Raw genomic sequence first — 72,089 nt, 5'->3', positions numbered from 1 at the left:
TCAGTAGGAGATAAACATTCAGTTCCACACATGGAAAGAACTAAAGGATGTCCAATCAATCAGGGAGAGATCTCTGGCTTTGGATGAAGGGGGTGCTGAAGGGCTTCCCTATTATCCCAGCAGAGGCTCCTGCAAAGTTCAACTTAACTTCCAGTGTTTTAGCAGGGAAGAAATGTCAGTTCCCATGACACCTGCAGCTCTTCTCTGGACATTCTATTGTATCCTGGAGAGCCCTGGAATCCTCTGTGATGTCACCTATGTTGTGGCAACACCAACTGCCCTTGGGAAGCTTATTTAATGTCTTCACAATTTACTGATGAACATGATGGCATACTGAAGAGTCTAATTCAGAAGGAGATGGAGAGGGTAGAGAGACCAGAGAGTGACAGAGAAAGTTGACCTTCAGCCTCAGTGTAAAACATCAAGAACAAAATGGCCAAGAGGATGGTGTAATGAGTTCTGTGCAGGAAAAGGGAAGCCTTCTGGAGGAAGTGGACTTGAGCTGAATCTTCCAGTAATGTGGAATAGAAAGCTGGAGTCTCTGGGAACCAACAGAACTTCCCTGCTTATCATGGCTCTTGAAATTCAAGGATTTCAGGATATTAATTGTTCTGGCTCAGAAGTCACGAATTGGTAAGGCCAATGCTTTATGTTGGGAACTCTTGGCCTTCATTCCTTTTGGTAGATAGGCATTCATTTGTTAACATGAGATCAACATTGAAGAAGGAGGGATTAATGAGGTGTGCCCATTTCAAGGCAAGACATCACTGTGGTGGTATTTTAATAAATAAAGTTGCCTGTCGGTCAGAGCTATTAGAGCCATAGCAAGTGCGTGGCAGTGGTGGCGTACGCCTTTAAGGACCTGGAGGGCAGTACATACAGGCAGTGACGAGGCAGTCACATGATTGTGTTTACAACCAATCAGAAGCCAGAACAAGGAGACTAATAGAGACAGACACACACAGGAAGTAGGGCTCTCTCTTTCGGAGAGGTCTCTTGGCTGAGGAGGATCCCTGAATCAGGAAGGGTGAGGCTCTTGGCTCTGTCCTCTTGGCTTTCTTCTCTGAATCGGCTTGTATTCTTGTCTGATAAAACCGTTGGCTATATCTACACTGAATTACATCTACACATCACTGTACTTCAACCACAGTGTCTAACTTTAGGTACTTCCCAGTTGCTCTGAGTTCCTGAGTTGTCAGTGAGGTGACTTGAGTCTGTTGACCATGTTCTGCCTTTGTATGTCTTCTCCATCAATAGTTATATGGTTAGAGTGCCCTGTCAAGATATTTAGGGAAACTCTAAATGACTGGGGTGATTGTGAACCATGACAATTTTTTCCTGATTTGTAAACCCTTAGGCTTGTGGACTCTGCAGCCAAGTTGAATTCTGAGTCTGCAGCTGTGAATGAGCCTGAAGAGGATATCTCCTTGGTTACTTGGAGCATGTTCTATGATGGCAGAGAGAACCTAATAGCTGAGATAACCACTTTCCTTCAAATAGAGGAGACAGCTGAGTTCCCTAGAGGGGGCATCTGAAGCACAGGCAAAATAATTTGGGTTGTCACCAAGTCAATGGTAAACAAGCTTTCTCAAACATTTGATCAGGACTTAGGGTGGTCTGTCCATTATCTTTGCCTTGTCATACTGCAAGTTAATTTGTGTTCATCTACCCACAAGGAGCAGCAGGGAGCCACCATCCCAACAAACCTTCCTCACCAAGATGCAGGTGCAATAGAAGGTCTAGAGACTGACCAGTCAGCTACAGCAAATGAATATTGAAAGAAATTAGCAGTGAGATGGCCTGATCTTTATTACAAAAGAGAGCATGAAGAGACCTGGCGGAAAACATACCACCACCATGTTGGGAAGCTGAAGTGGGCGGAGCCAGCAGCCACAGCGCCAGCGCCGTTTCAGGCTTAGAAGGCTGCAGTTTAAAGCAATAGGCTCAAGATAATATAAAAAAATAAGCCACGTAAATATGGCTACCACACAGAGAATCTGGATTATGTTCTCTTTGATATTCGTAACTGAAGAAAAACATTTGATTACAAAAGCTGTTGAGTTATGCCAATATGTATATTTTAAAGGTAACTTGACTTCAAAATTTGGATCTAAGGATATGTTGCTTTAGAAAGGAGACTCTGCTTTTTTTCCCACAGAAAGCCAGAGGCTATGGACTTGTTCAAGATTAAAATACATCAGTTTTGACCAGCCAAGACCCCCTGAAAGGTCTCCGATGACACCATGGTCCAAATGATCCAACATCCAGAACCGTTTCAAGGTGACTGACTCAGACGATACACCCTCACAGACTACTCCATAATCCTAAAATTTTCTTTGTGTCCCCATAAGATACAGTGCCCCCCTCCAGCAGGAAGTAGTAAGAGAAGCTACGCCCAAATTCCCAAATATACCAAGCTGACTTTGGAGATGTGTAAAGGTTAAAACCTTCCTTTTTAAGAAAATAAAAGAGGAAGTGCTGTGGGATGGTCTGTATGTCAAATGTGTTGCTGATTGGTCAATGAATAAACCACTGATTGGCCAGTAGCCAAGCAGGAAGTATAGGCGGGACTAACAGAGAGGAGAATTGAGAGAACAGGAAGCTGGGTGGAGGAGACACTGCCAGCCGCCACCATGACAAGCCGCATGTGAAGATGCTGGTAAGCCAGGAGCCATGTGGCAAGGTATAGATTTATGGATATGGATTAATTTATGCTGTAAGAACAGTTAGCAAGAAGCCTGCCACGGCCATACAGTTTGTAACCAATATAAGTCTCTGTGTTTACTTGGTTGGGTCTGAGCGGCTGTGGGACTGGTGGGTGACAAAGATTTGTCCTGACTGTGGGCAAGGCAGGAAAACTCTAGCTACAAATAGGTATTCATTCTTTCAAACCCTGTGGTTTCAATCTCAGGTCCACTCTGTCATCATTAATTCATTTTATATAAGGTCTGTGTTTCTGGTGGGCTGCATCTTCAGGATATGCCTTGGACTAAAATCATGTCTCTGAATTCTTCACAAAGACAGAACCTCAAATGTGGACAGGAATGTCATGAGGACATAGACTATTCTGCTTCCTCTAAAAAGAAACAAAAACAGAGCCTGTGGCATGAGTCAGAGTACTCATGGACTGAGGCAGTGGTATGTGAGTTCCCAGCATGCATTTGTTGAGATTCTATCAAGTGCTGGCTAGTGTGAGATGTTAGTTGTTGTGAGTTTGAGTTTGTTACTTGCTTTAAAACGCCTTGTGCGTTTGATTGCCCAAGCAGCACTTGGAGAGGCCTGGTCACAAATGTAAATGTGTGGATACAGGAACTGAGAGTGATCCCTGCTCCTTTTGTTCCCCTCTGAGAAGACATGCCTGCATGCATTTCTTCAGCATCCAATTGATGGAGTTCTCCCACTCTCACTCAGTCTCTCTTTCTCTGTCTCTCTAAGTATCTTTCTCTGTCTTTCTGTCTCTCACATACATGTGTATATGTTGTGTATTTTTCTATGTGTTTGTGCATGTATCTCCCTCTAGTCCCTTCAATCAGGGATCTGTGGTTGGGCATGAGCAGTTCCCTATCTCACAGTTCCCAGGTGTCCTGACTACCTGAGGAGTCAGGCAACACCTTGATCTGCTTAGAACAGCTCTAATGGCTGGAACTGCAAGGAGACAGTTTAGCCCTGCAGGATGTGTTATCCCCCACACCTTGAGCTGCTCAGAACAGCAGCTCTGACCTGAAGGTGTCCTGGACACCTGAAGTTGTTTAGCACAGCTCTGATGGCTGAAACTGCAAGGGACCATCCAGCCCTGAAGGGTGAGGTATCCTGGACACCTAAAGCTGCTCACAACAGCTCTGCCCTGAAGGTGTCCCAGAGACCTGGAGCTGTTGTGCAAAACTCTGACAGCTGGAACTGCAAATAAGCAACCCAACCCTGGATGGCATAATTTTCTGACTTCTTGGGAAATTCAGGCCTGGAACTGATGGGGGATGATCTCCCTGCAGGATACAAAAATCCTGCTCTTCTCCTGGAGAGCTGCTACAACTGAGCTTTGCTCAGTCCCCTCTTAAGGGGGCTTCCTCCTTGAGCTCTGCTTCTCTTGCCAATGCACAACTGAGAAATTTCTGCAGCCTTCCTTGCTGACCTTGACCTTGATGTCCTCCCTATGCTAATTCCCTGCCAGTTTCCACCCTCCTTTATGCTTAAGGGAAGTTCCTTGCTTGTGTATCCTGCATATTGGGTGTTAAGAGCTTAGATGCAAGATTATAAGCATCAGTAGTGAACTTATGCCTTCTGGGGTTCTCCCATTGTGCTGTAAGACTGTATTTAAGGTTTCCTTCCTCCTTCAATAAATGACATTTGGCATTCTGTTGAGACGAATGACCTGCTGTCTCTTGTCTCTGTTTTTTGATCCACAGCCCCTGGCTAGAACATGGTGAAGGGGTGGTGGTAGTATGGGCATTATCACTACACACCACTCACTAAAAACTGGGTCATGGGTGCACACTGGACAGTGATATTACAAGCATCCTATCTTCCCATGCAGGGCTGCAGTGTCTCTACGTACTTACATACTCAGGAAATCCATACACAGGAAGGCTCAGAGGACAAGCACTAGTGCCAAGGTTAACACATGGACCAACAAAACCACAGTCTGGATCATGGTTCATCCTAGTCCCAGCAGAAAAGACAGCTCAACAGACCTGCTCTGAACATGCTACACTCACCATAGCATGGGCTTGTGGACTTACTTACAGCTCCCTAAAGCAGAGCAAGAGGAGAATCCTGGAAAGAAAGTGGAAGCTACCTCCTACTGGTGTTCCTAATTGCTAACACTCCCCAGAGTCCCTCATCAGCTAAGACAACCCGGCTGGGCTTCAGGATATTAGCAGTTTCCCTACACGGTGAGCAGATTTCAAATGCCTCAGAGAGAAAAAAAACCCTCCCAGGTGGGTCCTTCCACACTTGATTGGATAGGACACTAACCAGAAGATTTGGTATTTTAGTAAAATTCTCTAATCTCTAGAGCACTTCCTGTTTTTCTTCCAAGGTTCATGCTTCTATTGGTGCACTGTTCAACATACTCAAAGTCCAGTGCAACCAAACTGTTGCTTCACAACTGGGAAATCCTGCAACCAAATACAGGTCACATTCAAACAGTAACTGTTCTTAAACAAAAAGAAGCCATGGATTAGAACACAATGAAGGGTCTATGAAAGGGTATGAAATCAGGGAATGTGAGACCAAAATGATCCATCTTAGAAATAAGATTAAAATGCTTTCACCCAAAAACTAAGGCCTAAGATTTCTCCTTCTAGGAATAGGCCAATAGTTACTGAGACAAGTCAGTCCAGATTCCAGAAACCAGGAAGTGTAAAAGTACAGAGTCACTACGTAGTCACAAGGTAATGACTGCTGGCCTTTGGAATGTCCTCTCCCTGGTTTCCAGGGTTACTGACCACAGAAATGTCCCCACCTGAGGGCAGCCATTGAGGAATGGTGGTGGGTAACCACTCCCTTAGAAGTAAGCTTAAGCCATGATTTCTAGAAAGGTCCTAGAAGTGAGCCAATCAGAATTGTACCTGTACTAGCACCTCTAAATGATGTAACCTTGTGGCTTTTGCCTTTAAATTGTACCTACTAGCACCCCTAAATGATGTAACCTTGTGATTTTTTTCCTTTAAAAACTGAGATTGCCAACAAGCGGGCACTTCCTTCAGTCTCCACTGTGTTGGAAGTATTGGACGAAGTCCCAGCTTAGGCTTGTATATCCAGAATTAAACCTTGCTTTTGCATTCCGGCATGCTCGTCTTTGGTGGTCTCTCTGGGGGTCATGATCTGGGCACAACAAGAAGACATCATGATAATAATGTAAATATAATCCCAAATAATTTTGTTAAAAAGTTGAAACAGGCTTTATGGCCATGTGCTCCAGAGACCAGGGATTTGCATTAGAGGACACCAAGTACTACTCACACCATTTCTCCTGGGGTTTACATCTTAAACCTGGAAAACACAGTCATGTTAGGCAGGGCCACATCATTCTATCCAGTTCTACTTCTTAGGTTCAAATGGTGTAACAACTCTAATTTGGTTTTACAAAATTTCAGTTCTTTTGTATCCAGGTTCTTGATTGCCTGGTCTGTGGACCCAAGAAATGGCCAGTCAGAACATTTATTGATCTTGTAACATTGATTACCTCACGACTCATTGCTAATGTCAACTACTATCACAGCAGGAAAGTTTTCACCCTCTTTCTTCCTCATCCCTCTCTCTGCTGTGATTACACCTGCTTTATAGTTGGCCAGTGAACTCAGTTCTTACACAAGTTCCACCTCATTTGTATATGCACAGTAAAATCTAGTGAAGTTGAAAGATACTTATTCACTGGTCTATTTTTCTTTGCCACAGACCAGTCAAGGCTCAGCCTGGAAGGAATTGCAGGACTCGCTTTCCAGCACTGGGAGACAGAGGCAGGATTAGGTGTTCAAAGCAATTCTCAATTACATAATGTGAGGCAAGCCTGAGCTACAAGAGATATTGACCTGGACCAATGGTTCACAACCCTCCTAATGCAGTGACTCTTTAATACAGTTTTTCATGATGTGGTGACACCAAAACTATAAAATTATTTTCACTGCTACTTCATAACCTTTTTTTTCCTGTTAGAATTATAATATAAATATGTATACTTTCTGACAGTCTTAGGCCTGTCCTGTGATAGGGTTATTTGATCCCTCAAAGGGAGCCAAGACCTCTAACAATGAGAAGCAATGCTATAAACTGACATAAATAAATACATAAACAAACCAGTTAAGAAAAAAATGGAATAAATTCTTAAATTGGGAATCATAGAAAAAAATATCAGTAATGCATTAAAAGAAATGAATATTAAAAATGATACCAATAATAGATGTTTTAAAGTGACAAAAATGATTGAAAGCATATTTAGCTATACTGACTTTGAATCAGAGTAGGCACCTCCATGGTATATTGAATACCATTTTTTTGTTTGTTTGTTTGTTTTTCGAGACAGGGTTTCTCTGTGTAGCTTTGCACCTTTCCTGGGACTCACTTGGTAGCCCAGGCTGGCCTCAAACTCACAGAGATCCGCCTGGCTCTGCCTCCTGAGTGCTGGGATTAAAGGCGTGCGCCACCACCGCCCGGCTGAATACCATTTATAAGAGACTGTATGACTTTGTCCCACGTAAAATGATAGCAAATGAGTAATCTAACACATGGAGTTACAGCCAAAGGCTTGTATCTCAAATCTCTCAGCTGACTTCACTATATCAGTAAGAATTGCACATAACTCCATAGGAGAGTTTGCTATTTGGAAACTGAATACCTAGCAGTCCAAGCTATCCTCCATAAACTGTACACCACACAATATTGTCCATCTTCATTCACATGGGAGAAATTAAGACATGCAGCGAAATTATAGAGAAAGTCACTCACCATGCCTCATCAGCCATTCTTTGTAATGGAGACCCCTGCAGCTCACTGCACTCAACTTCAGTCTGTGATCAAGCTATTGCCTTGTCTAATGCCCATTGATGTGTACACAGTGGCCTGTTCCCCTGTCTACAGGCATCACCACCTGTCTGCAGGCCATTTCCACTCTTCCTCCTCTTCTGGTCTGAAGAAGCCATTTTCCACACACATTTCCTTTCCCTGTTGTGCAATGGACAATCCACTATGTGACTCAAACTGGGAATTTTAGAACCTTGTGGTGATACAGACATGTAATACAGAATTTAAGGTGATTAGTCAGGGGATAATAAAGGCAATACTCAGTGGGGCTACAAACAGGGTTCAAGTCCACCTCAACCAATGTCGGAGACCTTTACTCAAAACTGCTTTTCAAAAAGACTGGAGATTCCCTGTTTAAGAATTAATGTACCTCCATGGCATACCAGGAATTAATGTTGGTTGTGACCCTGTAATGGTCTCTTGAACAGCATGTTAGAGACCAGGTTTTTAGTGGAAGGATGGGACTTTCTACTGGTTGTAAACAAGGGTTGTCTCCCATGTTAAGGAATGGAGCTGGTTAATCCTGAGGAACAAACTTTTACATCTTTTCCTAGTAATTTCTCATCAGCATGGTTACCATACTACTTATCTTTGGGGTATTTGTGATGCAGCCCTATCTTACCTAAATTCTATTTTGTGAATTAATGTATCCTAAGTACTGTGAAAAACATGTACCATCAATTCTATTACCATCAATTTTACTCTTCTACATTACAGTTTAGGATTGGAGTGCAACTTTACACAGGAAATACTGTTTACAAGCTCCTAAAATTAATTCCGCTTCGATTTTTTTTGTTGTTTTTTTGAGACAGGGTTTCTCTGTGTAGCTTTGAGCCTTTTCTGGAACTCACTTTGGAGACCAGGCTGGCCTCGAACTCACAGAGATCCGCCTGACTCTGCCTCCGGAGTGCTGGGATTAAAGGCATGCGCTACCACCGCCCGGCTCCATTTGGATTTTAAATCTTAATGTTAAGTGTTGAAAAGGTAGAACTTCTAGAAGATAAGGGATGGACCAGTTCTCTTTGAGTTTGTAAATCTGTGTTCCATAGAAACAACACACACATGGTGCTGGCATTTCACAGTGATGTCAACAAGGACATTTTAAAGCACAGTCCTGCTCTCAGTGTTCTGCACAGACTGCAGCCAGCAGAGTGAAGTTATTCAGAGGCTGCCAGCCAACCCCAACAGTTGCGAAGACTTTGCAGGACCACAAAGATCCACACTGGAACAGGCAGGAAGAGTGGCACCATGCTGGACAATGCAGAACAAGAGAAGAACAAGCAGAACTCTGCATCTGACCACTTGCTCCAATGCAGCAAGGAAAGGACCTGACACACTGACTCCCATTTCTCAACTGAGCACTCCTCCCAGTCTGGGGACAGCAACCCTTCACTCATCATATTGTGGTTTTCCAGCTGGGCCATGCCCTTTGCTCAGCTTGCAACAGCAACACTCACAGCACAGCACACAAAACTACTAGAGACAGAATCTCTTCTAAGTCAATTCTGAAGCAGGAGGCCTGAAAGACACTGCATAACTTCTGACTGGCAGGTTGCCTGAAGCACCTGATTGGCTAATGTGGCCTGAGTGACAGGAGCAGCTCCCATAGGGTTATACTGGGCTGAAAAACACAGCACAATGATTCTTGATTCTGCCTTCCATCCTAGACCCAGAACTTGTCTGAACCAGCAAAGATTTGCAATTCAATAGCACTTGCCCCTGGTTCTAGGAGCAGACAATGTGATCTTCCTGCTCTCCATGGGCACTCCCTTTCTTCCTTCTGGACACAGTGTGGCTAACTAGCTTGCACAACCCACTATACTTTGTGGGATGGAGTTTCCCTGTCTTACAAGAGGAAGGATACCCAGAATATTAACAACTAAAGAGAGATTTAAGCACACAAAAGGAGATGTTTCTTAGGTGGCTTCAATCTGAGGTCAGGAGAATTCAATGCACTTTTTACCTGCTTGTCACAGGGACTTCACACAACCAGGATAAAAGCAGGAACTAGATCACAAACAGGTTAAATAGGTCTTTCAACATCAGAAAGCTGGATCACGGCTCTCTTGCTTAAGGCGTTTTATTACTGAAAGTCAGAGCAGAGTGTTGGCAAATCATATAATAATAAAGAGTTGTCTTCATGCATAGTTGAACTCTTAGAGAATAATGGAGCTGTGCAGAAGGTGGTTATGTTAGCCAGCACATCATCTTCAGTGGGCAGGTAAAAAAACCACACACACATACATCTGTATTATTCAAGGTTCTCTACATGAACAGGACTGGGAGAATGAATCTTTCCATGTATGTAGAAAGTTGCTTTAATAGAATGTCTTACAAGCTGTGGTCCAGGTAGTCCAACAATGTCTGCCTAGTAATGAAAATTTGAAGAAGCCAGTAGTTGTTCATTCCATGAGGCTGCATGTCTCAGCTGGTCTTCAGTATACACCAAAATACTAAGGAAGAAGGATCTAATACTGGGAAAGGGATGTACTTGGTAGCCAGTGCTAGGGCAAAGTGGCAAAGAGAGAGCGCTTCCTCCTTCAATATACTTTATATATTCAGGCTGCCACCAGAGATGAAATCCAGATTAAAGGTGGATTTTAAACTTCATTTGATTTTTATTTATTTTTTGGTGTTTTTGAGACAGGGTTTATCTGTGTATCCTGGGAACTCATTCTGTAGGCCAGGTCAGCCTCAAATTCAGGCAAATCCAACTGTTTCTGCCTCCTGAGTGCTTTGGTTAAAGTATACACAGCCACCAAGCAGCTGAGAGTGGATTTAACCTCAAATGATCCAGTTGAAAGATGGATCTTTTTTCAAACAAACATCACAGGTATACCCAACTTGTAGCGTTTTACTTAATTTCACAAGTAGTAAGTGTGACAATAAGAATATCCATCACAACAGCCAAGAAAGAAGAAATGAGAGAAATTCTTACCTGCAGGAGGCAGGTAAAGCATGATTTTCCTAAACAAAGGAAGTATGTGGATTTTTCTTAGGAAGGCTGGACATATTCAAGTTGAATTCTCCCTATTCCTAAGCAGGCAAGTAAAATAAAATAAAGCTTAAAATGGAATTCTCTGCAATAATGTCACAGCCCTGTGCTGTGGGATGTTCTGTATGTCAAATGTGTTGCTGATTAGTCAATAATTAAAACACTGATTGGCCATTGGCTAGGCAGGAAGTGTAGGCAGGACAAGGAGGAGAATAAAGCTGGGAAGTGGAAGGCTGAGTCAGAGAGACACTGCCAGCCACCACGATGACAAACAGCATGTGAAGATGCCGGTAAGCCACAAGCCATGTGGCAAGGTACAGACTTGTAGAAATGGATTAATTTAAGCTGAAAGAACAGTTAGCAAGAAGCCTGCCATGGCCATACAGTTTGAAACCAATACAAGTCTCTATGTTTACTTGGTCGGGTCTGATGGCTGTGGGACTGGCAGGTGAGAGAGATTTGCCCTGACTGTGGGCCAGGCAGGAAAACTCTAGCTACAAATGGTGTCCAACGTGGGGCAAGAGTTTCCACCTAAAACCTGAGAAAAGATTCTAAAATGGAGCTAAAAACAGTTCCTAATTGTCTCTCTCAAATGAGCGGCAGCTGCTGGTTTGAGCTACTGGTGGGTTCCTAGCGTGCATGCTCGACATGCTGTATGGCGGGAATGAGGCCTCTGCAAGTGGCACATTAAGCTGCATGGTGGATTTAGCCTTTGCAGGTACAAAACAAAAAAAAGAGGTTTCTGGGCTACACGCTGCTTGGATAAAAGCATAGAGACCCACGATAGCTCCCAGAGCTGGTGGAAAATGCCATGTTGGGAAGCTAAGGTGGGTGGAGCCAGCAGCTACAGCTGCTGCAGTTTAAGGCAATAGATTCACAATAAGACAGATTCAGATGTAATAGTTTACAATGTGTGTAAAATATACGTAGGCTTAAAAGAGACAAAAAAGGTGATATATAGAGTTATAGAAACAAATACATAGTTTTAAAAAATAAAGTCTTTAAAGAGACAGTAAAGGTAGTATAAAAAATAAGCCACGTAAAAATGGATATTACACAGAGAATCTGCATTGTGTTGTCTTTGGGACTTTTAACTGCAGAAAAACATTTGATTGTAAAAGCTGTTGAGTTATGCCAAAATGTATATTTTAAAGATACTTTGACTTCAAAATTTGGATGTAAGGATATGTTGCTTTGGAAAAGAGTCTCTTTTGTTTCCACAGAAAGCAAGAGGCTATGGATTTGTTCCAGATTAAGATACATCAGGTTTGACCAGCCAAGACCCCCTGAAAGGTCTCCGATGACACCATGGCCCAGATGATCCAACATCCAGAATGGTTTGAAGGCAACTGGCTCAGACGATACACCCTCATGGACTTTTCCATGATCCTAAAATTTTCTTTGTATCCCCATAAGATACAGCGCCCCCCTCCAGCAGGAAGTAGTAAGAGAAGCTACGCCCAAATTCCCAAATTATATGTAATTTTACTTTGTTAAGGTTAAAACCTTCCTTTTTTTAAAAAAAAAAAAAAGGTGGGGAAGTGCTGTGGGATGTTCTGTATGTCAAATGTGTTGCTGATTAGTCAATAATTAAAACACTGATTGGCCATTGGCTAGGCAGGAAGTGTAGGCAGGACAAGGAGGAGAATAAAGCTGGGAAGTGGAAGGCTGAGTCAGAGAGACACTGCCAGCCACCACGATGACAAACAGCATGTGAAGATGCCGGTAAGCCACAAGCCATGTGGCCAGGTACAGACTTATAGAAATGGATTAATTTAAGCTGAAAGAACAGTTAGCAAGAAGCCTGCCATGGCCATACAGTTTGAAACCAATACAAGTCTCTATGTTTACTTGGTCGGGTCTGACGGCTGTGGGACTGGCAGGTGAGAGAGATTTGCCCTGTCTGTGGGCCAGGCAGGAAAACTCTAGCTACAGCCCTGAGACAGAAAAGAGCTAGTTAAAATGATCTTCCCATCCTGCATGCTTGTCAGACATTCTATGAAATCAATTTTCTACATACATGGATAGATTCATTCTACAAGTCCTGGTAATGTGGAAAAGCTTGAATAATACAGTTGTCTTTTTTATTTCACCTGCCCAGGGAGGAAGATGTGCTGGCTAGCATCGGTGTGTTGTGCCCAAATTTTGACCCCCAGAGATACCACCAAAGATGAGCATGCCAGAATGCAAAAGCAAGGTTTAATTCTGCATATCCAAAAGCAATACAAGCCTAGGCAGGGACTTTGTCCATTAAATCCAAGGTAGTGGAGGATGGAGGAAGTGCCCACCTGTCTGCAAGCTCAGTTTTTAAAGGAAAAAAATCACAAGGTTACATCATTTAGGGGTGCTAGTATGGGTATAATTCTGATTGGCTCACTTCTAGGGGCTTTCTAGAAATTATGGCTTAATCTTACTTCTAAGGGAGTGGTTACCTGCCACCATTTCTCATTGGCTGCCCTCAGGTAGGGACATTTTTATGGTCAGTTACCCTGGAAACCAGGGTTGGAACATTCTATAGTCCAGCAATCATTACCTCGTGACTACGTTGTGACTCTGTACTTTTACACTTCCTGGTTTCTGGAATCTGGACTGACTTGTCTCAGTAACTATTGGCCTATTCCTAGAAGGAGAAATCTTAGGCCTTAGTTTTTGGGTGAAAGCATTTTAATCTTATTTCTAAGATGGCTCATTTTGGTCTCATATTTCCCCCTTCTCATGTGCCTAAAGGAACACAATCATGGGTTTTGTGCAGTTAGCTCATAAGTATCCCTCTCTAATAATGGCCATGTATAGCTAGCCATCTTGTCTCTATGCCAGGGAGTTTTCTTTTGACCCAGCATTTCAGGCTTTTCTGAACAGGGAGCATAGGACGATGTATTCTCTTCTGGAACTGCTTCAAGCTGCCATTGGGGTACCATTGTCAGGGCCCCCAAAAGGCCAAAAAGCTAGTCAAGGACTGGGCAAAGGGGCAATTGTTGGAAGTATGTAGCTGCATGACCCCATAGGGACAGGGAAGAATCATGTTAGCTGGGATTGTCCACGTCAGCTTTTAGCAAGTCTGGAGCCCACAGTTGTCTGGAGCAGTGGAGTCAGAAACTGATACTTGGAGGTGTCTGCCAGCCAAGGAGAAATCTGTTGAGACAAATTTAAACTAAGAACAGAAGTTAAAATTTATGAACTTATTTGGAACCCTTAGGTTCATACCCTTAGTAATGGGAAAAGCAGTAGTCCCAAGACCAGGAGAGAGGAAAAATACCACCTTTAGGAATACTTATCTGGGGTCTTTTTGACCTCTGTGAAGTGGGTCTAGGTTTTTATGACTCTTTTGATTCTTTGAGGCCTATGTACAAAATGACATAAAAGTTTTAGATACTGAAATCCATATTGTAAACAAAGCAGGTAATGGGTATCTATAAAACAGCAGGAGTGGACTCATACCTTTGAGTCCCAACAAGAATTACAGATTTGGGTTAAAAACTTGTGCATTTTTCTTCTGTCCAGAAAGCCAGGTATAAATTGGACAGAGATTTTTGACCCATTGTGAAGCACTTTTAAGGTTTACATTTAGATATATTTAGATGACATCTAAAATAAATCTTGTGACTGAACAGTAAGTAGTCATTGCTCTACCAGCTTATCAGGACTCTTAAATGTTAAGCTCTGAATTGTTACATCATAGAACAGGAGAGCAATCTGAAACATATCTCGTCCTAAATTATTATTATTACTATTATTATTATTATTATTATTATTGAGATCCTCAAAGCTTAGAAGATTTTCTAGCCTCAGACATTTCTTAGACTCATATCTGAACCTTTATGACTTACTAAAAATTTATATCTTAGAACATTTTCCTAAAAGTGAGCTAACGAGCTAGCTATAGCCTTGCAGAAGGATCTGGTTGATGGTACCATGCTGACAAAGTTAGAGCTAGCCTAGCCATCAGTACTATCAGAAATCTGAGAAGGATAAACTATATCTGAGTGCAGACCAAGAAGCTTCCAATCCTATAAATTACAGGGACCAAACCCTACCCAGATCTTCATAGCGTTGGAGGCACCAGTTGTAACAGCATCAATCATCTTTCACCATCCAGCCCATTAAGATCCTGTTTCATGACATCAGCACCATCAGCTCCTGCACCAGCCTCTAATGTGACCATCACTTCTCCATCAGGCTGAGGGATGCTTCAAAAGAGACAGTGTTGCTCCCGGATGAACTGTCCAGTCAACTTGATGTCCACATCTACCTGGTCAATCCTGGTGACACCATCTTTGATGTGGTAGAGAAGACACTCAGACATCAAGGGGTCCTCATTCAGATTTAAAAGATGGGGAGTCTCTTTTTTTTTTGGAGAGAAGACACCCACAGTACCACCATCCTCTCAGACAGCCATGCCCATCTCAGCCAGCAATGCTTCTCTCTCCATTCTCAGGGCTTCTGTCTTATGAAGCTTCATTTCCAAGTCTCATTCAGCTCGGCAATAATCTTCCCCATCTCCTGCAGCCACTCCATGGCCTCCTCAGGCCCAATCTGGGGCTCAGCACTTCAGACCTCCTAGAGCAGAGGCTGAGAGTCCCTGAGCCATCAGCAGCTCCCGCAAATGCGCCTCCTACTCCTGCAGCTCTCAGGTAAGTCAGGCATTGGGGCATCTTGCCCCATGGTCAGTGTAGCCATAATCCAGGCAGAGATGTTATGGTGCCTTCTTTGGAGACCTTGGGTCACTGTTGGGATCTGGAAGCCTGTCTGATATAATAAGCTTTTAGATCAACATTTAAATGCCATATTCTGCATATCTCTGAAGTATGAGGTCTGTCCAGGTATATCCAAATAGACAAACTTTGTTTCTAATTACTTGTTTCAAGCTCAACCCTGAAAACATATGCAAGGGACTGAGTAAATGAGTAAACTTATCCCTGTCATATTACATCAGTACTTACTTACCGTGACTAAAATTTGGACAAATAGCCAAATGAATGGAAACACATGAACTATGAACCAATGGCTGAGGGGTCCACACTGGATCAGGCCCTCCGAATGGGTGAGACAGTTGATTGGCTTGATCTGTTTGGGAGGCATCCAGGCAGTGGGACCAGATCTTGTGCTCATTGCATGAGTTGGCTGTTTGAAACCTGGGGCCTATGCAGGATTGTTTGGCTTGGCCTGGGAGGAGGGGACTAGACCTACCTGGACTGAGTCTACCAGGTTGACCTCAGTCTGTGGGGAAGGCTTTGCCCTGGAGGAGATGGGAATGGGGGGGGGGGTGTTGGGGGGAAGGTGAGGGGGACGGGAGGGGGGAGAACAAGGGAATCCGTGACCGATATGTAGAACTGAATTGTATTGCAAAATAAATTAAAATAAATTTAAAAAAAAATTTAAAAAAAAACTTGATTACTTATGATTATTTATGTTCTCTAACAGTCTACAATAAATAGCCTAAAAACAATGCTTTTAAGTTGAAGCTATTCTAGCATCAATATGGGTTCAGTAAAGAAATGAATACAAAATATCAATATAAAACATATATATGTATCAGTTTATCCAAATAACTTAAGCTTAACAAACTTAGCAAATACAAGGAGGCTAGAAAACATTCTTAAGCCTGAACGTACCTTGGGTAAGAGAAACATTTATAAGTCATTGGTTTTTAACTATAAAAACTGTTCTTAAAAGATTAAAATCTCTCAAATGTCTTCTGAAATATCAACAATAAAGTATCTTCTTTTACTTTAAGGGGGAGAAAACATGGCATCATCGCAATCTGTTTAAAGTAAAACCAAGCTCCAGAGTGCAAACAATCTCAATGTTCAATACCTGGGGTTTATTTATAATCCTTTTGGTTCTTTTACTTAGAAGCTTGGATGATTTCTTTGACCCTACCTTTGGCAGCACATACATAGCCTGTCTGCTCCATTTTATTATGGCTGATGCTTCCAGCGACCATCACTTGACACTGACATTTTTCAAAACTGCTAAGGTCTACCACTGCAACTAGACTCTTTTTGGAACTCTTGTCCTGCCATACATTTGCAAACCTCAGCTGTTCTCTATAATCCTTTATGTCTTTAAAACTATTATTACTTTACATGGGTAAATCTTAAATTACAAAGTTTAGCTGCCAGAGCAAGGTATATTCCTGTGTATAAAAGCATTGATGTACAGCGTTAATATTTATCAAATACCTTATTTATTAAACATATGCTGCAATCTATTTAAATTATCTAGAAACTTTCTGTTGTACACTTGGTAAAGACATAAGTACTTAGCTGTTAATCCAAGTAGATCTTTATAACCTTAGTAAAAGATGGCTGCCAGCCACATGGCTGTCCATGAGGTCACCAGCCAAGATGGAGGAAGCCACGTGGTTGCTGTTGAAAGCACATTTTTCTTAAACAATAATTACTTGCACGCATACACACAGTTGGATCCAAGTTATGTTGGACCCCAAAGTTTAGGTTCTCAAGTGGGCGCCCCAAGAACCCAGATTACAGTCTAGTTGATGCAACAGCAAGAGGTGTTTATTGAAGCTTCTATATAGAAGGGTAAACTCTGCTCCTAAGAGCAAGAACCGCATCTTACTGCAGACATATGGGTGCTTTTAAAGGAAAAACCCACAAAAGCCATAAGATTACAATTTCCATACAATTTTGTTTCACAAGATTATGGTCTGATCACAGAGTGATCACAGAGGGGGTACAGTTATGTAAACCTCAAGGGGGGTATCAGGGCTGGAGTGAAGTGTACACAAAGGTCACACTGGTCCTTCCTGGAACATCTGCAACTATCCCAGTCACAGTTGAGCACATCTCTTAACAAAAATCTTTTTTACATTGTTACAGGTTGTAGGGGAGATTGAGTAATGGCTGAGTCAGGTTGCCCTTGAAACTAGATTTTTAGTATCTCATTTCCGGGTGCTTGAAGTTTCTCTTTTCCTGAGGCTTGGGGGTGTAAGCCTGAAGGGCTAGTGTCTTTCAGTTACACACATACATATGTACAGTGTAAGCTTGCTTACATTTCCAAGTCACATACCTGTCTGTCGTGTCAGCCTCAACTAGCAAGGAAGACACAACACTGAGCTCTTCTTCTAAACTGTTTTATTTCAGGTCCTTTTAAAATCTGTCTCCTTTGTTCTTCTCTTTTTAGGGAGAGCCCGCCCCAGCCTTATATAGGTCTCAGACCACCAGCCATCATGTGCCACATGGGATTCCTGGATAGGTACACGTATGCCTTAGCAAGCCGAAATCTAAAGCCAAGCCAAATAAGGAGTTGTTTAACATAGACAGCACTCGCCATTGGGAGGGCAGTGGCAGAAGCCAGAGCCATCTCAAGGATGCAGCTTCACGAAGCTCTCTACAGTTCCCCCTTTTTGTTTTAGACAACAGGCAAGAGTAGAGGTTTGATCTCTGAGAAAACAAGAACCTGTACTAATGCTATCCAGGTGTCATTCACCTAGAGAGTACCAGACCAGTTCAGCATCCTTTTTTCAGAGGCAGGAGATAGATGCCAACCCGCATGCAATCAAACATGCTCTTCTTGAGGTCAGTGTTATTTCGACCTCAAGTTCAGTGCCATGCCTCGCAGCCTGTGCTTCAAGACTGCAGTTTTACTAGCCAAGCCTGAGTGGACTGACCAGCCTCAATGGCAGTAAATGCTTGGACAATCATGGCTGCCTGCCTCATCTTATGGAAACACCACAGGCAAACAAGGAAGGCAAGTATCACAAGAACCAACAAGGCACCTAGTCCCACCCACTCCTTCAAAAAATTAAAGGACTGATGAATCCAGGTCAGAAGTTCCTCCGCTGTGGCCACATGGACCCACGTGCTGTTGACCGCAACAATCTCGTTTCTCAAGGTCGCTGTTAAATTATCAAACTCAGCAGTCCAGGCTCCTGTAATCATAGCACTCAATTGTTTAGAAAGATTAGCTGCTCGAGTCCAATTCTCATAGGTAATAGAGGTAATGCACAACCCGGTCATGGGTGCTATGCAAGCAGAAGTAAGTACTCCCTCCATAATATCAATTTGTTCTTGTAATAGATCTATGCTCTGATTAAGTAATGTGATCCCATGATGTAGATGCACATTAATAGCATTTTGACTTTGCAGGGCTTTGGCAGTATTACCCGACAGTTCATTTAGTGCTTGTGCTGTCGGGACAGATGTGGCCATGGATGCAGCAGCCAACCCTGCAGCAGTAGCTGATAATGCAATGGCTGTTACTATTGCTGCTGTAATGCCAAAGTCTCTTTTCTGCCTACTTAAGACCACTGGTAATTGTGCATCATCGACACAGATGGGCACAGGAATATAGGTGGGTACACGCATCACCATAGCAGAATCATGCTCAGAGGCATTCCAGCATTGTGCAAGAAAACATTTCTGAGATGAACAATTCAACATTCCACCTGAATAATTAAATAGCAGGAACAAGAAAGGGGGCCACACACAAACCGGGGTAGGACTAAAACGAACTGACTTGGAATGGGTACAATTCAGGGTGACATCTGATTCAAACGTCATCCCCATATGTACTGAATAGCTACAATTCTGAAAAGCACCCCCTTTTACAAACCCCAAAGCATTAAGCTAGGTACAGGCACTGCGGGAATTACATAATACCCATGAATCAAAGGGATTAGAAAATGCTGCCTGCAAAGGATTATTATAAGAAAAATTAAACCCACTAAAGGAATTATTATATGGACTTACTTTCAATGATAAAGAAAAGGTCCTATTAAGATTAACAAAATTGGGTTGTAGGGTGCTTTGGCATCCTGTCCATGCCGGAGGCCAGGTGACAGAGCTCATACATCTAGGTAATAGGGATGGTTGTCGAGGAGGACTAGCACCTCCTTTACTTATGGCTCTGGGTGTAACTCCTTGCAGAAGTATTGCAGTACCACGACCAACAGAGGTGGTGGACCTATTGACTAAATGATGAAAAACACCTAAAACATGATGATGCAACACCAAGCATGGATTTTCACTAATATTTTTTTGTGACATAGAAAAACATAAGGTATTATACAAAGAAACCCAAGTAAAATTATCTATGGCTTTTACATCATCAAATGGCAAAGAGGGCCATTCTAAGGTATCATTAGTAGTAAATATGAAAGGCAATATCCCCGAATCAGATGTCAAAGGAAGAGGATAGGGCCATGTTTTTAGGATGGCCCATAATTTAGTTTCCCTCTGTATTGTTCCTGGGAACATCAGCATCACCGTAGTCATAATTGCCAGTAACCTTTTCATGGTCATTTTCTTCCCTTTCCCGGTCCGGTTGTATCTTCCTCATGAGTCGCTCTGGAATCCAGATTGGATCTTGTTGACCCTGTGGGAAAACACAAACAGAGCCTCGTGCCCATGCAAGCACGGGATCAGGTCCATGCCAGATACCCATCAAGGCATCTTTCCATTTTACCATCCCTTTAGAGGGACTGTGCTGACATTGATGTCTATCTGCAGCTGAACAGTTTGATCTATCCAAATTTAAAAAATTCAAGGTAAATAATGTAAGAGAGACTCTATCCTTAGGGGTACGGCTATGGCCTATTCCCCCTTTTTGTTTTTGAAGCAGTTCCTTCAAGGAGCGATGTGCGCGCTCCACAATGCCTTGACCCTGGGGATTATAGGGCAGGCCATGTACAAGTTGAACATCCATTTGATGGCAGAAGGAGGCAAACTTGTGGCCCGTGTAAGCAGGACCGTTGTCTGTTTTTATTTGTTGTGGTTTGCCCCATGCTGCCCATGCCTCTAGGCAATGGGTGATCATGTGAAATGCCTTCTCACCTGCCATTGGGGTGGCGTGGATGACTCCAGAACAAGTGTCAACAGAAACATGGACATATTTGACCCGTCCAAATTCAGAGATATGTGTAACATCCATTTGCCATATTTTCAGAGGGAGCAAACCACAAGGATTGACTCCTAATGCAGGAGGGTGCTGAAAAACAACACATTGAGAACAATCTAGAACTACCTTACGTGCATCAGCACGTGAGAGAGAAAACCTTTGTTGTAATGTTTTAGCATTAACATGATATTCCTTGTGGAATTCTTGTGCTTGTTGCACTGCTGAGGTCACAAACATCCACTCTTGCCTGGTACAGAGGTCTACAACATTGTTGCCCTCAGCTAATGGGCCTGGTAGGCCAGTATGAGCATGAATATGTTGTGCAAAGAATGGATTTTTCCGCTGCCAAATCAACTGTTGCAATTGGCAAAAAACCGACTGTACGGGACTAGAGGATTTAAGAGGCCCTGCACATTCAAGAATTCTTAAGGCATTACCAACATAGCAGGAATCTGATACCAAATTAAATGGAAATGGACAAACCTTAAAAACTTCTAGAGCAATTAAAAGTTCCACCTGCTGAGGTGCGCCCGGTAAATATTGGTGCTTCACAGGCTCCCCTGAGCCCACCATATAGGCCCCACCACCTGTTTTAGATCCATCAGTAAAAACAACGGCAGCTCCAGGAATTGGCTGGGAAGCAGTTATTTTAGGAAAGACTACAGGATGTTCCTTAAAAAAATTCAATAATGGATGTTTTGGATAATGGCAATCTATATGCCCCACATAGCTACAGCGCAATATGGCCCAATCATCAACAGTAGCACATAAAACTTTCACTTGATTGACATTATAAGGTACAATCAGCATTTGTGGGGAAGTTCCAAAATATTGCAAGCACTGCTGAATACCTTGCTGGGCAAGTAGTGCCACAGTTGTGGGATAATATTCAATGGATTTTGCAGGAGAAATTCTAGTGTAAACCCACAATAAAGGTCAATCCTGTCATAAAATAACGGTGGGCTGCAAAAAGGTGGGCAGAATGCATAATACAATTGTGTTGGGATCTCAAACTCTCTGAAGAAAGGCTTCCTGTAATCTATCCTCAACTTTGCATAGTGCTTCATGTGCTTCTGTGGTTAACTGTCTAGGGGAATCCAAAGCCGTGTCACCTGCTAATGTATCATAAAGCAACTTTAGCTCATAATTTGCCATTTTAAACTGCCTCTTATCCAATTTATGTCCCCTAATAATTTTTGAAAATCATTTAATGTACATAAATGATCTTTTCTCAATTATACCTTTTGAGGCCTAATCTGTTGACTGGTAATCTTAGAGCCTAAATAAGTAACCACCTGATCCTGTTGTACCTTCTCAGGAGCGATGTACAACCCTTTAGCTCTTAACACTGTCCCTAAAAAGTGATATGCAGCTTGTAAAACATCCTTTTCTTTTGCTGCGAGGAGGATGTCATCCATATAATGGACACATCTAACAGTTAGGGAAGCGGGCCCTTAATGGCTCTAGAGCTTGTGCTACAAACAACTGACACATAGTAGGGCTGTTGGCCATGCCCTGTGGTAGGACAATCCACTGATATCTCTTATCTGGCTCTTCATGATTAGTAGATGGCACTGTAAATGCAAATCTTTCACTATCCTTGTCATGCAAGGGGATGGAGAAAAAACAATCTTTAATATCAATCACAATAATGAGCCAGTTCTCTGGTAAGGCTGATAATAATGGAAGACCTCTCTGTACAGGCCCCATAATATTCATCTGGTCATTTAGTGCTCTAAGGTCATGCAACAATCTCCATTTCCCTGATTTTTTCTTTATAACAAAAATAGGTGTATTCCAAGGAGAAAGGGAAGGTTTGATATGTCCCTCTCTCAACTGCTCTTCTACTAGCTGCCTTGCTGCTAGCAGTTTCTCAGAGGAAAGTGGCCATTGAGGAACCCACACTGGTTCCTCCGTTTTCCAGGATATGGGAACTCCTTCCTCAATGGCCCCTAAGAAAAACCCAGCCCTTGCCTGGGCTTTCTAGGTGTTGCCTGTATTGGCTCCTTTCTCCCTTGTAAAAACTTTCCTAATCCAAAATTGGGATAGCATTCCATCTTTTTCATAATATCTTGAGATTCTTTGGGATACTCATTGCTTAATTTGAAACCCATAGACTTCATGAGGTCCCTCCCCCAAAAGGAAACTGGAAGCTCAAGGACATAGGGTTGCATAAAGCTGGAATGTCCTTCTTCATCATGCCAATTTAGCAAACTTGCACTAATATTAGGAGTGCTAGCATAACCCAGTCCTTGTAGCGTCTGGGAAGAAACTTGTATTGGCCAATCCTGAGGCCAATCTTTGCTAGCAATAATACTGCGGTCTGCTCCAGTATCTAAAATTCCCATAAGTTTAATACCATTGACAGTTAGTTGTAATGTAGGTCTCTGATCTATATCCAGTGATAAGAATGTGAAATCTGTTCCTGATGACCCAAATCCTTTGTCTCCTCTTTCTTTGTCATAAGCCGGATGGGCACCATGAAGACTGGCAAGTAAAATAAGTTGTGCAATTCTATCCCCTGGGGAAATGGTAGTAATTCCTTTTGGTGACTCTACCATAATTTTTACTACTCCTATGTAGTCAGAGTCAATCACCCCTGGATGAATATGCAATCCTTTCAATAAGGTAGATGATCTCCCTATTAACAGCCCTACTGTTCCTGGGTCAAGGGGACCTTGAAAATCAGACTCTATTACTTGTACTTGCGGAGTTAGTATGAGTCTGGCAGTGACACGGAGGTCCAATCCTGCTGAAACCGCAGTGGCTCTTCATGGTGCTTGGGATGGCAAAGGGAGGGCCACTACTCCGGAGAGGAGTCCTGTCTTGGGGTCTCCATCGCCCCATATATTTGAGGGCCCTGGGAGCGTGGGCCCCGCTGGCCGATTTTTGGAAAGCTGTCAACTGCAATGGATTGCCCGTTTATGTCTTTGACGGACCGACATTCACTGGCCCAATACCTCCCCTTTCTGCATTTTGGGCAGAGTCCTGGCTGAACGTGGCACTGGCTACTTCCTTGCTCCTGTTTACTACCCCCCCAGTGGGCAGTTGCATCTTATATGCCCTCTCTTCCCTCATTTAAAACAAGCATTTGGAGTATTACTCTCTTTTCTCTGGGTAAGCTGAAGGACTGCAGCTGCCAGACGTGCATTGGTCAGAGGTCCTCCTAATTCCCGGCAAGCCTTCATCCAGGCTTCCAACCCCTTGGCCTTATATGGGGTGATGGCGGCCCTGCACTCCTTTGTACACTGCTCATATATTAGCTGCTTTATCAGGGGCATTGAGGCATCTGTGTCCCCAAAAATTCTACCAGCAGCCTCTATCAAGCGGGCCACAAAATCTGAAAAGGGCTCCATGGGACCTTGGAGTATCTTGGTCAAATTGCCACTCACTTCACCTTTGTTAGGCAAAGATTTCCAGGCTCTGATGGCTATTTGATTAATTTGAGTATATACATTAGGAGGATAGGTAGTCTGTTGATTGACATATCTGCCCAGACCAAGCAGCACATCAGCATCCCATTGCAGGCCCGTGTTGCAGTTTGCCGCCGCCTGCTCATTAGCAAATTCAATAAAGAAGGCCTTCTGGTCTAAATACTGGCCTGGACTAAGGCAGGCAAGGGCAAGATTCATCCAATCTGAGGCAGTCATGCATTGTCTTTGCAGAGTCTCAATCTGAGTAAGTGTAAATGCAGCGGTAACACCATAACTTTTCACAGACTCAGCTATAGACTTGACAAGTTTAAAATCCAAAGGTTCATGATATCTTTGATTCTGATTATCTACAAAAACAGGACAAGCCACCTGCATCTCTCTCCTAACCTCCCTCCACAGCTGTGGGTGAAGGCTGCTGCTGACCGGAAATGCTCTGGGAGCCGCTGCAGCCTCAGGGTAAGGGGGAGGAGCGGAGGGGATTATGGACCCATAAACCTCTTTTCTTTTGTCTTTCTCTCTCACCTTGTTTTTAATCTTTACCTTTTGTAATGATCTAACTAGAGACTCTATCTCCTCTGAACCGAGAGAAGAGTCAGTAGACTCAGGGTCTCCAAGGTCCGATAGGGAGGGATAGAGTCGTGTCTCCTTTCTCTTTTGTTTTTTACTGCCCTTGGATTTTACAGATTCCGCCTTTTCAGACCCCGCCTTTTCTGATCTTTCCTCTTGTAACTGCTCTAGCGCGGCTTGTCTGCTTTCCAATGCATTGCTACAACACTGATCCTCTAAGCAGCCATGTACTAATCTCCAAACTGGTCTCACCCCCAGTTTCAGGGTCCCCTGTTCTGCTGCCAAGTCTAAGTCTCATCCCAATTTTTCCCAGGAGGACACTGTGAGACTCCCAGAAACAGCGAACCATGGGGCCATGACATCACATTCCTCTAAGACATCGCATTCCTCTAAGAATCTTTGTAAAGTTCCCTTCTTTATCTTTAAGTCTTTTGTTAGAAGCAGCTCATTGAGAGCTAAAAAAATTGGGTGTGAGGAGGAAGTGCCCATCCTTGTACAACCCTTTCTTTTTAACCTAAGAGGTTTCTCGGAGCCTCTGCCGCTGTGCCAGTGAGCCAGGGTTTTGTCTAGGGGTGAAGATGGGGTATTCCCCATAGTGGAGTGAGAAAGTTGATGATGAAAACCAATGAAGAGAGAAAACTGCAAAGCCATAACCACAATAAGATACAAAAAGGCACCAACAATTTTCTGGGACAAAGTACAAGTCAGCACTCCCTCATGGGGCAGGGGGAGATATCCAAAAACACTCCTAACAGGTCGCTTAATGCTCAGGAGATGCTCCTGATCACTTCCCGGAGAGGCTGCTAAAACCAAATGGTCCCCTCTGAGGTGGCCTCAAAAGGCTCAGGATCAGAGGGTCTCTTGCTCAAATTGGGGAAGGAGGAGTCTGTAGCTAGAGTTTTCCTGCCTGGCCCACAGTCAGGATAAATCTCTGCCACCCGCCAGTCCCACAACCGCTCAAACCCAACCAAGTAAACACAGAGACTTATATTGGTTTCAAACTGTATGGCCGTGGCAGGCTTCTTGCTAACTGTTCTTACAGCTTAAATTAATCCATTTCTATTAATCTATACCTTGCCACATGGCTTGTGGCTTACCGGTACTTTACATCTTCCTTGTCCTGATGGCGGCTGGCAGTGTCTCTCCTGCCTTCCTGTTCTCTCAATTCTCCTGTCTGTTAGTCCCGCCTATACTTCCTGCCTGGCCACTGGCCAATCAGTGATTTATTTATTGACCAATCAGCAACACATTTGACATACAGACCATCCCACAGCAAGGAGTCCCTCTTTCCCTCTCAGGGTCACTGTCCAGACACGTCTGTCCCAGTGAGTGCCTGCAAAAGTACAAATCATTCGACCAGTACAAAACAAAAGTATAAGATAGAGACACAAACAAGACAGAGACACATACAGGAGAGAGACACAAACAAGACAGAGAGCACTCTTACCGATTGGTGCAGATGGACCGCTGGAGCTATTAGGGTCCCAGTGGGGGTCTCTCGGAATCCTGGGAAGAGCCCCCAAATGTTGTGCCCAGATCGTGACTCCTAGAGAGACCACCAAGGACGAGTGTACCAGAATACAAAGGCAAGGTTTATTCTGTTTAAGTTTACAAGCCGTGGGCAGGGAAGCTCGTTCCAATATACTCACTTGTAGCAGTGAGGCCGGGAGGAGCTTGCCCTTTCTTTGTGAGGCTAGTACTTAAAGGCACAGACCACATAATTCATTCCCCACAACCTGCCTCCCTCTCCTTGATTAGTATCAGTTTCCTTTTTTCAGTCTTTCCTGTTATCTTTATCTTTGATTTGTTCAGCAACTGTGTTAGGAGTTTTACGAGCTGTCTCCAGGGATTGAGAAGGTTGGGATGTTTTATCGCCAATTAGCCCCTACCAGTTGGCCGAATATCCTGACTCTGTGTTTTTAAGTCCCTGTAGCTGATATCACCACCTGGGAACTTGAAAGGGGTCTAAGTTCTTATCTATACTTAGGAATCCTGGTTTAAGCTTCTCTTTGTCTGTAGGGGATGGAGTGGGGATTTTTTACATGAGGTTTCAAAAGCTGTATTATTCAAGCTTTTCTACATGATCAGGACTGTTAGAATGAATCTCTCTATGTATATAAAAAATTGATTTCATAGAATGTCTTACAAGCATGCAGGAGAGGAAGAAGATCATTTTAACTAGCCCTGCCTGCTGTCTGTCTCAGGACTGGGACATCATTCCAGAGAATTCCATTTTTAAGCCTTATTTTGTTTTATATAAATGGGTGCTTGACTCCAGGAGTCTGTCCAGAGTCCTTGCAGAGGCCAGAAGAGAGTTACAGGAGATGGTTAGGTATAATGGAACCTGTGTCCTATGTAACAACACCTGGTCCTGCTTTTAACTGTTAAACTATCTCCTTAGGCCACTTCTTTATTTAAAATTTACTTTTATACATATTAATTAATATGTATTAAATCAATTTTCCCTTCCTTGTCCTCTTTCCATCCCTTCCCAAATTTTGCCCTTCTAATTTCTTCCTTGTTATGCATGTGAGAATACATATGCACAAATATATGAATAAAACCTGCTGAGTCCATTTCTGTTGGTTGTGTTTATAGGGATTCAAGGATGAACACATTGTATTGGATTTGTACTTGGGGATCTCATCCTTGCCTGAGGCTAATTTTCCCACCTGAAGGAGAATTCCATTATTTAATGAGCAACAAGAGTCTTATCCCCAAGTAATCTAGGTGCCTCGACAGGAAACATTATAAAGAATAGAAAATATTATCCAAAAAATTAAACTTGAGGTGGTAAATACCTCAGCTAACAATTGATGATGCCATGACCCTGAAGTTTTGGAGCTGAAGGGAAGACTACGCTCACCGTCCTAAGCCAATTACAGTCTCCTTTAGTTCTGTGGTCCTCCCAACAGATCCCATTGACCATTCTCATTTTGGATGACTTTGAACACTTGAAATTCCTACCTCCTCATTCTAAGTACCATGATTACAGGCCTGAGCCACCATGTCTGGCTTAGGTTCCTTCAAATGCATTTAGTGAGGCATTAGAATGATGGGATGAGTTACAAAATCATTTATACTTAACTATATTCAAAACATACTTATCTCTGTGACCCTGGCTTTCATCATCTGCAGAATAAGGATAGAACTCTTACCAGGTCATTGTTCAGTTTTAACAGACTCAATAACAAAGAAAAATAAAATTTCTCATAGTTCTAAGACAGTGGACATTAAGGCAGAAAAGCTACATTTGTTGGGAAACTTCTTCTGTTACTGGAGATAAGATAAGAACCTGTGTCCTGGCTACTGTAGCTAGGCAGGCTCAGCCATTCATCCTCAGTAAGCCAATTAAATGAACCAAGTTATCCAGTGAGTGACATGCCCACCTATAATGCAATCACACTGGCGGCAAGGTGAACAGATTTCTCTGATGTCCTAGGACAGCTTAGTCTATAGTGTGAGTTCCAGGCCAGCCCAAGAGTCATAGCAATACTATTCTCTACAAAATAGAAAACAGAAGTAGAAAAGAGAATAAAGCAAATTATTAATGAATATTTAAAATAGGATATTTATTCAAATTGACTAATTTGCACCAATAAAGAAAATACAAGATAACTAACCTATACTTGGGTTCTTAAGAGGTTTAGATAGAAGCCAAAATATATGCAAAACTAAGCAATCTAATAAAGCCATATAATGATTTTTCCCATCTATAAAACCATCCCATATTCTCATCTGGAGGATTCAAGTCTTTTCCCACAATGACATGCTCAGTGAAATTAAAATTTCATGTGGTTTACTATTTCACTAGTTGTTAGACAAAGGGAGAGATATAAGTGTCTCTTTACAACATCGTTATTCCAACCAGAAATGTAGGTTACAGGGATTAAGAGGGAGGGGACTGAGAAGCTTTAAGACCCAAGTGTGAATCACAAAATGTGGGCATGCAGGAACTTGTCACTGACAGGTACATGTAGCTGACAGAAACAGGAAGGAGTGGACGACCTGGAGTGCACTAATTCACTGAAAACTTAGGGTAGAAAATATCTTACCAGCTAAGAAAACTGATGATTCTTTCAGAGCATCCAGCTTCCATTCCTAGTACATACAGAAGCTCACTATTATCTGTAACTCCAGGATCAGGAGTCTGTAGTTCCAGATCTAGGGAATCTGACACCTTCACACAGACATCTGTCAATTTTGATCTTATCTATTCTTATGTAATAGTTGGAATGTTTGGAATGTCAGACACTTTCCCTTAGATGCTGGCCCATTCTTGGGTGGATCGCTGGGTGGTGTCACTTTAAAGATCCAGATATTGCCTACCAGTAAGCCTATTATGACAGATGTACCTGGGTCCCTAAGCCTGTCAGGGTAGCTGTGTGGCCAAGCTTTTTTGGGCTCTTACACATTTCACCAATACCTTTCAGGGTTATCCCCAAATGGGATTGAAATGCTGCAGCTGTCTACTTCTGGGTGGTGCCTGCATGATGTACAGGACCATCAACTGACCCTAGTCTTCTCTTACTTCAGCCAGCCATAGGGAATACCCCATGAGACTCTAGGTGTGTGCTTGGGAGCAGAAGACCTTGTAACAGGAGTAGAAACCTGTAACTGGGGTTTTCTCTGGTCCCACAGCTGCTCAGAACCAAATAAACACACAGAGGCTTATATTAATTAGAACTGTATGGTCTAATGGCTCTGGCTTCTTGCTACCTAGATCTTACACCTTAAATTAACCCATTTCTTTAAATCTATACCTTGCCATGTGGCTCATAGCTAATTGGTATCTTTACATCTTGCTTTTCATGGCGACAGCTCATGGCATCTCTTGGCTCAGCCTTCCTGTTCCTAGAATTCTTATCTCTTTTTGTCCTGTGTATACTTCCTGCCTGGCTACTAGACAATCAGCACTTTATTTATTAACCAATGAGAGCAACATAGTCACAACACACAGAGCAATATCCACACAGAAACCATAGGCATTTTGGCAACTTCTTCATGTAGCTTGCTTGTTCCTTCAGGACCTGCTTGGGCCCAATCACTCATATACCACTTCCATTTGATAAGATATTGCTGCAGTGTGTCTTACTTCATGACTTTCTTGGTCTGATAACACCCAGCTCATCATGGGCAGTTCAGGTAACATGGTATGGTGGTGGCCTACCCACAATTATTCAGTTTCTCTCAGTGGCTTGGATTGATGGCCTGTGATTGTATGTGTGTTCATAATTGTTTTTTAAAATGGTTCTATGGGCACCAGTGGCAGACACTTGAATTGATTTTAATATGTATTGTATTGTTCCAATTTTCCAATTCTCCTGTTCTTGGTGTTTTTTTTTAAGTATTGTCCTTTTACTGTGTATATGTGTGTGAGTGTGTGTGTGCCATGTGTGCATTTGTAGACTATGTAGCACAGACTGTGAACCTCAGAGTGATCTTTCTGCCTCTGTGTCCAGATGGCTGGTACAAAAATAATGCACTACCACACACGGCTTGAAAAATAGTTTTAATGGTCTAAGTCTCTTCTTCTTATGGTGGCCAGGAAGAGCCCCTGATGCTGGAGTTACAGATAGTAGCAAGCTTCTATATGCACTGGGAATGGAAGTTGGGTGCTATGAAGGAAACTTTGGTGCAATTAAATGATAAGGCATTTTCTACCATAAGTTTTATATTCTTCTTTATATTTCTGGTACAAGGCAGCCTAGTCAGGGTTAAATACCTAATGTGGATTACAACGTAGAGTTCTCCTATATTTGTGAGAATAGTGCAGGAATGAGATCCCTAATAATTTGGCCAATACAACATGGTCAGCCAAACATCCATATATGTACAACTAACAAGAATGGATGCAGCAGATTGCATTCATGTATTTCATCATACTTGTTCACTCATACTTAAAAAGGAAGATTTAGAAGGGATTTTGGAAGGAAGTGAATGAAAAGATAAAAGGGAAAAGGAATGTAATGTCATTTAATTAACAATTTTCTTCTTTTTTATTACTAAGAAAGTTTCTATTCATTTCACATACCAGCTACAGACCCTCCCTCTTCCTGCCCCCAGCATTCCTCCCCAACATACCCCATACTCCCACCTTCTCCAAGTCAACATCTCCCATGGGGAGTCAGTAGATCCTGGCCCACTCAGCTGAGGCAGGTCCAAGGCCCTCCCCACTGCACCAAGACTGCACAAGTGTCACACCCTAGGCACTGGGCTTCAAAAAGCCCACCCATGTACCAGGGATGGATTGCAATCACCCTGCAGGTGGGCCCCACAAATTGTTTAAGCTAAACAACTGTCTCACATATCCAGAGGGTCTAGTCCAGTCCTATGGGGACTCCTCAGTTATTGGTACTAAGTTTGTGGGTTTCCAATAGTGTCGTTGGTCATCTCGATGTGTTTTCTCATCATGATCTTAATGTCCCCTGCCCAAAGAATCCTTCCTCTCTTTCATCGATTGGATTCCCAGAGATCAGCCTGGCACCCTGCCATGGATCTCTGTATCTGCTTCCATCAGTCCCTTGATGAGGGCTCTATGATTACACTTTGGGTACTGACTCATCTGATCACTGGAATAGGCCAGTTCAGGTACCCTCTTCATTATTGCTAGTAGTCTAAGGTGGGGTCATCCTTGTGGGTACCTGAGAACTTTCCTAACACCCTGTTTTTTGCTATTCCCATGATGTCTTTATTTATCATGGTATCTCTTTCCTTGCTCTCCCACTCTGTCCCTTTCTAGCTCAAACCTCCTCTTCCCCTATATGCTCATCTCCCATTCTTTGCCCTGCACCCACACCCCTCACTCCCAGTTTGCTCATGTAGAGCTCATCTATTTTTCCTTTGTTGGGCTATCTATGTGTCCTTCTTAGGGTCCTCCTTGTTAGCTAGACTCCCTGGAACTATGGGCTGCACTCTGGTTATCCTTTGCTTTACATTTAGTATCCACTTATGAGTAAGTACATACCGTGTTTGTCCTTCTGAGGCTGGGTTACCTCACTCAGGATGATAGTTGCTAGTTCCATCCATTTGCCTGCTAATTTCACGATATCCTTGTTTTTTACTATTGAGTAGTTCTCCATTGTGTATATGTGCCATATTTTCTTTAGTTGAGGGTCATCAAGGTTGTTTCTAGGTTCTGGCTATTATAAATAATACTATTATGAACATAGTTGACCATTTGTCCCTGTGGCAAGATCGAGCATTCCTTGGGTATATTCCCAAGAGTGGTATAGCTGGGTCCTGAGGTTTTTGACTGCCAATTTTCTGTGAAGCAATTTATGGAAATAAATTCTAAATAAAAAGAGGGGCTAGAGACATGCCTCAGTAATTAAGAGCACTAGCTGTCATTACAGAGAACTCAGGTTCCATTTCTAGAACCCACATGGTAGCTAACAATTTGCTGTAACTCCAGTCCCAGACATCTGCTGCCTTCTTTTGCCCTCTCTAAGTACTGTGCACTGACACATGCATGGACAACACTCATAAAATTTCATTTTGTTAAAAGTTACAAAAAGTGAACAATGGAATTTTCTACAGGGATGTCACAGCCCTGAGACAGGCAGCAGCCAGGGCTAGTTAAATGACTTCCCTAAGGTCTTGCATGGAAGGAGCTGTGGCCTTCCACTGATCCAGCCTGCTCAGAGGCAAAAGCAGCTTCATTCTGAGGTTAATATAGTTCATCATAACCATTCATCTAAGAGCAGAGTATACAGTGCTGTTAAGTGTCTTCTTCTTGAAGTTTCTTTATTTGTGTTCTCTTTCTTTCCTAATTTTGAGAACAGCATTGGTACAGTTATCTTCTAGATTGAACATCAAGATTGACAGGTTGCATAAGCTTCAAAGCAATATTTATTTTACTGTGTGATTTATTAATTTTCAGCGTGCCAGAGATAATTTTTTCCAATCATTTTTATAATCTATATACATTTCTGCATGACATTGGAGTAAGAATACCCCTAAATGTCTCTGCTTTTACATTGTTATCATGTTCAGAAGTGGATTTGTTTACTTGCCTGCCTAGGAATAGGGAGAATTCTAAGTGACTATGTCCAGTCTTCCTAAGTAAAATCCACATACTTCCTTTGTTTAGGAAAAGCATGTTTTCCCTGCATCCTGCAGGTAATAACTTTTCTCATTTCTTCTTTCTTGGCTGTTGTGAGGGCTATTCTTGGTAGTCATACCTACTCCTTGTGGAATTAGCTAAAACCCTAAGAGTTGGGTATACCTGTGATGGATTGTTTTGAATGTTTTGAAAAAGAACCATCTTTCATCTAGATCATTTGAGGTGAAATCCACCTTCAGCTGCTTGGTGTATATGTACATTTTAACCAAAGCACTCAGGAGGTAGAAACAGTTGGATTTACCCAAGTTTGAGGCTGGCCTGGCCTACAGAAGGAGTTGCCAGGATACACAGATAAACCCTGTCTCAAAAACACCAAAAAAGTAAAAATCAAATGAAGTTTAAGATCCACCTTTAATCTGGATTTCATCTCTGTGCCAGCCTGCATAAATGAAACATGTTGAAGGAGAAACCTCAATCTATTTGCTTCTTTGCCCTAGCACTGGCTACCAAGTAAATTACTTTCCCAGCATTAGATCCTTCTTCCTTGGTATTTTGGTGTTTAATGAGACCAGCTGAGATATGCAGCCTCATGGAATGAACAACTACTGGCTTCTTCAAATTTCCATTGGTAGGCAACCATTGTTGGACTACCTGGACCACAGCTTGTAAGACATTCTAAGAAATCAACTTTCTACATACATGGAGAGATTCAATAATACAGTTTTTTTTTTCATCTGCCCACTGAGGAAGATGTTGCTGGCTAGCAATGGTGGACATAAAGGCATTCTTCCTAGATCCATTATTCTCTAAGTATTCAACTTTGCATGAAGACTACTCTTTAATATTATATAATTTGCAAACACTTTGCCCTGAATTTCAGGAATAAAACTCCCTAAGCAATAGAGCCATGATCCAGCTTTCTGATGGTGAAAGACCTATTTATCCTGTTAGTGATCTAGTCTCTGGTTTTTTTCCTGGTTGTCTGAAGTCCCTGTGACAAGCAGATAAAAAGTACATTGAATTCACCTAACCTCCTTGTGAAGCCACCTAAAAAACATTTCCTCTGTCTATTAAATCTCTTTTAGCTGTTAATATTCTGGGTATTCTTTCTCCTGTGTGACAGGGAATCTCCATCCAACATATTATACTGTGCTGTACAAGCTAGTTAGCCACATTGTGTCCAGGAGGAAGAAGGGGAGTGCCTATGGAGAGCAGGAAGATCACATTGTCTGCTACTAGAGCCAGGGGCAAGTGCTATTGAATTGCAAATCTTTGCTGGTTCAGACTAGTTCTGGGTCTATGGTGGAAGGCAGGATCAGAAATCATTGTGCTGTTTCTTTAAGCCCAGTGTAACCCTATGGGAGCTGCTCCTGTCAATCAGGCCTCACTATCCAATCAGGCACTCCAGGCAACCTGCCAGTCTGGCCTCCTGCCTCAGAATTGGCTAAGAGGAAAATCTGTCCCTGTCCTTTTGTGTGCTATGCTGTGAGTGTTGCTGCTGTTGTTGCTGTGAGCTTAGCAAAGATCATGGCGGAGCTGGAAAACTACAATATGGTGAGTGAGGGGCTGCTGTCTCCAGACTGGGAGGAGTGCTCAGTTGAGTCATTGGAGTCAGTGTGTCAGGCTCTCCCCTTGCTGGGTGGGAGGAAGTGGTCAGATGCAGAGTTCTGCTTGTTATTTCCTTGTCCTGCATTGTCCAGCATGGTCCTGCTCATCTTGCATGCTCCAGTATGTGGTCTTGCAAAGTCTTCGCAATTGTTGGGGCCGGCTGGCAGCCTCTGAATAACTTCACTCTGTTAGCTGCACCTGTGCAGACATTGGGAGCATGACTGTGCTTTGAAATGTCCTTGTTGACATCACTGTGAAATGCCATCACCATGTTTGTGTTGTTTATATGGAACACAGATTTCCAAACTCAAAGAGGCCTGGTCCCTCCCTTATCTTCCAGAAGTTCTACACTTTCAACATTTAACATTAAGATTTAAAATCTAACTGGAATTAATTTTAGGAGCTTGTAAACAGTATTTCCTGCGTAAAGCTGCACTCCAATGCTAAACTGTGATTTAGAAGAGTACAATTGATGGTAATAGAATTAATGGTACATGGTCTTTCCAGTTCTAGGAGACATTAGTTCACAAAGTAGAATTTAGGTAAGAGAGGGCTGCATCCCAAATACCCCAAAGATAAGTAGTATGCTAACCATTCTGGTTAGAAATTACTATGATAAGATGTAAAAGTTTGTTCCCCAGGATTAACCAGCTACATTCCATAACAATTGAGACAACCTTGATTTACAACCAGTAGAAAGGCCCATCCTTCCACTAAAATCCTGGCCTCTAACATGCTGCTCAAAGACCATCGTTACAGGGTCACAACTAACATTAATTCCTGGTATGCCATGGAGGTTTATTAACTCTTGAACAGGAAGTCTCCAGTCTTTTTGAAAAGCAGTTTTAAGTCAAGGTCTCCTACATTGGTTGAGGTGGACTTGAACCCTGTCTGTATCCCCACAAAGCATTGCCTTTATTATCCCCCAACTAATCACCCTAAATTCTGTATTACATGTCTGTACCTCCATAGAGTTCTAAAATTACCAGTTTGAGTCACATAGTGGACTGTCCATTGCACAAAAGGGAAAGGAAATGTGTGTGGAAAATGGCTTCTTCCTTCAGACCAGATGAGGAGGAAGAGTGGAATTGACATGCAGACAGGGCTGGGGCCTGCAGACAGGGGCACGGGCCACTGTGTACACAGAGGGGGCATTAGACTGGGCTATAACTTGATCACAGACTGAAGTTGAGTGCAGTCAGCTGCAGGGGTCTCCATTACAAAGAAGGGCTGATGGGGCAGGGTGAGTGACTTCCTCTATAATTTCCCTGCATGTATTAATTCCTCCCATGTGAATGAAGACTGACACTATTGGATGGTGTACAGTTTATGGAGGATAGCTTGAAGTACTAAGTATTCAATTTCCAAATAGCAAACTCTCCTATGGAGATATGTGCAATATTTATTGATACAGTGAAGTCAGCTGAGAGATTTGAGATACAGGCCACTGGTATAACTCCAAATGTTAGCTTACAACACTCATTTGCTATCATTTTATGTGGGACAAAGTCATACAGTCTCTTATAAATGGTGTTCAATCTACCATGGAGGTGCCTACTCTGTTTTAAAGACGGTATAGCTACATATGCTTTCAATTATTTTTGTCACTTTAAAACAGCTATTATTGGTATCATTTTAATATTCATTTTCTTTTAATGCATTACTGATAGTTTTTTCTGTTTGCCAGTTTAAGAATTTTATTCCATTTTTGTCTTAACTAGTGTTTGTTTATGTATTTATTTATGTCAGTTTATAACAGTGCTTCTCAATCTTAGAGGTCATGGCTCCCTTTGGGGGATCAAATAACCCTATCATAGGACAGGCCTAAGACTGTCAGAAAGTGCAGATATTTATATTAAAATTCTAACAGGAACAAAAATATAGTTATGAAATAGCAGTGAAAATAATTTTATAGTTGGGGTGTCACCACATCATGAGAAACTGTATTAAAGAGTCACAGCATTAGGAAGGTTGTGAACCATTGGTTCAGGTCAATATCTCTTGTAAACCAGGCTTGCCTCACATTATATAATTGAGAAGTGCTTTGAAAACCTAATCCTGCTTCTGCTTTCCAGTGCTGGAAAGATAGTCCTGCAACTCCTTCCAGGCTGGGCCTTGATTGGCCTGTGGTAAAGAAAAATACACCAGTGAATAAGTATCCTCCAACTTCTCTAGATTTTATTGTGAATTTACAAATGAGGTGGAACTTGTGTAAGAACTGAGTTCACTGACCAACTATAAAGCAGGAATAGTCACAGCAGAAAGAGGGATGAGGAAGAAAGAGGGTGAAAACTATCTGGCTGTGGTATTAGTTGATGTTAGCAATGCATAGTGAGATAATCAATGGTACAAGATCCATAAATGTTCTCACTGGACATTTCTTGTGTCCACAGACCAGGGAATCAAAAATCTCAATAAAGAACTGAAATTTCATGAAACCAAATTAGAATAGTTACACCATTTGAACCTAAGACGTAAAACTGGATAGAAAACCTGACTGTGTGTTCCAGGTTTAAGATGTATACCTGAAGAGAAATGGTGTGAGCAGTACTTCGTGTCCTCTAATACAAATCCCTCGTCTCTGGAGGACATGGCCCTAAAGCCTGTCTGAACTTTTTAACAAAACTATTTGGGATTATATTTACATTATTATCACTATGTCTTTCCTGCTTTCATACCCTCCCATAGACCCTTCATTGTGTTCTAATCTATGACTTCTTTTTGTTTAACAACAGTTACTCTTTGAATGTCACCTGTATTTGGTTGCAGGATTTCCCAGTTGTGAAGCAACAGTTTGGTTGCACTGGACTTTGTGTATGTAACAAACTGCATCCATAGGATCATGTTCCTTGGAAGAAAAATGGGAATTGCTCTAGAGATTAGAGAATTTTACTAAACTACCTAATCTTCTGGTTAGTGTCCTATCCAATCATAGTGTGGAAGGACCCACCTGGGAGGGTCATTTCTCTCTGAGTCCTTTGAACTCTGCTCACCCAGTAGGGAAACTGCTAATGTCCTGAAGCCCAGCCAGGTGGTCTTAACTGATGAGGGAGGGAAGTGTTAGCAATCAGGAGCACCATCAGGATGTAGCTTCCAGGTTTTTTCCAGGATTCTCCTCTTGTTCTGCTTTAGTAAGCTGTAAGGAAGTCCATAAGCCATGCCATGGTGAGTGTAGCATGTTCAAAGAAGGTCTGTTGAGCTGTCTTTTCTGCTGGGACTAGGATGAACCATGATCCAGACTGTGGTTTTGTTGGTCCATGTGGTGACCTGGGCACCAGTCCTTGTCCTCTGAGCCTTCCTGTGTTTGGATTTCCTGAGAATGTTAAGACTCTGCAGCCCTGGCATGGGAAGATAGGATGCTTATAATATCACTGTCCAGTGTGCACCAGTGGCCCAGTTTTTAGTGTGTGGTGTGTAGCAATAACACCCATGCTAGCACCATCTGTTCACCATGTCTGTGCAAGGGGCTGTGGATCGAAAAACAGACACAAGAGACAGCAAGTCATTCGTCTCAGCAGAATGCCAAATGCTATTTATTGAAGGAGGGAAGAAACCTTAAATACAGGTTTACGGCACAATGGGAGAAGCCCAGGGAGCAGAAGTTTGCTACTGATGTTTACAATCTTGCATCTAAGCTGTTAATGCCCAATATGCAGGTTACACAAACAAGGAACTTCTCTTAAGCATGCAGGAGCATGGAAACCTGCAGGGAATTAGCATGGGGAGGACATCAAGGTCAAGGTCAGCAAGCAAGGCAACAGCTACCCAAACCGGGGGGCCAGGGCCTTACAGTGGTGGGAAGACAGATTAGAAAAATGAAGGTCTGGTGTCTTGGCATGCTGTATATTGCATTCCACCTCAGGTTTTATAAATATTGTGGTATAAATATTACAAATAGTTTAGAAACTGGTAAAAATGTGGTGATATAGATTGTGTTTCAGCAATATATGATTAGAATGCTTCTAACTTTGCTACAACCAGCAACAATGGTATGATTTGGTGAAGTTTAGTTCCAGAGGACAAAGGCAGTTTCTGATCTGCAGAAATTTCTCAGATGTGCATTGTGTTGTGTGGGTGGATAGGGCAGAAACCACATCTTATGCCATAATTCATGTGAAAGGAAGCATTCATAACTAATAATAAGGTTTTCTGTCATGCTTTGTGAGCTGGTTCGTCGCCTAAATGAAAGCCTGCTATATACCCCCACTCACTCTGTTTCAAAGTGGTTTTCTCTTTAGATATTACTATTGCATATATGTTTATATGTCTATTAACATAAATAAATATGAGCTGCTGAGTCATTTTTTATTTTTTCTATTTATATGATTTCAGTGCAGTCCACTTTGTTTTGGATAAACAACTAGGAGGCACATCCCTGGGAAATACAATTCTGCCTCTCAATAGTCATTAGTTTCCATAGTTCTTGGTCTAGGGTTCATTAGATCCCTTCAAACCTTCTGTGTTACTATGTCTACTGGCCATGTGTTTTCTTCCACATGAGATCTTCTTGCAGGGCTCAGGGTCTGTCTACTTTGTCAGCTATGCCTTTGGGTTCCCAGCTCCTATATGAATGCAGCTATGGAGTAGTTCTCCTCTTCCAGAGCCCTGTGGTTGTAGTGGATGGGCAGCCCTGCTTTCTCTTCTGGCCTTGATCTTAGAGCAGCTCTCCACTTTAGCTGCCAAGCCCCCACATTTTGCAACTTACCAAAAAAATGATGTCACCACAGGATTCCCATATCCTCTGAGTCAGACTAAAAATAATGTTTGGAAGGGTATTGCCAGGGAGGAGGAATGTCTGTGAGCATGTTCTGTGGGTGTGTCTGTGAGGGACTGGCCTGGGGGATGCATCTGGAGATTGCAGTGAGGAGAGGACGGGAGGAATTTCTGTTGAGATTGTCTCAGGGATAAGATATGGTTAGTAGGTGATTTGTGGGCTTGGCCCAGGGAAGTAGGAATGCAGGGCTGCAAAAGTTCACAGGCCTTGTGCTCCAACACTGCTCTTCTCTGCCTATCTCAAATATCTGTGGAGCTGAAGGATGTGTTCAAGAAGTGTTACCTGGCCTGATCATTTGCAGCCCTGGAACTAGTCCTTGGAAACCCCTGGACCTGGATCTAGCTGGACAAGGACTCAACCAAGGCTGATGATGAAACCCAGAGATGTGAAGTTCCCAATTATGCTGTTGTAGTTGCTAGAAGTAGCTGGGTGCTGGGAACAATGCAAAAACAGCTTGCCATGGTCATAGAGGTGAGAACCTGATTCAGGAAAAGTGAGACAGAAATCCACCTATCTTTTTAAAGGATTTTCCTGCCACCAGGTTGTCTTCTGATTCTTTAGTCTATAAGCCAATCTGCAGACCCTTGTTTGAGTCCATATGCCTTCCAAATACTTCTTTTGACCAACTGCCATACTTAGCATTCCAGGAGCCCCCATTGCCTCTCAGACTTCAGATATTGCTACAGTCTTGGATGTTCCTGAAACAGCATGTGAGATCCTCATAGGTGAGCTCCTTTGTAAAACTGGAAATTATATAAGGCAAATAATTTCATTTCTGTTTTGAGGCATTTGCTATTTTGTATTTGAAACTTATGCTATGTTGTCTATTATGAGAATTATGGAGCTTGTTGATATTATAAATTATTGCTGTTTTTATAGATTGTGGTTTTGGTCTGTTGGAAAGAGTTGTTGTAATTACATTCAGAATGGCAAAACCTGTCAAACAACTGACAACAAAGGCTGGAGAAGAACTGGGGAAAAGAGTAATGTCATGAGCAAGAAAGATATGTGTAGTTAGGGTGACAAAAATTATATTTTATGATGCTGATGGTCATCACACAAAGTTCATACTCCTAATTTCTAACTAATGTCCTAAGACTCCTTCCTCAAGGCTGCTCACCTGTTCTAAGTATGTTTGCTGAAGGTCAGATCTAGTCTCTAACAGACATCTGTTTTGAGGGTTGGCATTCTGGGGGAGACTTTTCACATGTAGGGTATAATATGGTGGTGTCTCTCCAGATGTATAGACCAGAACATTACACTTGTTTTCTGCTTATATACTGTCAAGTGTGTGTACTGGGGATCAGGGCCTGGGTCTCCTTTTCATTAGTGAGTGATGTCACTGGGTTCTACTTATCAGGTATAGCTTTGGGTACAGTGAAGTTATTGACTAAGCTATTTTTACTTGTTTAAAAGATCTTTCTTATGATGCTCATTCCAATTAGGCTTCTGATTCACATATACATTTGACCATGAATGACAAATATACCAGGATTCCTTGGAATTAATAATGGTATAGCTCTTCATTATGTACCTAAAATTGAGAAAAATAAAGGCTTAACCTGTAAAAGTTATTGGCAGCAAAGTTATTAAAACAGTCATCTCAAAAAAAAAGCCAGTCATCTCAAAAAACATAATTGATATTGAAGACATGCACAACTAGACTCCCTGTTCACTCTGAGGACAAGGAGCAACCTTGTCATTATTTCCACATTAGATTAAATGTAAGCTAAATATTTCACTGAATCTATCATAAGGCATTAGGTAGGCCCTACTAAAAATTTCAAGGTCTAATAAATCATGGTATAGAAACAAACTTATATTTTAGTCTTTCTCAATAGAATGGGTTCATTTTTTTCTCACACAGGACATATCATACTTCTTTGTGAACATTAATACTTAGTACCCGTAGTAGTCTGGATGAAATTTTCCCCCGTAAAGTCATAGGGATTGGCACTATTAGAAGGTGATGCTTTGTTGGAGGTAGTGTGTCACTGTGGAGGTGGGATTTTTGGTCTCATGTATGTTTAAACCATGTCCAGTGTCCCAGATTACCTGTAGATCATGGTGTAAATCCCTAGCACCTTCTTCAGCACCATGTCTGCCTATATGCTGCAATGTTCACATTGATGATAATGGACTAAACTTCTGAAAATGTAAGCCACCCAATTAAATAGTTTTCCTTTGTAAGAGTTACCATGTTGCTGGTATCTCCTCGCCACAATAGAAACCCTAACTTAGGCAGTACATGATTCATTACTCTTTAGAGAGGAAATACTATGAGAAACACTGTAATTTTAGTTTGTATAGAATCATATTATCTATAGGCTTATGTAGTTTCTCTTCATGTTTTATTAATATAAATCCTAGTAATCCACTATAGTCATTCTTTATTTCATGTAACAAAGAACCACAGGTACTTAACTCAAAAGTTGATAGCACAATAAATAACAGTAAAATTATGTATCAACAATCTTATTTTGATTCCAGTAAAATTAAAGATAGAGTGATATTCCAAAAATTTCAATAAAATACTTGGAACATTTTCAACTATTTTAGAAAAATATTCTTAAAAATTCATTGGGTTACTGGTAGCTGGAATGTTTACTTTTATAGGTATTGTTTGAGTTTCCACAGTTAGAGCCTTAGCATTAAAACAAAATCTGTAAATAGCTCAATTTACAAATAAATTAGTTAAAATGTTTCTAAATTAGAAGAAGTTTAAGGAAAGATGGATATTAATTTCGTATATGGATTGGATGAAGGGGAAACAACCTAGGAATGTAAACAGTATAAATTTTCTCCCACTTCCAAATCTACTGAAGTTTAAGGGAATATAAAGACCATTGTTTGAAAGGTCCCTATTGTTCAGAAAACTGTCATGCTTTGAATAATGGGCCAATGGTATAGAATGAAATGTTTTCTGGGATTTGTTTTAAAATATTCAACATATATTATCCATTAAACTATACAGTGTGAGGATTATGCTAGTTGGACCTTTCTAATGAGATCTGGCACATTGTATGTCCTTCAGTTAGAGAAAGAATTCAACAGAAGTTGCAGGCTACAACACAGAGATTAAGAGAGAAGTGGGATTGAGGATAGTGTTGTGGGTTCTTGAAAGAAGGCAGAACGTCCAATAGTGAGCAGGTTAATGGATTTCTGGTGGCTGGCATGGTCTCTGGTCCAGCAGGGGTTCTTTATCTCAAGTTGTCTACCTGTATTTCTGGATTGTGTGGCTGCATTTGAGCAGAAGATATGCATTCGATTTGGGGTTGAGGACATGGCTTTGGGAGTGGCAGCTGTCGAGTTGATGGGCAACTGTGTCTTTGGAGATGTGGGGATTGTGGAAGTTTCATGGGCTGGTGGCCTGGTTACCACCTCAAGACCCAGCTATACTTCAATTGTGTATATACCAAATGATACACCTCCATCTTATCACAAGAACAATTGCTCAACTAGGTTCTGGCTGTCTTGGACCTGATTGCATAGACTATTCTGGCATACAAGTCAGAGGCAGATATACCTGGACCTGACTTTGGAGTGTTGGGGTTAAAGTCATAAGACAATACACCGGGCTCTTCCATCTTATTTTCTTTCTGTAGTTAGTTATTGTTTATACATTTTCTCTCATGTGTACTCTGTACTGTTCATCAGGTTCCTTGTCTCTATGTTTGTTAATAGGCATTTCTCTTGTAAGGTGGTATCCTATTCAAGGGAACAGAAATGACAGAGGTTACTCTCCTATTCAGTTTCTTTCTAAAGTGATTTGGTGGTTACATTATAATCTGTATGTCAGGAAATAAGTATGAGGAGCACCAGAATTGTATGAATATACTGTCAAAGAAGTATACATTTATAATGTTCTCAGTATCATGCTTTCTGCTGTACATAAGTATGGGATCTTTTAGAATGCAGTGACCTATGATGATGTGCATGTCAACTTCACTTGGGAAGAGTGGACTTTGCTGGATCCTTCCCAGAAGAATCTCTACAAAGATGTGATGATTGAGACCTACAAGAACCTCACTACTATAGGTAATAGAGTGTATTTTCCTTCATGTTTTAAAATAAGGGGACAACTGTTTCTTGGTTTTGGATGTTCCTGTGTAATTTGATTGAGAAAGAAGAGTGAGGTGAATAAATCAGGCATGTTTCTAAGATTCACTGAAGATAGTAACATAAATTTTACAATGCTTTCAATTATATAAATTTTCTGGTACTCTATTTTAGGATACAGTTGGGAAAATCATAATATTGAGGAACATTTTCAAAATTCTAGAAGACATGTAAGGTAATTTTCTTGTGCATGATGATAAAAAAATACCTGAGAAGAAATTATATTGTGTCCCGGATATTTTAAACAAAAGCAGCAGTGTAAATAAGTACGACTTAAAGTGCATTGATGATTATTAAATTCTCACAACATCATAAACCTCAATTTCAGGTTGGTGAATTGCATTTGCAAGGCATTGTTTTAAGATCAATGTCAATGATACAATTTCTCAAAATTTACCACCATTAAAATCATAGCACCATGAGAGCTATGCTGCACAACTGTCTGTCTTTTTATTTCATAACATTCATATTACAAAATTTATACACAGTGAAGAGCTGATAAGTATATTGTTAAAGCTTTCTATTGAGCAAATAGTCCATAGTAAACTAGTGTAACTAATATACTTGTTGTGACTGTGCTGTTTAGTGACTGGGGCAGTTAGAGTCAAAAATCATGGGATGTTGTCGAGGAGAAACGTTAATCCCTATACCACAAGTGTATGAGGACAGAAAGTCAAACAGAATTCAATGTGGAAATCTTTTATTTGTTATTCTTCCTTTACGAGGTATATCATATGTCACTCTGGATACAAGCAATATGAGCATAGTGATATGGAAGTCATAATATACCTCATTCTCATAACAATGAGAAGATATGTAGCAGTCCCCACATTGAGTATACTTGTTGAATTTGATTCTAGTATAAATGTAATTGATTTTTTATCTTCATAGTTAATACATTAACAAACTCACACTACAGAGAAGCAGAATGAGTACTAGGATTGCATAAATAAAACATGGGTGTAAAAACAATGATGAAATCTTAAGATCTGATTCCTCTTTACAATTAGACCAAATTTAAATTTAATTCATAAAGATATAAAGAGTCAGCAGTGTAGTGATTATGGTAAAGATTTTACATGTGCTTGCAGGCATGAAAGAATTCAAACTGGAGAGAAGAAACCTTTCATATATACTGAATGTGGTAAAACCGTTGTATATGAGAGTCATCTTCAAAGGCATGGAAGTTCACTTATGGGAGAGAAACCCTTTCAATGTAATCAGTGTGTTAAAAGCTTTGCCCATAACAGTCATCTTCAAAGGCATAAAAGAACACATACTGCAGAGAAACTCTATGAATGTAATCAATGTGGTAAAGTCTTTGCCTATCATAGTAATCTTCAAATACATAAAAGAACACATACTGGAAAAAAACCCTATGAATGTAATCAGTGCGGTAAGGCCTTTGCACAGAACAGTACTCTTCAAATGCATAAAAGAACACATACTGGAGAGAAACCCTATGAATGTAATCAATGTGGTAAAGCCTTTGCTAGACATGGTCATCTTCAAATGCATAAAAGAACTCATACTGGAGAGAAACCCTATGAATGTAATCAGTGTGATAAAGCCTTTGCATATATCAGTAATCTTCAAGTGCATAAAAGAACTCACACTGGAGAAAAACCCTATGAATGTAATCAGTGTGGTAAAGCCTTTGCATGTAATAGTTATCTTCAAGTGCATAAAAGAAGACATACTGGAGAGAAACCCTTTGAATGTAATCAATGTGATAAAGCCTTTGCATGTAACAGTTATCTTCAAGTGCATAAAAGAACACATACTGGAGTGAACCCCTATGAATGTAATCAGCGTGGTAAAGACTTTTCACATCACAGTAACCTTCAAATGCATAAATGAACACATACTGGTGAGAAAAACCTATGAATGTAATCAGTGTGGTAAAGCCTTTGTATGTATCAGTAATCTTCAAAATCATTAGAAAAAACTCGTTCTGCAGAGAAACCTATAAGTATAGTCAGTGTGGTAAAGTTATACAAGAGTAAAACATTTGGTGTACAATCAGTCTATTAAAGCCTTTCTATACTACAAGAGTCTTTGACGATCGGAAAAAGATACTCATGGCATCGTATTATAAAGTACTTAGAAAAGTCTACAGCCCACACAGTTATAATCAGTTATAGAAAAGTATGTATTCTGTAGGTAAATATTTCACAGTGTCAACAAACTGTTCAAACATTATGTTGTCCATTTTTATATTGTTTGCACCAGTAAACTTAATGAAGAAAACCAAATTTATGAATTTTGAAAGCTTATGTGTAGGGTAAAAGGGCCAGCCATGGAAACACACTCTGACCCTGAAAATGGAGCCCATCAAAGACACATTTTTGGACCTGAAACCAGAGGAAGAAGCATGCCCCAACACTGAAACCAAAGTCAAAGAAATACAGGTTGTTTCTGAATCCAGAAGCAGGTATAGAAACACCCTGACCCTGAATTCAGACCAAAAGAGTTGAAAGGGGTTGGCTGGACAGATGGCTCAATGGTTAAGAGCACTGGCAGCTTTTCCAGAGGACCTGAAGACTCAAGTTCAATACCCAGCAACCACATGGTGGCTCACAACCATCTATAAGAGGATCTGATGCCCTCTTCACTCATGCAGGCATACATGTAGAACATTCATACATAAAATATAACTAACTAAATAAATAAAATTGTTAAAAGGGGCCAGTGAAAGAAACACATGTTAGACCTGAAACCAGAACCAAAGAAACACACTCTGCCCTTGACCAACTATGCACAAAACCAACCAATCCCTGAGTTTGAAATTAACCAATTCCTGAGCATAAAATCCAGCCAGTTTTTGAGTTTGTTCAAGCCCTGTGCCTGTTTAGGTGGCAGCTGCCTTTTTCCACCCTTGAAAAGGCAGCCAGTTTCCTGGATTCCTTCCTCCTAAATAAATCTCTTGAATGTGTTTTAAGTGGAGACCTTTAATTGAAGGAAATAAGAAACTCACTATTGGATTGGATTAGAGAAGAAATGGACACCTCTGCTGGCAAACTCCATTAGAGAAGTAGAGTATAACAGCTTTTCATCAGACTCTGTTATATTTCTGCAGCAATTTCCCCCTTACTTGAGTGAATCATAGAAGTAAGAATTTGGGCTGGAGCTGAGAAGAAATGGAAATCTCTGCTGGAAACACCCTAGTAGAGCAAAGAAGAGAAACATGTGATAGCTGTGCTTAAAATCTCCCTCAAAGGAGTGGAGCAGAGCAGCAATGGACATCTCTCCTGGTAAACTCTCTTAGCAGAGTGGTGCAGAGCCCAGTTGTAAGGGCTCCCTTTTGGAGAGAAGCCAAATTATGACATTCTGTGGGGAGACAATTCCCCCTGAAACAGAGGTTCAGATATGTCCTGACTTCATGATAGACAGGGTACCTTTTGCCTCTCAGCAATAGGTATCCAGGATATCTCCCTTCGCAGCTGAAGGTGGATCCTGACATCCAATAGTCAGTGTTCCTTTCTCTTCTGAGATATAAGTATCTAGGATACCTTCATTTCACAGCTTTAAGTATAGCCTGACTTCTGATAGGCTGGTTACCTTTCCCTCTAGAGCTGTAAAACTTGCACTATAAATTTAAATGATAATGAAACCCTTTTAGATTTTGTACTTGTCTTAAATTGTAATAAACATCTAATTCAGGTGTAAAACTTTATGGATTATTGTTAGTTCTTTTTCTGTTGTTGTGATATATTTCCTAGGTCAACTTATAAAAGAGTTTAATTTGACCCTTGGATCCAGAGGGATACAGGCTCACCATGACAGTGGCATGGCAACAAGTGTCAGACATGACAGCTAAAACAGGAGGCCATGAACTCACATCCTTAAACTTCACCCTGAAGCAGAGTGTGGGAACTGTGAATGGTGTGTGGATGTAATTCTCAAAGTCTCCCGCCAGTGGCATGTTTCCTCCTGCAGGGCAACATTTCCTAAAACTTACCAAATGATAAGATATGGAGTGACTTCCAAGTCACTCCACTACACTTAGGGTAGTGAGGTGTGCAAGGAAGTATCTATGGAAAGTAGGAAGACAGCAAGGTCTGCTCTTGGAGCCAGGAGCAAGTGGTATTGAAACGCATATCTCTGCTGATCTAGAAAATGTCTTTGTCTGGGGTGGAAGGCAGGGTCAGAAACCATTGTGCTGTGTCTTTAAGCACAGTGTAACCCTTAGTGAGGTGCTCTTGTCACTCAGGCCTCACCAGCCAATCAGGCACTCCAGGAAACTGTCCATCAGAAATTGTGCCGGGTCTTCCTGCCTCAGGCTTCAGGCTTGGCTTTGAAGAGAAGCTGGCACCAGTGGTTTTGTGTGCTGTGTTATGAATGCTGCTGCAGGGAGCTGAGCAGGGAGCGTGGGTGAGCTGGAAAACCACAACATGGTGAATGAGGGGCTGCCATCCCCAGACTGGGACTAGCAGTCAGGTGAGTCATGGGAGCCAGTATGTTGGGTCCTCTCCTGGCTGGCTGGGTGCATGTGGCCAGATGCAGAGTTTGTCATGTTCTTGCCTGGTCCTGCATGGTCCAGCATGATCCTGCTTGTCCTTCATGCTCCAGTGTGGTTCAGCGTGGTCCTATGTGGTCTTTGCAATTTCTGTGGCCAGCTATTACCCTCTGCATAGCTTCACTCCACCAGCAGTATCTGTGTAGAGCTTTAGAGTGGGACTGTGCTTTGAAATATCCTTGTTGACATCCCTGTGAAATGCTGGTGCCCTTAGTGCTTATGTTGCTGCTATAGAACACAGACTTGACAAACTCAGAACCCCCTGGTTCATCTCACATCTCCCAAAAGTTCTGCACTTTGAAATTTAACATTAAGGTTTAGGAAACAACTGGTGTTTGTGAAGGGGCCCCAAAATAGCTTGACCACACAGCAGCTATGACAGGTGTAGGGGCCTAGACATGGCTTCTGAGACAGGCTTACTGGCAGGCAACATCCATATGCAGGAAAAGCCTCTAGCAGATACCACCCAGGGATCCACCCAGGGATGAGGAAATTCCTAACATTCCTACCATAAGGTGGCCAGATGTCCTTGAGTGTAGCACACACCTATTTTTGTTTAACAGATAGACCTAGACATTTGTCTGCCAATCAGCATCCTAAACCCAGGAAATCCCCTCACCCCTACCTCTGCTTTGATTAAAAAAAAATCACACCCTGCCTGGGCTCAGGGCTCTCTGCTCTCACTGCTGCTTTTGACAGACAGAGGAACTGAGCCCCATAGCTTGAATAAAGGCTCTTTGATTTTACACATGGGATTTGGTCTCTGTGATGGTCTTTAAGGGGTCCCTGTGATCTAGGCATAACAGAGTTAATTTTGTGGAGCTTGTAAACAGTATCTTCTGTGTCAAGTAGCACTCCACTGCTAACCTGTGATGTAAAAGAGTAGAATTGATGGTAATAGAATTGATGTTATAAGGGCTTCCCAGTTCTTAGGAGACATCGAGTCACAAAGTAGAATTTAGGAAAGGGAGGGCTGCATCCCAGCATCCCAAAGATAAGTAGTATGCTAACCATACCTGTTAGAGATTAGTAAAATAAGATGATAGTGTTTGTTTCCCAGGAGTAACCAGCTACATTCCCATAATAAAGGGGACAACCTTGATTTATAACCAGCAGAAAGGCCCATTCCCTCCATTAAAAACCTGGCCTCTAAATGCTTCTCCAGTGACTATTACAAGGTTACAGCCAACAATAAGTCCTGGTGTGCCACAAAACTATGTTAATTTTAGAACAGGGTCATCTCTAGTCTTTTTGAAAGGCAGTTTTGAGCCAAGGCCTTCTGTGTTGATTGAGGTGGACTTGAACCCTGTCTGTAGCACCACAGGGCATTTCCCTTGCTATCTTCCTGACTAACTAATCCTCAATCTTGGTTTATACATCTGCAGCACTACAGAGTTCTAAAATTACCAGTCTGAGTCACATAGTGGACTGTCCATTGTAGAACAGGGAAAGGATTTGTGTGTGGAGCATGGCTCCTCCCTTCAGGCCAGAAGAGGTGGAACAGTATACTGTGTTCACTGTAGGGGGAAACAGAGTAGACAATAGATAGATCATCGACTGAAGTTGAAGGCAGTGAGCTGCAGGGGTCTCCATTACACTGAAGGATTGGTGTGGCATGGTGAGTGACTTTCTCTGTAATTTTCCTGCATGAATTAGTTTTTTCCAGGTGAATGAAGACAGACAGAATTGATGGGTGTACAGTTTTGGGAGGATAGTTACTAAGTATTTAGTTTCCAACAGCAAACTCTCCCATGAAGACGTGTGCAATCCTGGTTGACACAGTTAAGTTGGCTTAGAGTTTTGAGGCACAGGCCATTGGCTGTAAATCTGTGTCAGCTTACAGCACTCAGCAACTAATAATTTACATGAGACAAAGTCATACAAAGTCTTACTAAAGGCATTTTCTTTAACAGGAAAGTGACTACTCTTTTTCTTTTTCTTTTTTTTTTTTTTTTTTGGTTTTTCGAGACAGGGTTTCTCTGTGTAGCTTTGTGCCTTTCCTGGAACTCGCTTGGTAGCCCAGGCTGGCCTCGAACTCACAGGGATCCACCTGCCTCTGCCTCCTGAGTGCTGGGATTAAAGGCATGCACCACCACCGCCCAGCGTGACTACTCTTTTTCAACATCAGCATAGCCTATTATTCCTTCAATTCTTTTTATCATTTTAAAGTCAATTATTGGTATCATTTTAAAATTTTATTTTCTTTAAATGAATTACTGCTCTAATCAATATTTGTTTCTATTTCCTAATGTGTTCTTAAGTCACTAAAAATTTCATTCTATTTTTTGTTAAGTGTAAGTTAATTAATTAATTAAGTTAACTAATTAATATCAGCTTAAAATAGTAGTCCTCCATCTGGGAATTACGACTCCCTTTGGGGGTGTCAAAAAACCCTATCACAAGGGTTGCTTAAGACCATCAGAAAACACAGTTGTTTACATTATGATTCATAACAGTAACAAAATTATAGTTATGGGGTAGTAGTTAAAAGAATTTTATAGTTGTGGGGGTCACTACAATGTGAAGAACTGTATTTTTTTTTTTTTTTTTTGGTTTTTCGAGACAGGGTTTCTCTGTGTAGCTTTGCGCCTTTCCTGGAACTCACTTGGTAGTCCAGGCTGGCCTCGAACTCACCGAGATCCGCCTGGCTCTGCCTCCCGAGTGCTGGGATTAAAGGCGTGCGCCACCACCGCCCGGCAGTGAAGAACTGTATTAAAGGGTCACAGAATTAAGAAGATTGAGAACCACTGGTCAAATCTTCTGTAGCTCAGGTTTCTCTCACAATACATAATTGAAACTTGTTTAAAAATTTAATGCTGACTCTGCTGCCTAGTCTTGGAACTGCCTCCAGGCAGGGCCTAGGCTCGTATGTGAAAACAAAGAATGAAAGGTTGAATGAGTTTCCTCCAATCTCTCTGACTTTTATTGGGAACTTAAAATGAAGAGGTTCTGTGCAAGAATTGAGTTCACAGATGAAGAGTAAAGCCAGGTTTATTCACAGTACAGCAAGGGAGGGCCAAGAGGAGTTTCAACATTCCTACTCTGACAGTAGTTGATATGAACAATGAGAGGTGAGGTATTAATTTTTTCATGATGTCATTGTTTTAACAGTTGAGTAATATTACATTATATAAATGTACCACATGCTCTTTATACATTCTTCACTTCAGGGATATCTTCACTATTTTTTAGTTCCTGGCTATTATGAATAAATCCTCATAAATGAACGTAGTTGAGCAAGAGTTCCTAGGGTAGGATGGAACATCCTTTGAGTATATGCCCAAGAGTGGTATAGCTGAGTCTTGAGGTCAATAGATGCCCAGTTTTCTGAGGAACCATGGTATTGATTTCCATGGTGCCTGTATTAGTTTTCACTCCTACACACAGTGGGGTTGTGTTGTCCTTGCTTCACTTCCTCATTAGCATGACATGTCACATGGGTTTTTCATATTTGCCATTCTTACAGGTCTAAGATGGAATCTAAAAGTAATTTTGATTCAAATTTCCCTGGTGGCCAATGATGTTAAACATTTCTTCTAGTGTTTCTTTGGTATTTGACATTCCTCTGTTGAGAATTCTCTGTTTAGATCCATACTCCATTTTTTTTAATTAGTTAGATTTTCACGGGTAGGTACATGTATTTTTCCTGGTTGCAGCTCACAAATAAATACGCTGAGGCTTATATTTACAAGTGCTCAGCCTATAGCTCAAACTTGTGACTAAATAGCTCTGATAACAGAAATTAAACCATTTCTATTCATCTATGTGCAGCCCAGAGGCTTGTGGCATTTACCTTTCTGGCGTGTCTTAATTCCTTTCTGTCTGATTGGTGACTCCTCTGTCTCTGAACTCTTTTTCCCAGAATTCTCCTAGTCTGACTCTCCCTTCCAACATCTTCCTGCCCAGCTATAGGCCAGTCAATTTGTAATTAACCTGTGAGAGTACTACATATTCACAATGTACAGAAGGATTATTCCATAGCAATCAACATCTTGTTTTTTGAGTTCTTTGCATATATTGGAGATTTGGCCTCTATTGGTTATGGAATTGTTAAAAATCTTTTCCAATTCCTTAAGCTGCCTCTTTAATTGACTATGTCCTTTGCTTATAGAAGGTTTACAGCTTCATGAGGTCCCATTTATTAATTATTGACCTTAGTGCCTGAACTCTTGGTGTTCTGTTCAGAAAGTTGTCTCCTGAGCCAGTGCATTCAAGGCTTTCCCCCCACTTTGTCTTGTATCCTTTTCAGTGTGTCTGGTTTTATGTTGGGGTTTTTGACCCACTTGGACTTGAGTTTTGTTCAGCATGATGAAAGTGGATCTATTTGAATTTTTCTACATGCAGAAATTCAGATTAACAGGCACCATTTGATGAAAGTGCTGTCTTTTTATCCTTTTCATATTTCTTATTTTCGTTATCAGAAAGCAGGTGTCCATATGTTTATAGATTTATGTCTGGGTCTTAAAAACTTGATTCCATTTTTCAACTTGTCTTTTTTACTGACAAAGCCATGTTGTTCTTTTATTGTTCAAGATTGGTTTAGCTATTCCGTTCTTTTGGTTATTCATATGAATCTGCAAACTGTCTTTTCAAGGTGTTCAAACAAATGTGTTTGAATTTTGATGGAGATTGTGCTGAATCTTTACATTGCTGTTGGTAGGGTAGCCTTTTTACTGTGTTAATCCTACTGATCCATGAGCATGGGGGGGATCTATCCATCTCCTGATATCCTCTCCAATTTCTTTCTCCAAATACTTTGAAGTTTTGATCACACATGTATTTCACTTGCTTGGTTAGAGTTACTTGAACATGTTTTATAATATTTGAGGCTATTGTGGAGGGTGTTTCCCTTAATTCTTTCTCAGTCAGTTTGTCACTTTTTAGAAGAGGGATACTGATTTTTTTTGTTACCCTTGTATCTAGCCACTTTGCTGAAAGTGTTAATCAGCTGTAGTCCCCTTGTTGGAATTTTATTGTCACTTAAGTATACTATCATATCATCTACAAATAATAATACTTTGAATTTTTCCTTTCTAAATTATATCTCTTTTATGTCCTTCGGTTGTTTTTTTGGTCTATCTAGAACTTCAAGTACTATATTGAGTGGCTACGGAGAGTTCACAGCATTGTCTTGTTCCATATTTTAGTGCAATTACTTTGAATTTCTTTCCATGTAATTTGTTGTTAGCTATAGGCTTGCTGTAAATTTCCTTTATTACACTTACGTATTTACCTTGTGTCCCTTATCTCTCCAAGACTTTTATGATGTATGATTCTGTCAAAGGCTTTTTCAGTGTCTAATGGGATGATACAGTTTTTTTTCCAGTATATTTTTATGGTGGGTTGCATTTACTGATTTTTATATATTGAGTCATCACTGCCTCACTACGATGAAGCCTTTTTCAATCAGTTTGGATGATCTTTTGGATGTATTCTTGGAATCAGTTTGCAAATCTTTTATTGGGTATTGTTTCCCTATGTTCATGATTGCAATTGCTCTTTAATTCATTTTTTTATTTACCACAACACTAGAAATCTGTGCTTAATTAGTTTAGTGATCTCAAGGATATCAAGCAGTGGAGTTATGATTCATTGAATAGCTGAAATTGGAACCCCAGAGTCTGTCTACCTCCAGCTTGTTGCAATCTCCAGATTTTTAAGGGCCAGTTTTGTTTTTGATTTTGTAAATTAGAATATTCTCTCTGTGTCTCTTAGTTTGAATGAGGATTTGTATGTCTTGTTGATTTTCTCACAGAACCAAATCTGTGCTTCATTGACTCCTTGTATTTTTCTTTGTTTCTATTCTGTTAATTTTTTTTTGCTCAATTTGATAGTTTCTTCCAGTCTACTCCTCTTAGGTATGCTTACTTATTTTTGTTTTAGAGTTTTCATATGTGCTGCTAAGTTGCTAATATGAGATCTCTTCATTCTTTTAACTTTTTTATATAGGCTCTTAGTGCTATGAAGTTTCCTCATATCAGCACTTTTGTTGTATCCCCTGAGTTTGCATACATTGTGTATTATTTCCTTGAATTCTAGAAAGTCTGTAATTTCCTTCTTTATTTTTGCCTTGACATATTTTCTTCAGTGGAGATTGGTTCATTTTCCATGAGTTTGGATGCTTTCTGTTTTTTGCTTGCTTGGTTTTAATATGTAACTGTAATCCATAGTGGTCTGATAGGATGCAGGTAGTTGTTTCAATCTTCTTGTTTATGTTGAGACTTGAATTGTGTCCAAGTGTGTGATCAACTTTAGAGAGAATTCCATGTTGTGCTGAGAATAAGGTGTATTCTTTTTCTTTGGGTAGAATATTCTATTAGATTCATATGGTTTATAAAATCCATGAGATCCAATATTTCTGTTGTTTTCATCTGGATGACATGTCCATTGTTGTGAAGGGTGTATTGAAGTCTACCACTATCAAACACTGTGTGAGAATCAATGTGTCATTTGATCTGTATAAGTATTTCTTTTACAAAAGTGGGTGACCTTGTGTTTGGGGCATATATTTTAACAATTGAAATGTCATATTTGTGGAATTGTCCTTTGAATATGGAGTATTTTTCCCCAACTCTTTTGATTAATTTTTGGTTGACATCTAATTTGGTAGATACTAAAATGGCTACACAAGCCTGCTTCTTAGTTTCAATTGATTGAATTTTTTATCCAGCCTTCACCTTTCACAAATATGATGATGAAGTGTGTTTATTGTATGCTGTGGAAAGATGGATTTTGTTTTTGAATCCATACTGTTAACTTGCATCTTCATTGGGGAATTGAGGCTATTGATATTGAGAGATATCAGGAATTATGATTATTAATATTTTTTTGTTCTTGTTATTGGTGGTGATGATAGCATGTGAATGAGAGTATGTTTGTGTGTGTGTGTGTGTGTGTGTGTGTGTGTGTGTGTGTGTGTGTGTTTCCATTTCCCTTCTTTTGTTTTTGATGATGTGATATTATTTATTTACTGTGTTTCCATGTGTGTAGCTAGCTTCCTTGAGTTGGATTTTTTCTTCTAGTACCTTCTGTAATGCTTGATTTATACATAGATATTGCTTAAATTTGACTTCATCATGTAATATCTTATTTTCTTCCCTTATGGCGATTGAAAATTTTCTGCATATAGTAATTTGTCATGGCATCTGTGGTTACTTAGAGCCTGCATCAATGCGTCCAAGCCCTTATGGATTTTAGAATCTCCACTGATAAGTCAGGTGTAATTTTCATAAGTCTGTCTTTATATGTTACTTGGTTTTTTTCATTTGCAGCTTTTAATATTCTCTTTGTTCTGTATGTTTATTGATTTGCTTATTATGTGACAAGGGATCTTTCTTTTCTGATCCAATTTATGTGGTGTTTTGCATGCTTCTTTGTACCTTCATCAGCACCTCCTTTAACTTAGGAAACATTTATTATATGATTTTATTGAAAATATTTCTGGACATTTGAGCTGGGTTTTTTCTCTTTCTTCTATTCCTGTTATTCATAAGTTTCTTCTCTGCATAATGTCCCAGATTTTTTGGTTGTTTTGCATCAAGTAATTTTTATATTTAACATTTTTTGACTGATGTATCCATTTATTCTGCTGTATCCCCAGTTCCTGAGATTCTCTCTTCCATCTCTCTATTCTATTGGTGAACCTTGCCTCTGTAGTTTTTGTATTGTTTATAGTCCTAAATTTTTCATTTCTGGAATTCCTTCAGTTTCTGTTTTCTTTGTTGTTTCTATTTCCATTTTCAGGTCTTAAACAGTTTTGTTTCCTTCAACTATTTGTTGGTTTATCTTGGCTTTATTTAAGTTGTTTACTGGTTTACTGCAATTGTTTGTGTTATTCTAGCTTTCTTGGAGGAATTTATTGATTTCCTCCAATTGTCTGTTTGTTTGTGCTTTCATGAATTTATTTAAGGTATTGATTTGTTTTCTTTTTAAGGACCTCTATCATCTCCATATAGTTTGTTTTAAGGTCTTTTTCTTGTATTTCTGCTATGTTAGAAAATTTAGGGGGCTGGATAGATGGCTCAGAGGTTAAGAGCACTGACTGCTCTTCCAGAAGTCCTGAGTTCAATTCCCAGCAACCACATGGTGCCTCACAACCATCTATAATGAGATCTGGTGCCCTCTTCTGGTATGTAGTCATATATGCTGTATATATAAAATAAATCTTTTTAAAAAAAGAAAATTGAGGGCCTGCTGTGATAGTATAGCTGAGCTCTGTTGGTTCCATGTTGCCCTGACTGTTACTATGTTCTTACGCTCAGCATCTGGGTTTGGGGTGATTATAAGTGTAGCTACTGGTTTCTAACATCATCTTGGTTTGATTGGAGTTTTGTTTCTGGGTTTCTCTTTGTTCTTTGGAGTTTCAGAGTATGTGCTCAGTGAGTATTGTCCTGGCCTTCTTGGCTGTTGTGTTCAAGGGAGAAGGCTTCGTGGTGTTGGAAGCTGGGGGAAAATAAATGCAGGGGAGCTGATATTAGGGATCCACAGAAGACATGGAGAGGACAGAGGGGAAGATGCCTCTGGTGTTCTACTCCAGTGGTAAGGGCAACTTTTAGAGTAAGGTCTAGGGTAAGTGACAGTGTGGTAGATCTGCAGGCATTTTAACTGGCATTCTGGAAGATGTAGCAAATAATTGAGCCAGGAGTGTCTGACCATTTAAGTGATGTGACTCAGATATGAAGTGAGTAGGGAAGGGTAGGTGGGGATGGTTTTTGGAATCCAGAGGGGACATGGAAAGGGAAAGGAGAAGCTGCAGTTCTGTTTCAGCCCTTGGGGTGACCCTGAGTATTGGGTCTTGGGTAACAGAGAGTGGGGAAAGTCTGTAGGTAGCCTACCTGATCCCATACCCAACATGTCAATACCGATTCATTAGGTTCCCAGAGATCATTCATTTCCTTATTTCCTTATTTAGGTTTCTGTTCTGGTTAATCTGTGAAAGACATTCAGTTTATTGGATAAAAAGAACTATGTGGGCTGTGCATGTCACTCTGCAAGTATTCTTCTTGGGGGAGTTCAGATACAAGCACCCAAGTTTTTAGGCTTATAACTGTTTGATATTCCCAGATCCAGGGGATCTGATATGCTCTTTGTTGTGTCATCTGTATACATGGAAAATATGCTCTTTCACACATATAAATATACACATAAAATATGGCTAGATTTGTTTTCAAAAGCCCTGATGACGTATAAAACAATTAGAGGAAATCAGCTTGCTTTAGGTATAGAATAGAAATCACACAATATTTATTTAAAAAGCTTTTATCTTTCATTTGGATTGAAAATTTTCCATTTTCCCAGTCTGATGCAGACTTGCATCCAATCTTTAATCATAGGAAAGAAAATCGTTTCTAAATGATCTAACAGACATCCTTTTCATTACCAACAGAGAATGATATAGCTTTAAGAGCCAAAACTATTTTCTACAATGTAGAAATATCAGAATTCAAGGAAGTCTATCCAATTTTGGTGGAAGAGTCCTTCTCACCCAACCCATTTTTTTTCATCTTTTGAGACAAGGTTTTTCTATGTAGTTTTGGTGTCTGTCCTGGATCTCACTCTGTAGACCAGTCTGGCCTCGAACTCATAGAGATCTTCCTGGCTCTGCCTCTCGAGTGCTGGAATTAAAGGTGTCTTCCACCACTGACCCCATTTTCTATTATTGGTGAAGGCGAGAACTGGAGTGCACAAGGTGAGTGTTAGTCAGTGTTTTCTTTGATTTGAATTTTTATTAGAATGTAATATTTCTTGTTCAAGTGACAATGCTATATTTGTATGTCTGCCTCTCTGTCTTCTTTTGTCAATGGTACCATCTATGTTGTGTGATTATTTTATTTTATAATTTAATTTAATTTTACATATCAGCCACAGATTCCCTTGTTCTCACCCCTACCTTCTCCCCAGCCCACCCCACATTCCCATCTCCTCCAGGGCAAAAGCTCCCTTGAGGATTGAGTTCAACCTGGTAGATTCAGTCCAGGCAGGTCCAGTCCCCTCCACCAAGGCTGAGACAAGTGTCCCTGTATAAGTCCCAGGTTTCAAACAGCCAACTCATGCACTGAGTACAGGACTCAGTCCCACTGCCTATAATCTAGCTGTATTTGTTTCTCTGGAAAATGATGAACCTTCACCTATTTTTATTTTCTGGAAAACTGATACATTATGTCAGGAGTTTCTTGAGTTTATTGGTTTGGCGACTTTCTGTGTACAAAAAAATAAACTTCCTTTTCTTGCTCCTAGAATCTTATATTTCCTCATTTTTTTATCATATCTGTGTTTCTAGCTGTTATTATAATTAATATTTGCATTTTACCTACTTAAGTTATTGGTGTAGTGATATATTGGTTTTTTATTAAAAAATCTTCTCACATATTATTGTTTTAATTAATGTCAATAATTCAGATTCTATAATCACCTTTGGGAACATCAGTTGAGGATGTTCCCATCAGAATGGCTGGTTGCTAAGTCTTTGAGAGATTTTGTTGATTGATGATTGATGGGTGATGGCCCTTCCACTGAGTGTGCAATATCCCTAAGAAAGTTTGCCTGCACTGGATAAGACAGTAAACTAAGCATTAGACAATGACCAAGTAAGAGAGAAAGCCAGGAAATGAAGATTCCTCATGGTTTGCCTTCAGTTGCTAGATTGAATTTCTAACCTAAGCTCCCACAATGATGGATTGTGATCTGGCAGAATGAGCCAAATAGGCACATCCTTTACCTGAGGTACTTTTGTTTAGACAATTGAATCAGAGCAAGAAAAATTTAAGTTATAACAGAATGTGATAAACCAAAAGTGATTTTGTTATTCAAAGGTTCTGAGAATGATGACTTTTGGCGGAATGTTAAAGATAACAAAATTTAGATGGCAAAGGACATAGAAAGCTGTTCACAGAGCTTAATTGGTCATTCTTGTAGTATTTAGAAAAAAGTACTGTTGAAGGTACTGTAAACAGTTGGGGTAGAGGACATAGGATTACAGTGGGAATTAAGATAGAGGTCATTTGTATGATATTTTGGCACCTAACCTTTCTCATTTTGCCATGTTCCCAAGAAAATGAGTAAGGACGCATTAAAAAAACAATGGGGCTGATTTCTTAGATGGAATAATGACTCTCTTGGATGCCTATTATTTATGATTCATTCAGGATTACAGTGAAAAAATTCAAGAAGTGGATCTTAAATATATGACAAGTCTATGGGTTGTAGAGAAAAACAGGACTATGTATTTTCAGATGACAGTCAAATGCTGAACAGAGACAAGAATTTCAGGAAGATTATAACCATTATAAAGAAGGCCTTTGCTCTACATTGGAAGTCTAGCGAGGTGTCCTAAGGGTTAGAATCCATCCTTCTATGCCATCAGTTAATGGAGGGATTAGGCAAAGTGATTCCCAGTCCCAGGAAGGAACTTCATACAAACTCTGCTGCAACTCTGATCCAAGCATGGTAGGCGCCATCAGAACTTAGAAGCCAAATTGCAGGGGAAATCATTGATAGTGAATTGGTTCTAGAAACCAGAATGATACAAAATTTAAGTTCATACATTGTTAGTCTGGGTTTTCAGGTCAGCACTGTTGTAGCCATGTGTGTTTGGTATGGTAAGAGCTCCAGTGAGGACACTGTCTAAGTTCATTGCATGATACTATGAGGATGCAGCCTGCATTGCATTTGGAGACCATAAGATGTTGAGATACTTAAGCTATGAGATATCTTCCATGGAGAGCTGCATATATGGAGAGGAAGTAACCAAAGAGAGAGATGTATGGGAAGTTGTGGGTTGAGAGCAATCTAAGCCCTTTGAAAATGAAGCTCCATGTGTCTGACACAGAACTACTAGATTTGATGGTTGCCCTGCTGAGTTTCTGTCTTCTCTTTATCCAATCTTTCCTCATTATGTCTCAGTTCCTCTCTTTTGGAATGGGAATGGGTTTTCTCTGGCATTTATTTGTTGGAAAGATTTAAATTGTTTTCTGAATTTATAAGATGACACAGTCAAGAATTGTCTTGAGTGTCAAAAGAGACATTGGACATTTGAACAATGTAGAAGTGTTGCAGACTCTGAGGATTATTGAGGTGGCTAAATGATCATGGATAATCCTGAGCCTATAGTGACGTGGGTCAGAAGCTAGTCAACTGTACGAAAAGATCCCAGATAGGATGAGGTATTTGAACATATGTCTCTCCTTGGCAGCTTTCTTCGGGGTGCTTTTAGAACCTTAAGTAGGAAGAAACTCTCTGGATGAAATATCTCATGGGGGGGGGTATAAAATGTACCTCTATAGCCTCAACTCATTTTCCTTTCTAGGTTTCTATTATGCTGTAGTTGAAATGAATGAACCATATTCCTACTTGTACTGTCATGACTTCACCACCATTATAGATGGTATGACTAAATCACATAAGATACAATTAAACAAACTAGTATTCGATGCTAAGCCATTTTCTAGCATGTTTTTTTTTAATTTTGCTGTTTTTATATTTGTTTCTGATGATACACTTTGACTGAGTCACCCTGACTGTCCTAAACATAGTTCTATACACCAGCCTGACCTTAAACTCTGAGATTCATCTGACTCTTTCTTCTACATGCTTACATTAAAAAGTTGGCCAATATTCCAGGGTTTTTTTATAGATATTATTGGGTGATTGGCCTAGAGTATACATTTTTGTACATGTCAAACTTATGCTGTTTTTCTGAGGTTTATCCCCAGCTTGAATTTTTAAATTTGGCAGAGGATATTATTCTCTTTCCCAGGATGGCAATATTCATGACAGTAATAGTGCCTGGGTCTTCTAAGTCTTTAAATTACATGTGTGTAACATTCCTTTTGCTCATTTTGTTTGTTTTGATTTTTTGTAATAATTATGATTCTTTTGCCTGTATACATGGATATGCACCACACATAAGTGTGGCCCTAGCAGCAGTCAAAAGAGAGTCTTAGAATCCATGAGCTTGAAATAATGAACAGTTGTGTGATTTCCCCATTTATGTCCTGGCAATTGAACCCATCTATATGAAGGAACAGCAAAAGCTCTTAACTTCTGAGTCATCTGTCCTGCCCTGTGTTGATTATTTTTAATCAACAGTGATATTGCTAATATTATCATCTGTCTATTTGTAACTGTTTCAATAAACAGTTCTTTTTAGTAAGATTTTTTAAACTACAGTTTAAACTAGAGCAATTCAGGTTTCTGGAAGATGAATACAGAACTAGAGTGAATGCCTAACTCTTTGTACCAGCTTCATTAAAAAAAGTCTCTGAGTTTATCCTATCTTTTTTGTACATTTGATTGATGTTTGCAGTGCAGACAGGTTCTTAATATTTACTTCTTGCTGTCCTGGAACTGATTGCATAGACTAGACTAACTTTCAGCTCAGAAGCACATATATCTGCCTCTGCTTTCTGAGTTCTGGGATTAAAGGCATGAGCCAATACACTAAGGTTACTCATCTTTTTTTTGTAGTTAGTTATTATTCATACAGTTTCTCTGATGTGTACTCAGTACTGCTGATGTGTTTGCTTGTCTCTCTATGTCTGTTAATAGGCATTTCTCTTGCAAGGTGATATCCCATTCAAAGCATTCAGAAACAATAGAAGCAAACCTCCTATTCTGTTTCATTCTAAAATAAATTGATGATTATATTGTAATGTCGTCTGGGTTGTAGAATAAATGTGGGAAGCACCAGAATTATATGACTATATTGTCAAAGAAGCATGCATTTACAATGTTGTCAGTATCATGCTTTTGTTTTATACATATGTATGGCATACTTATGTATGGCATATTTTAGGATGCTGTGACCTATGATGATGTGCATGTCAACTTCACTCAAGAGGAGTGGGCATTGCTGGATCCTTCCCAGAAGAATGTCTATAAAGATGTGATGCTGGAGACATATATGAACCTCACTGCTATAGGTAAATTTTCCTTCACACTTTAAATTAAGGCAACAACTGTTTCTTGGTTATTGATGCTCTGTGGTAATTCTGATTGAGAATGAGGAAGAATGAGGTGACTAAATCAGGCATGGTTCTAAGGATCACTGAAGATAGTAACTTAAATTTTGCACAAATTTCTGTAATATTTCATACATTTTCTCATCCTATATTTTAGGATACAATTGGGAAGATCTTGAAGTTGAAGAACATTGTCAAAGTTCTGAATGACATGAAAGGTAATTTTTATGTGAAAGCTGATACAAATGTGCTCCCGGATATATTTTAATGTATCTTTAAGTTTTAAAGAAATGCAGCAGTGTAAATATTCACAGCTTAAAGAACATTCATGATGTTCATAATCCATATACCTGAAAGGCAGGTAAGTGAATTGTGTTGGCTATGGTGATATTTTATTTGTATTAAAATGTTATTTGTATGTTAATAAATAAAGTTGCCCGGGGGTCAGAGCTATTAGCAAGCCATAGGAAAGCAGGGCAGTGGTAGCGTACGCTTGTAATTCAAGCACTTGGTAGGCAGAGCTGGGTAAGTCTCTGTGTGTTCAGGGATACAACCATTATTGGATACACATGCCTTTAATCTTAATACCAATCATGGAAAACCTGGAGGCCTTTACAGACAGGCTGTGAGGAGGCGGACATGTGGTTGGGTTTACAACCAATGAGAAGGCAGGACAGGAACTCTATATAAAGACTTTAACACAGGGGTAGCTCTGGTTCGGAGAGGTAGGACCACCGCAGGAGGAAGGGTAAGGTTTTAGCTCTTAGCTCTGACCTCTTGGCTTTCTTCTTTGCATTGGTTCTGTGTTTCTTATTTAATAAGAAGGTTGGATACATCTACAGTTTGCAGGTCATTCTTTTTAGAAGAAAGACAAGCAATCAATACCTTAACAGAAATCAGCATTTGAATCATAGATCTATCAGAGCTGTGTTGTAGAATTGCCAATTCATTTAGATTCATATCACTCATACTACCAAAGGTATACACATTGAATATATGATAAGTCTATGTCCAAAACATTCTAATAAGCAAGTAGTCCATAATAATGCTAGTGTTAATCTCTAGTTGTTCTGACTCTGCTAAGTTTAATGAAATGGGTTGCTAGATTCAAGAATTAAGGGAGGACTGTAGTGGAGAGTCCTTAAAACCTATAGGACATGTCCATGAGGAACAAAATGTCAAACTGTGTGGAGGCATTGTAGAAACTTTGTATTTGTTATTCTTCATTTACTAGGAATATCATATGTCATTCTGGGTACAAGCCATATGAACATAGGGATATGGAAAGAAGAAATGTATCTTTGTCCATCTCAGAACAATTATAAGTTGTGTAGTAGTCCCATGTTGAGTAGACTTGCTAAATGTGATTCAAGTTTACATGTAATTGGTTTCCCAGCTTAAAAGAGAATACATCAGCAAACAAACTGAAGAGAAGCCCTATGAGTAGTGGGAAGATATAATACTTCTGTCTTCCCTGGTTCACTTTGCAAATATAGTAGGATTCACAGTATAGGAAAATATATTGATGAAATAAATGGGGTGAAAGTCTGAATTCTTCTGGTTCTTTTCATATATATAAAAAAAATCTCCTTGAGAAAAAATATGCCATAAATGTGAGTCCTGTAATCAAGGTTCTTACCATAACAGGCATCTCCAAATGTGGAAAATAATCCTTATTAAAGGGGAACAACATGAGTCTAAGCTAAGTGATAAAACCTTAAGCTTTGATTCCTTTTTACATGTACAACAAACTGAAAAATTAATTCTTAGAGGAAATAAAGATGTAACAGTGTAATAATTGTGGTAAAGGTTTACATTTTTAAATTATCCCTGTAGGTATGAAAGAAGTCAAAAGGGAGAGAAACAATATCAATGTAATCAACGTGGTAAAGCCTTTGCACAACATGGTAATTTTAAAAGGTATCAAAAAACACATATTGGAGAGAAACTCTATGAATGTAATCAGTGTAGTAAAGCCTTTGTACTTCACAGTAATCTTGAAATGCATACAAGAACACAAATTGGAGAGAAACCCTATGAATGTAATCAGTGTGGTAAAGCTTTTGTACTTCATAGTAATCTTGAAATGCATAGAAGAACACATACTGGAGAGAAATCCTATGAATGTAATCAGTGTGGTAAAGCCTTTGTACATTACAATCATCTTCAAAGGCACACAGGAATACATACTGGAGAGAAACGCTATGAATGTAATCAGTGTGTTAAAGCCTTTGCTCAAAACAGTCATCTTCAAATGCATAAAAGAACACATACTGGAGAGAAACCCTATGAATGTAATCAGTGTGGTAAAGCCTTCACTCGCCACAGTGTTCTTCAATTGCATAAAAGAACACATAGTGGAAAGAAACCATATGAATGTGGTCAATGTACTAAAGCCTTTAGACATCATAGTAATCTTCAAAGTCATACAAGAACACATACTGGAGAGAAACCATATGAATGTGATCAATGTACTAAAGCCTTTGGACATCATAGTAATCTTGAAATGCATACAAGAACACATACTGGAGAGAAACGCTATGAATGTAATCAGTGTGGTAAAGCCTTTGTTCATTACAGTCATCTTGGAAGGCACACAAGAACACATACTGGAGAGAAACCATATGAATGTAATCAGTGTGGTAAAGCCTTTGCTCAAAACAGTGTTCTTCATATACATAAAAGTACACATACTGGAGAGAAACCCTATGAATGTAATCAGTGTGGTAAAGCCTTTGTACAGCATGGTCATCTTCAAAGGCATGCAAGAACACATACTGGAGAGAAACCCTAGAAAAGTATTACTATTAGTGTGTAATTGGTGTATAAAAGCCTGTGAATATAACTTTACATCTTGAGCATCTATAAAAAACTCATACCAAAGAAATGTGACTATAAGGGATTTGATAAGATCTTTAGCAAACAAACTTATATTCAGTTACACGTGATTATTATGGAGAGAAATATCTCACAGGTGTCAAAATTCTCTTCAAGAATTGTGATGTCCCTCTGTATTTGGTTTATACCTGAAAATTCACATGATCAAAAGGACTATGGATTTAAGCAATATGGTAACTCATTTAGATTTCATACTTCAATTACATGAGATAATGAATCCAGGTGTAAAACTTCATGAATGTGTACTAATTCATTTCTGTTGCTGTGATGTACCATCATGTTAATGTGAACCTATGAAAGTATTTAATTGGCCCTTGGTTCCAAAGCAATACAAGATCAGCATGAAAGTGGCATGGAAACAAGTGTCAGACATAGCAGCTAAAATAGGAAACTAAAAATTCACATTCTTAATCTGCAATGTAAAGCTTAAAGTATAAATGGGAAATGTTATACTCTCAGGCCTACCCCCAGCAGGGCAGCATTTCCTAAATTTTCCCAAATCATACCACAGACTGAGAATGATTGACTTTTCTGAAGTCAAGCCTACATGCTTGTTTTCAGTTAAATAAATCAATACATGATTGGGAGTAACTCTGTAAGTCTTCAGATGCCTCAATACCTTTACAACTAGAGTTACAAGAGAAAAATATTCTTAAGTAAAAATTAGTTTGAAGATTTCTTTTAATTTTAATTATGTGATGTCTGTCTGTACTTGTGCATGTGCATTCTGCTTCTCCAGGTTAGACCCCTGGAACTTCTTGCAGTGGGAATTACTGTAAGTTGTCAAAACCCTGATTTTGGTCCTGGGGATGAGCTTGTATTAAGAGATTGGCCATGTCTCTAGCCTTGTAAATATTTTAGAGCTTTCTTTTATGTCATATTGATATCAGGAAATAGGAAAAAACTCATACAAGAGAAAAACTGCATTCGTGTAAACATTTGGTAAAACTGTTAGACACCACAGTTGTCTTCATTTTTGATACAAACAACTTAGAACATCCTGTTTTCATTTCCTTGAATTAAGTAAATTAATCAACATGTTCACTAAAGACTGATGTGAAGATCACATTATAGCTTCTATTTTGCAACATTTGAGGTATATATTAAAGTAGCTATATGTTATGTAAACCATTTAATGAAGTTTATTTTGTGGTCCTTATATTCCTTCTGTGGCTTTGTTTCATGTTCTATGGTGCTTTCACTTAGTGAGAGGTATTTATCTGCTGCAATGTATAGAATAATGGCCATCATGTAAGTGATCTATTTATATTTAAATATCAGGCAGTATGTGACCCTAATTTTCAAGTAAGGGTGTCTGTAAAAGGGTGGTGGGTATTTGTTCCTTGTTTTATTTTTCATATTTTTCATAAATTACCTTGAAATGCTGTTTGTTATCCAGCCTGGCTTGGACATCAGTATTTAGTCAAGGATATGTTGGAACTCATAATACTCATGTTTTGGTCTCCTAAGTACAATTCTATATGTAGATGATGCACGCCCAACATTTTCTGTTTTGTAAAAGCATTTTAACAATGGTAATGTTAAAATAATTAATAGGGAATATAAAAAAATAAAATACCTTATATGTGTATGCTAAGAAACATTGTATTTCCTTGTCATTAATTTTTTCTTTGCATTTTTCTCAGTTATTAATTATTTTTTCTATTTAGTGCACTTTCTTCTTTAGCTCAGGGTTTCCTCACACAATGTAATTGAGAATTGCTTTGATCTTTTAATCCTGACTGTGCTGTTGAGGGCTGTGAAGATAGTTCTGCCTTTCTTTCAAGCCTGGGTCTTAACTGGTCAGTGAGAAAGAAAAATAGAACAATGAATGAGTGTCCTCCAAACTCTGACATTTCTGGAAACTTACAATTGAAGAAGGACCACAAACTATACTATGGGGAGTGTAGGGTGTTCAGAACATGTCTGTTGAACTGTCATTTCTGTTGGGATTTGGATGTATTACAAAATGGAGTATTATATTACTCAGTGGTAAAAGTCAATTATAGCATAAAATTTTAAGCAAATCGATGGAACTAGAAAAAGTCATCCTGAGTGAGGTAACTATGATCAAAAGAGACAAACATAGTGTGTCCTCACTCATAAGTGGATATCAGAGTTAAAATGAAGGATAACCTGGCTACAATTGACAATCCCAGAGAAGCTAGGTAACAAGAACAACCCTAATGGGGCATGCATGGATAGCCCTTGCAAGGGAACAAAGATGAGATCTCCTGCTTAAACTAGGAGTGTGGTGGGGAGGGAATGGGGGATAAAAATATAAGGGAACAGGATTGTTGAGTTGGGGGACACAGGGAGGGAGAGCAAGGAAAGAGGTATCTTGATAGAAGGAGTCATTATGTGGTTAGGGAGAAACCTGGTACTAGGGAAATAACCAGGACTCCACAAGATTGACCCAAGATAAGACTGGCCTTCCCCTGTAATCAGATTGATGACTACCTATAGCAGACTATGTGGGGTGTAGCCTTTTGATAGCCCTCTCCTAGGGTCCATGAAGGATGTACCACCAGCTGAATACCTAACCTTTGATAATAATAAATGAATCTAATTACATTAAACTCTTTGGTCCAAACATTTTGTATTTCTGAGTCAAGATTCTATCTATGCTGCTTCAGTTCTATTCTTCTATTTAGCTCCTCTCTGTCCCTTCTCTTAATGAGTTCTCTCTCTACATGGCTTAGTTCTGTTCTCACACTCAGCTTCACCCTGTCCCTTCTCTTCCTGTCCTCTCATAGCCTTAACTAAGCTCTTCTGCTAACAATCTCATCTTCATCCTCAGTTTCTCCATCCATGCTCATGCCTTCCTTTCCTACTCTTCTGACCTGACTCAATCCCTACCATCTAAAATACTGACTTGTTCTTTCTTTGGCTACCCAACTCTGGTCTGAGCTAGTAATTCTGCCTCAATCCTCCCTCACCTGGTATGCAAAAAAACACTTTTTGTTATAAGTCAATTGTTCTGGAATGCCATTTGGCCTGTGAGGGGTAGGTCGGTCTGTCCTTCATTTGCACAAGAAACAAAGCAATGCATCTACACATCCTAGGAGACAGGCATTGTTTCTGTAAGGGTGTTACCTAGTTCAGATCAGCAGTAGGTCTGAGAAGCTTATACTGTTTGACTTATGGCCTAGGAGTATGAGCACACAAGAAATTGATAGCAGGAAGCAGCTGATATATTAAAAGCTGAATAACATCAAATATTCTTTGATATTTGATTTCTCCTATAGAAGGATTTTTGGATCCTTTTAGATATAGCTTTATCATATATAGCTGAGTCCCCAATTTCAGATTCTTGTGGCCTGCAGCAACTACCCTAATTGTCATCATAGAACCTTCATCCAGTAACTGATGAAGCCGATGCAGAGATCTACATCTAAGCACTGGGTCAAGCTCCTGGAGTTCAGTCAAAGAGGGAGATGGATTAGATGAGCAAGTGGGTAAAGGTCATGATGGGGAAAAGAACAGACACAGCTGACCCTAGCTAATGAGAGCTCACAGACTCAGAATGACAACTCAGGAGTCTACATTGGACCAAACTAGGCCCTCTGAATGTGGGTGATAATTGTGTGACTTGGTCAGTTTGTGGGGCCCCTGGCAGTGTGACTAGGATTTATCCCTAATAAATGAACAGGATTTTTGGAGTCCATTCCATATAGGGGGATGCCTTGCTCAGCTGTAAAGCAAAGGGGAGGTGCTTGGTGATATGCCAGACTTTGTTGAGTGAATGGCAGGTGTGGTGGGGTGTAGATGTAATTCAGTGTATATGTAGACAAGAAACACAGAGCCGATTTAGAGAAGAAAGCCAAGAGGTCAGAGCCAAGAGCCTCACCCTTCCTGATTCAGGGATCCTCCTCAGCCAAGAGAGCTCTCCGAAAAGGAGCCCTACTTCCTGTGTCTGTCTCTCTAGTCTCCTTGTTCTGGCTTCTCATTGGTTGTAAACCCAATCATGTGACTGCCTCGTCACTGCCTGTATGTACCGCCCCTCCAGGTCCTTAAAGGCATACGCCACCACTACCATGCACTTGCTATGGCTCTAATAGCTCTGACCCCAGGCAACTTTATTTATACCACCACATTTCCCCTTTTCTAATTTAATAAAAAGGAAAAAAAAGAAAAAGATTATAACTAACAAAAGAAAAACTACATACAAAAGTACAGTAACTATATACAATATATACAAGTAATAAATGTCTAAATAATTTCTAGTCCATTCTTCTTGGCTGTGTATATATGGCTTCATCTCAGCATCCCGTTCTTCTCCACATCCCTCTGTCAAATGCCATATTCTGTAGATCTCTGAAGGGTTTGAAGATGACCTGTCTATAATATATCTGCTCAATTTTTAAAACATATCTAATATGACTACAAGTTCCATTGTAATGTCTAACTACTAACTTTCATTTCTTTATATCCTAATAGTTGGTAATAATAACATTCAAGGATCAGAAAATTGCATTGTTAAATGAACGGTATAAGTACAATTAGAAATATGCATATAGCATTTTCTAACAATATCAATTCCAATATATATAACTTGTATACAATATAAAACAATCCAATCCAATGTAAAATACTTAAAACTAGTAATTGTCTTTGTCTTCTTCTTTCTTTCTTTCTCTCTCTTTTTTTTTAACAAGAACCTTAAATCTAATCTCCTTTGCTTAACCTTTTTCCTAACCCTTGACAACAACTTGTAACCAACCACCTAAACAATGAAAATTATCCCAGACCCAAAACCATTAAAAAGACCAAAAAACCACCTGCCCCACACCACCTCTTTGGGAATGTGGGCGTCGTATTCTTAAAATTGCTTCCTACTGGGTATGGGCGAAGTTATCTTTATCCTGAAAGAAAAATTTTAGGTTAATTGTCAAATTCTAGGAAAGGTAACCATATCCTTCATTATCCAGTCTGTGTATAATGCCAAAGTTCAGGGTTTATCTCAAGTCCTTATTCAAGTAGTCTTTGAGACTGGATCATCTCAGCTAGTCATCTCAAAATTACTCTGAGCACCACAGTGGGGGAAAGTGGAGGATGAGCAGGAGGAGGGGAGAGAGGGGAAGTTTGGTTGTTATGTAAAATGAAAAAAATAAAATAACATAAAGAAAATTAATCTGGAACTTCTGTTCATTGAGACATGATAACTGCTGGCTGTGGCTACTGACAACTTGCCACAAAGGCTGACTACAGAAAACCATCTCACTTAGTAGTGAAAAAATATCCCATTTAGAAATTATTTGAATGGACATGTCAGCATTGATGTGATATTTTAATGACTAACAAGTAGGGCTGTGTGGAGGGTCTGAGTTGTTGGTCCACAAGCCTGAGGACCTGTTTGAAGCCCCAGCACCTACATAAAAATGAATCTTGGAAAGGCATGGGATCCTCATACCCAGGCAAGGGATAAGGGACAATAAAATATCCTGAGAGCTGGTAGTTCAGTGATACCCCATCACAAAAGGAAGACTTGCCCAGACAAGGGACAGTGTGAGTAGCATGGCTGCAGGATATCCCAGCAATGTACTGGCTTCTTGCCCCCCTTGTTGCATTCTTGAGAAGCTAGCTGGGAGGGTTCTCCCTGCTCTTCAGAACTTGGAGAAGGGAATCTGCCAAACAAGGTGAACATCACCAGCAAGCCCTCAGATGGGGTGGGGCCTTAAAATTCCCCACCTCTTTGACATGCTTGTACTCAGTCCCTCAAGAATTTGGGAGTATGGGCTTGCTTGAAATGGCAGGCAGGGCAGCTTAGAGAGGAAATTCTCGTAGGTTGGCAGGTGTCCATGTTTCCAGAATCCTGGACCAGCAATGCAAGTTGGCCAAGGTCCATGTGACTTCTCATAGAGGCCCTCAGGAGAAACAGGAGCCCAGGACGCATATGGGGTTTGACTGGGGTCCTCAGGTCTCAAAGGCAGGATGCAAACTGGGTTATACTGACACCCATGGAAGCAAGGCAAGAGAACCTGAATCTTGCTATTCTATGGTCATGTGGGAGTCTCCTGGAAGAAGTGCCTTATGTTCCCTGCAAAACTCCCAGCCTGTTTTTCCTCCTTTGCAAAGTGACTGGATTGGCTTGAGTTAGTCCTTTTGAAGAGCCCACCCCACTTATTAAATTTCATGTCTCTGGTATATACCCTTTGGTGTTATGGATCTCTAACTTTTCTATCTCCTGCCCTGCCATCCTGGGCATGAAACTAGCCTTATCCATGTATGCAGGATAAGTATTCCACCATGAAGCCACATCCCTATTCAGGAATCAAGTATGCTTCTTGCACAAAGCACAAATCTCTAGTTTTGACCTCTTTGTTGGGCAAAACTATCTCTCAAGTCGAGCCGGTGACAATATAGTTCAGGTGGGGACTCAGAACTACTGGTTTGACTCCCTTCCTGACAAAAGAACATGAACTTGTGACTTCCCTTCCTTCAGCTCTCTGGAGAGACATGTGCTGGATGGGTCCAACATCTCAGCAAGAAAGAACTTTTTGGGCCAAGTGCTTGCATGCTTAGATCTCTGTGTGCATCACAAAGACAGCTACTGTCCCTTTACATGGAATGAATGAAATTTCCAACAGGCAGGCCCTCACAGTGATAGGTGGCTTGGGTTATCACACAGGCAGAATTGGGGACATGAAGAATGAGGCTTGGGATGAGGAGAGTCCATTATGTTTTCTCAGAATAGGTGCCTGGCCCCCAGCCAAACCTGGAAAGCCATGTTAGTGATAAATCCATGAGGACAAGTTTAGCAGGAATCTTATAAGTCTTAATAATAAAATCAAACCTGAGGTCAGTTATTGGGGTGAATGCTGGAAGATCATAGAAGCAGAACAAGTCACAGCTACATCACCTTGCCAATTCCTCAGCTGATTCTGTTTCCTCAGATTGGATGCCTCTGAGTCCTCCCTCATCCAGAATGAATTTCAGCTGAACTGCTGCTCAAAAGCCTGAAATCTTAATCAGCCAAATGCTTCTAGTTCCTGGTCTTCACACTTTATATACCTTTCTGCTATCTGCCATCACTCCCTGGGATTAAAGGCTCACTTCTTGGGATTAAAGGTGTGTGTCACCATGCCTGGCTGTGTCTAATGTGGCCTTGAACTCACAGAGGTCCAGAGGATTTCTGCCTCTGGAATACTAAGATTAAAGGCATGTGCTACCACTGTCTATCCTCTATGTTTAATATTGTGGTTGTTCTGTCTCTGACCCCAGATAAGTTTATTAGGGTGCACAATATTTTGGGGAACACAGTACCACCACAGACAAGAGTAGAGACCCCTTCACTCTGGTCTTTGGGACATTTGCTGTGGTCCCTGCCTTTGTTTGTCTCAGCTGTCTTTTCAGTCAGTCTCCTGGAGAAGATCCTTGTTCTTAATTCCCAAAATGATTCAGACAGGGTCTGGCTTCAGACAAGAATCCCTAGGCTTTCCAGAACCAGGAAGCTTGGCTGGGAGACTAGGCTCATGTTCGAGCTCTTAGTGCATGCAAGCTACCGGCATCCCCAGAATACCAAGAGAGCAAAATGACAAGTCCTTGAACTCCTACCCTCTACAATAGCCTTTGCTTATGACATCTGGTGTGGGGTGTTCCTTCGCTCCAAGGTCTACCTTTTCCATCCTCTGATATTGTAGTGTCTCTGGCTTGTATCATCACAAGGGAGGTGACCAAAGGTGTTGACAGGTTGTGTCATGTCAAGTGGGTCACATGGAATGGACCCAAGGTGAGACTTGATGCTTTGTGTTGTTTTGAGCCCCTCACCCATTG

At 40.5% G+C, this 72,089-nt stretch overlaps 1 protein-coding gene and 1 pseudogene across 1 annotated transcript; both read left to right on the top strand.

Moving 5' to 3' along the window:
- Positions 1–42,102: 42,102 nt before the first annotated feature.
- LOC128121173 (zinc finger protein 239-like) lies at positions 42,103–47,591 on the top strand. Its single transcript, XM_052755591.1, has 2 exons — positions 42,103–42,227; positions 43,946–47,591. Exons 1-2 carry the CDS (start codon positions 42,103–42,105, stop codon positions 44,796–44,798), a joined length of 978 nt encoding a protein of 325 aa, XP_052611551.1. The 3' UTR covers positions 44,799–47,591.
- Positions 45,263–62,740, top strand: LOC128121177 (zinc finger protein 431-like; annotated as a pseudogene).
- The last annotated feature ends 9,349 nt before the right edge of the window (positions 62,741–72,089 follow it).

The sequence above is a fragment of the Peromyscus californicus genome, unplaced genomic scaffold, assembly GCF_007827085.1.
Source record: "Peromyscus californicus insignis strain IS unplaced genomic scaffold, ASM782708v3 Scaffold_30__1_contigs__length_565496, whole genome shotgun sequence".
Classification (NCBI taxonomy): Eukaryota; Metazoa; Chordata; class Mammalia; order Rodentia; family Cricetidae; genus Peromyscus; species Peromyscus californicus.
Note: the sequence above shows the minus strand (reverse complement) of the source record. Positions and strands in the feature narration are given on the sequence as shown.

Coding starts and splice junctions, on each gene's coding strand:
- LOC128121173 (XM_052755591.1), top strand. CDS start 42,103: ATGGCTTTGGGAGTGGCAGCTGTCGAGTTGATGGGCAACTGTGTCTTT. Junction 42,228..43,945: donor CCCAGCTATACTTCAATTGT/GTATATACCAAA, acceptor CCTCTTTACAAT/TAGACCAAATTTAAATTTAA.